Source organism: Hippocampus zosterae, chromosome 1 (genome assembly GCF_025434085.1).
Source record: "Hippocampus zosterae strain Florida chromosome 1, ASM2543408v3, whole genome shotgun sequence".
Classification (NCBI taxonomy): domain Eukaryota; kingdom Metazoa; phylum Chordata; class Actinopteri; order Syngnathiformes; family Syngnathidae; genus Hippocampus; species Hippocampus zosterae.
The window spans coordinates 11,647,353-11,717,170 of record NC_067451.1 but is presented as its reverse complement, the minus strand read 5'-3'; the positions used below and the strand labels follow the sequence as shown (position 1 = coordinate 11,717,170).

General features: G+C 42.7%; 27 non-coding genes and 1 pseudogene across 27 annotated transcripts; 21 read left to right on the top strand and 7 right to left on the bottom strand.

Moving 5' to 3' along the window:
• The first annotated feature begins 24,750 nt into the window (after positions 1–24,750).
• Positions 24,751–24,864, top strand: LOC127616909 (U5 spliceosomal RNA). The gene has a single exon (XR_007967237.1). It is a non-coding gene; the product is annotated as a U5 spliceosomal RNA (small nuclear RNA).
• Positions 24,865–26,430: 1,566 nt separating this feature from the next.
• On the bottom strand, positions 26,431–26,538 carry LOC127616995 (U6 spliceosomal RNA). The gene has a single exon (XR_007967262.1). It is a non-coding gene; the product is annotated as a U6 spliceosomal RNA (small nuclear RNA).
• A 1,393-nt stretch (positions 26,539–27,931) lies between these two features.
• On the top strand, positions 27,932–28,045 carry LOC127616928 (U5 spliceosomal RNA). Its single transcript, XR_007967242.1, has one exon. It is a non-coding gene; the product is annotated as a U5 spliceosomal RNA (small nuclear RNA).
• A 603-nt stretch (positions 28,046–28,648) lies between these two features.
• LOC127616886 (U5 spliceosomal RNA) lies at positions 28,649–28,762 on the top strand. The gene has a single exon (XR_007967232.1). It is a non-coding gene; the product is annotated as a U5 spliceosomal RNA (small nuclear RNA).
• A 603-nt stretch (positions 28,763–29,365) lies between these two features.
• On the top strand, positions 29,366–29,479 carry LOC127616903 (U5 spliceosomal RNA). The gene has a single exon (XR_007967236.1). It is a non-coding gene; the product is annotated as a U5 spliceosomal RNA (small nuclear RNA).
• Positions 29,480–31,042: 1,563 nt separating this feature from the next.
• LOC127616991 (U6 spliceosomal RNA) lies at positions 31,043–31,150 on the bottom strand. Its single transcript, XR_007967259.1, has one exon. It is a non-coding gene; the product is annotated as a U6 spliceosomal RNA (small nuclear RNA).
• A 1,393-nt stretch (positions 31,151–32,543) lies between these two features.
• On the top strand, positions 32,544–32,657 carry LOC127616923 (U5 spliceosomal RNA). The gene has a single exon (XR_007967241.1). It is a non-coding gene; the product is annotated as a U5 spliceosomal RNA (small nuclear RNA).
• Positions 32,658–33,121: 464 nt separating this feature from the next.
• LOC127616917 (U5 spliceosomal RNA) lies at positions 33,122–33,235 on the top strand. The gene has a single exon (XR_007967239.1). It is a non-coding gene; the product is annotated as a U5 spliceosomal RNA (small nuclear RNA).
• A 591-nt stretch (positions 33,236–33,826) lies between these two features.
• LOC127616963 (U5 spliceosomal RNA) lies at positions 33,827–33,940 on the top strand. Its single transcript, XR_007967253.1, has one exon. It is a non-coding gene; the product is annotated as a U5 spliceosomal RNA (small nuclear RNA).
• A 1,565-nt stretch (positions 33,941–35,505) lies between these two features.
• On the bottom strand, positions 35,506–35,613 carry LOC127616984 (U6 spliceosomal RNA). Its single transcript, XR_007967258.1, has one exon. It is a non-coding gene; the product is annotated as a U6 spliceosomal RNA (small nuclear RNA).
• A 1,393-nt stretch (positions 35,614–37,006) lies between these two features.
• On the top strand, positions 37,007–37,120 carry LOC127616941 (U5 spliceosomal RNA). The gene has a single exon (XR_007967244.1). It is a non-coding gene; the product is annotated as a U5 spliceosomal RNA (small nuclear RNA).
• A 464-nt stretch (positions 37,121–37,584) lies between these two features.
• Positions 37,585–37,698, top strand: LOC127616883 (U5 spliceosomal RNA). Its single transcript, XR_007967231.1, has one exon. It is a non-coding gene; the product is annotated as a U5 spliceosomal RNA (small nuclear RNA).
• A 591-nt stretch (positions 37,699–38,289) lies between these two features.
• On the top strand, positions 38,290–38,403 carry LOC127616959 (U5 spliceosomal RNA). The gene has a single exon (XR_007967252.1). It is a non-coding gene; the product is annotated as a U5 spliceosomal RNA (small nuclear RNA).
• A 1,564-nt stretch (positions 38,404–39,967) lies between these two features.
• Positions 39,968–40,075, bottom strand: LOC127616979 (U6 spliceosomal RNA). The gene has a single exon (XR_007967257.1). It is a non-coding gene; the product is annotated as a U6 spliceosomal RNA (small nuclear RNA).
• Positions 40,076–41,468: 1,393 nt separating this feature from the next.
• On the top strand, positions 41,469–41,582 carry LOC127616935 (U5 spliceosomal RNA). The gene has a single exon (XR_007967243.1). It is a non-coding gene; the product is annotated as a U5 spliceosomal RNA (small nuclear RNA).
• Positions 41,583–42,185: 603 nt separating this feature from the next.
• Positions 42,186–42,299, top strand: LOC127616877 (U5 spliceosomal RNA). Its single transcript, XR_007967229.1, has one exon. It is a non-coding gene; the product is annotated as a U5 spliceosomal RNA (small nuclear RNA).
• A 603-nt stretch (positions 42,300–42,902) lies between these two features.
• On the top strand, positions 42,903–43,016 carry LOC127616897 (U5 spliceosomal RNA). Its single transcript, XR_007967235.1, has one exon. It is a non-coding gene; the product is annotated as a U5 spliceosomal RNA (small nuclear RNA).
• Positions 43,017–44,584: 1,568 nt separating this feature from the next.
• Positions 44,585–44,692, bottom strand: LOC127616974 (U6 spliceosomal RNA). Its single transcript, XR_007967255.1, has one exon. It is a non-coding gene; the product is annotated as a U6 spliceosomal RNA (small nuclear RNA).
• Positions 44,693–46,095: 1,403 nt separating this feature from the next.
• On the top strand, positions 46,096–46,209 carry LOC127616920 (U5 spliceosomal RNA). Its single transcript, XR_007967240.1, has one exon. It is a non-coding gene; the product is annotated as a U5 spliceosomal RNA (small nuclear RNA).
• A 464-nt stretch (positions 46,210–46,673) lies between these two features.
• LOC127616871 (U5 spliceosomal RNA) lies at positions 46,674–46,787 on the top strand. Its single transcript, XR_007967228.1, has one exon. It is a non-coding gene; the product is annotated as a U5 spliceosomal RNA (small nuclear RNA).
• Positions 46,788–47,378: 591 nt separating this feature from the next.
• Positions 47,379–47,492, top strand: LOC127616950 (U5 spliceosomal RNA). The gene has a single exon (XR_007967248.1). It is a non-coding gene; the product is annotated as a U5 spliceosomal RNA (small nuclear RNA).
• A 1,571-nt stretch (positions 47,493–49,063) lies between these two features.
• On the bottom strand, positions 49,064–49,171 carry LOC127617002 (U6 spliceosomal RNA). The gene has a single exon (XR_007967264.1). It is a non-coding gene; the product is annotated as a U6 spliceosomal RNA (small nuclear RNA).
• A 1,397-nt stretch (positions 49,172–50,568) lies between these two features.
• Positions 50,569–50,682, top strand: LOC127616970 (U5 spliceosomal RNA). The gene has a single exon (XR_007967254.1). It is a non-coding gene; the product is annotated as a U5 spliceosomal RNA (small nuclear RNA).
• Positions 50,683–51,288: 606 nt separating this feature from the next.
• Positions 51,289–51,402, top strand: LOC127616866 (U5 spliceosomal RNA). The gene has a single exon (XR_007967227.1). It is a non-coding gene; the product is annotated as a U5 spliceosomal RNA (small nuclear RNA).
• Positions 51,403–52,005: 603 nt separating this feature from the next.
• Positions 52,006–52,119, top strand: LOC127616858 (U5 spliceosomal RNA). The gene has a single exon (XR_007967225.1). It is a non-coding gene; the product is annotated as a U5 spliceosomal RNA (small nuclear RNA).
• Positions 52,120–55,200: 3,081 nt separating this feature from the next.
• Positions 55,201–55,314, top strand: LOC127616913 (U5 spliceosomal RNA). The gene has a single exon (XR_007967238.1). It is a non-coding gene; the product is annotated as a U5 spliceosomal RNA (small nuclear RNA).
• Positions 55,315–55,513: 199 nt separating this feature from the next.
• On the bottom strand, positions 55,514–55,622 carry LOC127617018 (U6 spliceosomal RNA). Its single transcript, XR_007958793.1, has one exon. It is a non-coding gene; the product is annotated as a U6 spliceosomal RNA (small nuclear RNA).
• A 238-nt stretch (positions 55,623–55,860) lies between these two features.
• On the top strand, positions 55,861–55,929 carry LOC127587600 (uncharacterized; annotated as a pseudogene).
• The last annotated feature ends 13,889 nt before the right edge of the window (positions 55,930–69,818 follow it).

Below are 69,818 nucleotides of genomic sequence, written 5' to 3'. Positions count from 1 at the left end.
TAAAATTGGCAACTTGTGTCCGACACGTCTCCCATCTGTTTATATGGTTTATTATTTATAGAGATCCCCGCGACCCTAGTGAGGATCAAGCGGTTCGGAAGATGGATGAATGAATGAATGAATGAATGAATGAATGAATTTATAGAGATAATAATGGGGTATTGCTTTATATTTTGAATCTATTATATATTTCCATTTCTAGAGTTCATTGTAATAACTACAGTATTTTACGCACCATAAACCGCACCTAAAAGCATTCAATTTTCTCAAAAGCCGACACTGCGCCTTGAAATCCGATGGGCCTTATACAGTATATAGATTAATATTCTAACACAACCCCAGCCCTATTGTAGCTGCTATTCTACATGTCTTATAATGTGGTGCGCCCTATATATGAAACCAGTTTTGAAATAGGCCATTCATTGAAGGTGCGCCTTATACTCCAAAGAGCCTTATAGTGTGGAGAATATTAACCAGTGTGATGAGGTTGAAATGATTTTACGGCACCACCTGGAGCCACTGCGCCATTAGCTTTTGTCTACATAGGTTAATAGGTGAGCCGGCCCTGACTGTTAACATCTTTTGTGGATATATGTACTGAGAATACACAACAAGTATTCAAGGATGCTTTTGTGATACAGTACAAGCATGCCACATACTCTGGACAAAGGTGTCCTCGAGGCTCTTTTCAAGAAGTGTTTCCGAACCGGCTGATACGCAAGACCATTGCAGAGGGTACGTGGAAACGTTTATGAATTTTGTTTCATAGACGTGGGGCACAGCGACACCAAAATCAGAACAGCCGCATGTCAACCTAAGTGTCTCATTGAAACTCAGATGACTGATGAAAAGGACGTAAAACTGCAACAATGGGTCTGAATATTATTCATGTTCAGGGCTTTGTTCCTGATATTTAAAGTTTAAATGCCTGTGTGCTGTCCTCGCTAAGACGTATGGGCATAGTTTGAGCTAGACAGCGAGCTCAACTCTGGAGAGATGATGCAAGACATCCTCATTGTTGTTTGTAGCTTTTAATATAAAGCAATATGATGTCAATATTGACATCAATGTGTGGCAGAGTGAAAAATGCGGGGATGGATTCAAAGTGGTCTCTTTTCCTAGCACCCCCACCCCTTCTTTATGCATATATCACATGGTATATATATATGTATATATATATATATATAAGGGTATAAGTGTTACGTATAACAAAGGCTGTTTTGTATATTTATTTATTAATAGATTCACAGAAATAAATTTGGAATCACAGAAACGAAACAAAATAATTTTCATGTTAGAGTCAGTTGTGATATGTTCGATTTACAGAGTCATCAAAACGTATGAATGAAGGGGAACTAATAGTACTACATGTTGTTGGTACACGAGACAAAAAAAGTCTGGACCCCCTGTTCTAGAGGGTTGTATGTAACATACAGAACTTGCATACCATCGCTCATTTATTTACGTGAATTGGGTAACCACATTTCGGACATCCCTTTAATTTAGATATTTTTAAAATGACAAAAATGGACATCGATGTTTTTCGCAAGACAGCCACGACTTACTGTACTAATTCGGTATGTACCGTATTTTCACGAACATTTGGCGCACCGTATTGTTGGGCGCAGTCTCAGTAACGGGTACTATTCCTGTAATAAGATAAGATAATATAAGATATCCTTTATTCGTCCCACACTCAAAATGCACTGCATTATTGGACGCAGCCAGGCATGGTAAAACATACGCCAGCTTAAACATACGGCATGCATGAAGCACGCTAAAAACACGTTAGCTTGAAGCATACGGTAGCATGCATGCACGCTAAAACATACCAGGCATCTTAGCTTAAAGCATACGGTAGCAGCTAAGACATACAGACACACGCTAAAAACACGTATTCAAAAAAGGCAACGGAAGCAAAACTGAGTTCGGTTGTACTTTATTTAGCCATTTTACAATGTACTCACGCGACTGGTAAGCTAGTGGCGTGCCTTTAGCGTCCTCTTACAAGCCCACCCTTCACTCAATGGCAGACTTAAGCGTGCCTGTCGTCACGCACATCCGCCTTTTCTCTGTATAAACAGCGTGTCGGCCAGAAGTGCTCTCATTCAGTCTTTGGAACTCGGCGCATACACTAGACGCTCCGCATTATAAGGCGTCCTGTCCATTTTAGAGAAAATTTAGTCGTGAAAATACGGTCATATGAACCAGTCGCGATCAATCAGTAGCGCTCATCTTCCCATTCATCTTTGTTCTGCAGGGTCAGGCAATTTTCCATACAGGTCAAATAGATAGCTGTTAAGTGAGAGTCCTGCTGTTCCTATATATGCTGTTGGAGAATATGTTTGTTTGAGTCCATCCTAATATGGTGAATGCCAGTAGTAGCCGATGGCCTGCTCTCTGTTCACTGACATTTAACAAAATTGAAGCAGAGTAGTGATGACTGACAGTCAAAAGCAGAGGGCAGAAACATCTATCAGTCTTTGTCTGGAAAAAAAAAACGTACACTACATCAAAACCAAATGATAGAGTTGGACATTTCTGGACATAGCACATGACAATTTGTGTATTATCCCCTTTTTGTAACTCCATACACTACCATTTTGTGACTGTATGAGTGTGACATTCTTCAGAAGCAAGAAAAAGATTTTCTCACCATAAACCAGAGCTTGGAAAAGTATAGCCTGTGGGCCATATTTGGTCTCCGATACATCTTTGCAAAGTCTTTGGCAGCATGTCAATGCAACACAGTACCGTTTAATCAATCCTACTCTATCCATCACGTAACAGTACGTCAGCAGAAAAAAAATTACATCACGTGTGTTAACCTCTGTGTTCACTTGGTAGCTCCAATGATTTACTGCTGTATTGTACTGTAGACCTCCACCAGAATGACATTAGTAAGTTGAACCGGATGTTCAATTTACTAATACGAGTTTGACATTTATAAAAAACTCTTCAAGCTTATTCGATAATGACTTAGTAAACGACGTGATGATCAATTTTATTGGTAACACTCATCCATTTTCCGATCCACCTTATCCTTACAAGAGTCACGGGGGCTGCTGCAGCCGAAGGTTACCGGTACATTCTTTTATTTTTTATTTTTTTACCCGGTTCTGAACAAGTTCTGAGAACCATCCATCCAATCATTTTCGAAACTACCTTATCCTGACGTTGGTCGTGAGCGTGCTGGAGTTTATCTCAGCTGTCTCCGGGCACCAGATACACGAAGAAAAACAACCATTCACACTCACAATCACACCTAGGGACAATTTAGATTGTTCAATCAACGCGCATGTTTTGGGAAGATGTGAGGAAACTGGAGTACGGCACGGGTAGAACATGCAAACTTCACTCTGAGAGGCCGGAATATTGTATCCAGGATGTCTGCACTGTGAGGCGGATGTGCTCACCAGTCTACCACTATGCTGCCCAATGAGACCAACAAGAGCTAACAAGCCCCAGACAAGTACTTGGATCATTAATACACACAAATAATTCTACGGTGATAAGGTGTTTGGTCAGGTTTTTTTCATTTGTGACGCCTATTTTCCTTCGGTATGTTTTTACTGAATGGAAACAAGATTTTTTCTTTTTCATTTTTTTCTTTATAACATTTTTGTTACATGCTTCAAAAATAATAAGGATAAAATCTCACAGGACACTCCAACCCCCACTATGAGGGTGTGTGTGACGTCTATGATGTTGATTGATGGAACAACCGTAAGCGGAGGTTTTTTGAGCATAGAATCGGAAATTTATTTATGATGGAAAGTGACATTCATAAAGACAGAACAAAGTCTCCATTATAGTTGAACTTGTTGGGAGGCACTTCATTCGTGCACGAAAATCAGTCAGAATGAGAATCAGAATCTGAATCATCTTTATTGCCCAAGTATGTAGAACACACAAGGAATTTGTCTCCGGTAGTACAAAAATAGTCGACAGTTACACTTCACACAAGTTCACAGATTTTCAGAATATCATGATTTTAACTAGGGCTCTAAAGAAACTGTTTTGAACCCATGCCAATGTAGCTGGTGACTCTTAAGCTGAAGTTTGAGACAAACTCTTATTCATCAAGTCTGATTTCAGACAGGTCTTCTTACATTTTATAATGTAACCCATGAAGAAAAAGTGTCATTGTGTATTGTGTAGCGTAATCAAGGAAAAGGTTGTGCTGGCTTGCTTCATTACAATTTTTGCTAAGTTAGCATGACAAGCACAACCACTTCACTCTGGTTCATTTTTTGTTTTCCCAACCAAAATATCTCCAAATAATGATGGATGCTTTATTTGGCCTCAACTTCCGCCTTTTGTTCCCTGTGTCTGATGCACTTGTTGCACCCACCCGTCGGATTTGTCATTGGCTGTGTTCAGCTGATGTCCCACGGCAAGCATGAAATGAGTTTGTGATTGGTGGACCTTAGCGTTGCATTCCAACAAACATGCAGTTTCAATCAGAGGAATCCTATCTTGTCGATTTTAAGACACGAATGGTGCGAATGTTCATGTATAGATATCGCTACTATAACGATAAATTCTTCAGCCACACAGCAAAAATGACAAATTACAGCAGATGCGGTTTAATGTGTCAACAGAGTGACATCAACAAGGTCACACAAATGCATACAGCTTATTGCTATTCGGTATTCTGTGCATCCAACAGCACTGCAGTTGGGCTTAGTGTTTTGATTTTGTACATGAGAGTTTGTAGGTTTACCTTTGCTTGTAAATGGGAGATATTTGCTTAGCCTAATTGCCGATAATGGGTAAAGGAACCTAGTGATGGGCCAGCAACCTTTCCTGTCAATTAGAGGGAATCTGAACTGAAACTGGAAAACATTTTTGGCAATGAGAAGCTCACCAAGAAATGTTTAGTTTTCAATCACATGCTCACTTTAAGTATCTTTCAGTATTTTTTTTTTCAGAACCATTCAAGGGTAAGAATAATTTCCTATAATGATGTTCATCCATTAAGACTCTTGAGACACTCCCCTAATTTCACCAACTCAAATGACTTGGTCGTCCTAAAAGCCATGTGCAGATGCAGATGCGACATTTTCGTATCATTTACTCCAAGTGTCACACAAGTGGAAAAAGAAGTGACCCACTAATGTAGTGTGAAATAAAACACATTTACATTTGATAAGAAGTGAGCCTGCACATCGACAGTGGCCGAACAGTTGAAGTCAAATCCACTAGCTCAACTTCACCTTCACTTTCACCTCACTCACTCACTCATTTATCCACTAACGGTGGTCCGGTACTGCTTCATATTGCATCATCTCTGTTGCTGAAATACTTTCTAACGATGGACACTCCATTGGGATACATTGCTTTTAATGTCAGTCTGCTTATGTAACAGGGGTTATTTTTGGTACTTGGATAATGGCTCAATTGTGCACGTCCACCCTCCCCTCCTACCCCGCCCCCCACCCCCCATGCCGTAGTTATGAATAGGTTGGGTGCGTTAAAAATCAAGTACAAGTCACAAATGTCACCACCGAGGTGAGTTGGGGAGCGTTCTTCTTGCTAGTTATCTAATTATTGATGGTTTAGCACCTAGCCAGCTGTATATAAAAGAAACAGTCTCAGGAATAAAGAAATGACTTCTTAGCACAACATTCCTACTCACCGGAGAAAAACACAACAGATTGCTGTGGAGTCAGTAAAGTCAACAATATAAACCCGCAGAACACAGCCTACCCAATGAACTTCAACTATTCTGTTACTTTCTTTGTCCCCTAGATATCAAGCCATAAAGAAAGCAAATGCCTGCCCCGAGATATGCACTATTTAAGGCTTATATTAGATGTAAAACTGTGCAAGCTCCATTAACACTGGCCATCTGTGCTACAAACATTCTAAACAATTGAGTGGGCTGGAATGTAATTTGCCCTCCTCAGCATGATAGGACATCAGAGGGGACAGAAATCAGAATCTTTTCTCTGCATGGTCTCCAAAATACTGCAGCAATAAACTCATTTATTTAAGAAATCCCGGCATGAGCTCCACCTTTACAAACTATAAACTCCTTTATGTAATTGCACCAAGTGAAAGTTGGTTGTATATGCAATTGTAACTGTTGCTTAAGGCTTGCAGTACACACACACACACACACACAGTAAAATATCGATAAATTCACAGCATTACTAAACCAATGGGGAACAAAAACCTCAAACTTTTCTATTTCCAGCAATTTTCTGCATGACTAGAGTTTGTTGTTACAGTTTTAAACTTTGCTTATATGGAACTAGGAAAATACCTATTTTCCACAGGTTAAAAGGAGTTGACATCCAGATGAATAAAAAAAAAATCGCATACTTATAAATATGTAATCACATCTAACCCAACAATAACGTCATTTTTCATCTGGGCTATGTTTGGGGGGTGGGGTGAGGATGGGGTGGGGGCGGTCTGACGAACGGAAGGACTGTGAAATTTATTGACGGAAGCAATTTGGTCTGGCTGACAATAATGGATCGGTGTCCAGGCTGCTGACGGATGATGAATGACGCATTGGCAAAATTTTGTACATTTTCCACCTGTGGTAATAAATAGAGATAACAAAAAGAAACATGACCAAAAGTTAACTTGGAAACAAAAATAAAGCGCGAACCACAAAGGTGGGCAAAGAGCCAAAAGAGGAGAAAGCGTGTGTTAATTTATGGTTCATTATCAGCATGAGCCATCCTACCTCAGTGAGGAATAGGCACACAGTGACAGGTGCCATCTGTGAAAATGAGCTACAAGCCTTTTTAAGAGCCCCCTCCACGTTACCTGTAAATAGTACTCAAAACGCATACACTCTGCTTAGGGACATTAATGGAAGAGAAAATTAGCGGCAAGGATATGAGGGGTGCATTCAAATCTAATGCGCTGCTTTCTTGATTTGCTGCGCTTTTGCTGTTGCGAATTAAATCATTACAAGATCGACTCACGACTAAAGAGCTGAAGTGATGGAGCAGATTTTGGCCCAATCCCAATACCACCTTTTACATCTCGTCTTGTCCTTTCCCCCTAGAAATGCTCAAGGACCCTGCCTCCTTCCTAAATAACATTCACAAGTTGACAAAGCATCCAAATGTAAAATCAAGGCACCATTCCTTCTCTGCTCAGTCACCGCCATCTGTCATTCGTGATTGAATGCGGGATTATGAAAGCTGCTCCTTGCACTTGTAGCGAAGCATTACTTCAACCGTTAGACGCTGTTGGAAAAAGCAATCACATGTGAACAGAGTGGGTCTTGCAGCCATCTTTATTTGCTCTAAAATTCTCATCTCATCTCATCTCATCTTCCGAGCCGCTTGATCCTCACTACGGTCACAGGGGGTGCTGGAGCCTATCCCAGCTGTCTTCGGGCAGTAGACAGGGGACACCCTGAATCGGTTGCCAGCCAATCACAGGGCACACAGAAACGAACAACCATTCGCACTCACACTCACACCTAGGGACAATTTAGAGTGTTCAATCAGCCTGCCACGCATGTTTCTGGAATGTGGGAGCAAACCGGAGCACCCGGAGAAAACCGACGCAGGCCCGGGGAGAACATGCAAACTCCACATAGGGAGGCCGGAGCTGGAATCGAACCCGGTACCTCTGCACTGTGAAGCCGACGTGCTAACCACTGGACTACCGGGCCGCCCTGCTCTAAAATTATCTTATTTAATGAAAATAAAGTTTTGGGAGCGTGTATTATGTAGTTTATTTTATAAAACGCACATAAAGAGATAGAATAAGAGGAAAGCCATGTTTTTTTTTAATGAGTCAAGTGTCTGCAATTGTGGATTATGAACATTGTTCTGAACAGATGACTGGCAATAAGGGATTTAAACGTGCTCCCGCTGCTCCATTTGTACTCTTGCTTCTTATTCTACCCTTACATCCAAATGTCATATTTGCATGTGCAAACTAGATTTGCTTTGTATCTAAAATCCATTCAACCTTGGCTGTGTTTGATTTCCTAAACGATGTCCCCTGTCATAAGTGCCATTTAACCATTCGCCCTTGCGACTCAAATGGCCGGGGATCTAAAAAAGCAGTCCTATTGTGAACCAATCTTTTAAAGGCAATAAATGCAGTAATAATTATTTATCTTCTATTTGCATACATTTATATGCAAGTGTGAATGTCATTTCCCAAAAGTACATCATAGCATTTTTTTGCCAATGATTTTAGTGTTCTCCAGTTTGCATTAAAAAAATTATATTTTTGAATAATACCGCATGGGTGGCATGGTGGATGAATGGTGAGCATGTCCACCTTGCAGTGCAAAGGTGCAGGGTTTGATTATTCCATTACAGGCCCCGACCTTCCCGTGTGGAGTTTCCATGTTCTCCCCATGCCAGTGTGTTTTTTTTCCGGGTACTCTGGTTTCCTCCCACATTCCAAAAAACAAGCACGGTAGGTTAATAGAACAGTCAAAATTGTCCCTATGTGTGATTATGAGTGTGAATGGTGTTTTGTCTATGTATGCCCTGCGATTGGTTGGCATCCAGTTCAGAGTGGACCCCACCTACGACCCAAAATAAGCAGGAAAAGGCTCCAGCACAACCGTGACCCCTATGAGGATAAAGCGGTTCAGATACTGCATGGATGGATAACGCAGCATAATTCAGACCAGTCACCTCTCAACATTAATTTCATATTGTCACTGCTCTGTTGCTCGGATGTAGTGAAAGTGGCCTCAAAGTGTGGTCATGCAATTATCTCTTGTGTCAATGACGTACCAAATGGGTTGTTTGACAAAACAATTCATGGATTATTCAAATTTGTCTGATTGATGTAACCTCATAAAATGAATAAATAAAAGAAAGAGAGGGTGGCCCGGTAGTCCAGTGGTTAGCACGTGGGCTTCACAGTGCAGAGGTACCGAGTTCGATTCCAGCTCCGGCCTCCCTGTGTGGAGCTTGCATGTTCTCCCCGGGCCTGCGTGGGTTTTCTCCGGGTGCTCCGGTTTCCTCCCACATTCCAAAAACATGCACGGCAGGCTGATTGAACACTCTACATTGTCCCTAGGTGTGAGTGTGAGTGCGAATGGTTGTTCGTCTCTGTGTGCCCTGTGATTGGCTGGCAACCGATTCAGGGTGTCCCCCGCCTACTGCCCGAAGACAGCTGGGATAGGCTCCAGCACCCCCCGCGACCCTAGTGAGGATCAAGCGGTTAGGAAGATGAATGAATGAATGAAAAAGAAAGAGAGAGAGAGAGAGAGAGAGACAGAGAGAGAGAGAGACTATTAGTCCATCACAGCCATTATAGGGTGATCAACATGAATGTCACTTGTAATGATTTTTGGGAGGGAAAATAAATTTTTACACACGTTTTTGAAGCAAAGCAGAAAAGCTATACTGAGCCTGATATTTATTATTGGCTGACAGTGCATGACAATGAAATGCACACTGTCATACCTTACCTGCTGTCCAGGTCATGGTCCTTATTCTGGTCTGAGATGTACAAGTGAGGACGACAGTAAACTTTGGATCTGTTATTCAAATCAGTATATCAGTATTCATTAAAGTGCAGATCTCTATTATATGTCACTAAACCCAGTCGCCTTGATGGATTATGACACTGTTCAAATCAGAAGTGAAGTGAGTGCAAACATCGACCAAGGTCCATTCAATATTTCCTGAGACTTTAATGAAAATGTCTTGATCTGGTCCAGGATTGATTACCTTCCACTTTGATTCATGCTCCAGCACTGAAGTTTCAACAGAACTGACTTTGTCTTCAAAAAACAACAACAACAACAAAATAAATAACAACTCAGAAACATGTTCAATATTACAAAAGTTTAAAACACTCACACACACACACACACACACACACTCAGTGTGAAAGTATGTCATTATACGAATGTAATGCATGATCAAGTATGAATATTTGCATTTACAGATGTATTAAATTCCTGAACGACAATGAAAATTTGACAGAATGCTTGATATGCAAAGATCAGCATTTGATGTTTTCCACACCCTGAGTGGTCGCCAGCCAATCGTAGGGCACATATCGACAAGCAACAATTCGCCCTCATGTTCTTATCTCTGATCTGTTAGGCACATCTGCTAACCACTACCAAGGCTAAAGCTCGAAAATGTATTAAATTTATGGCACAGTTTATCAAATAAATGACTTCTTTTCATGAGCAACTTTTTAAACGTGGGGGCAACAGCCCCCACATGCTACCACCATCTCACCAACCACAAAGTTTGATCCCAAAGAACTGAAGTGAGGGTTAACCCTCATATTATGCTGAAAAAAATCACACTGATTATGTTGTGGGTCATTTTGACCCGCACTGTAAAAAGCCACACAAAATAGTCAAAAACAAGTTACACCAGTAACAACTTTGTTTAAGATGATGTAAACATTCAGATAAGAGACAGACAACAGATTTTTGATCCCAAAAGTATATTTAAGAACTGTTTAGTTAAAGTTTTTCCATGTCACACTTCTTTTTCTTCATTTAACTTTTCTGAGATTTACAGTGTTTTGTCTACAAAGTATTGCACTGGCAGTTGTATGTGTGCTGTCAGATTGTCAAATCCTCTTTTGGTGGAGTTGTAATCCAGGATCATTTTTGGCTTCATGTCTTCTCTTGTGCTCAGAGATGCATCTGTGTGCATTGCGTTCATTACAAGGACATTTTTGTTTTTCTTTGGGCAGTATGAAACAACTGCTGCTTTCTCAGTGAAAACAAACACTGAAGAATGCAGAGGTCTGCCCTGCATCTTCAGAATTTCACCGGAAATATCTGTCTTATTTCTTCTGGCTGTTGCCGACATAGTCAGCTTTCTCTCCTGAACTTCATCACCAAGGCCGCACATTGTAAACAAATTATGACTTTGCAGTCGTTTACTCATCTTCAGCACCACGCGCATCATCTCATTCCTCTCAGATGCTCCTCCAGGTAGCTTGCCAGTATGCACTTGCATATTCCAATGCAAAACTAGATTTTGCATCACAGGCTGCCCACATTTTGATGCCATATATACCAGAAAGATCCTGTGTCTCTGAAATATCTTCCTCTGCATCACTATCCCAGTTCAAACTCTGTGATGAAGCTTATTCATCTGTAAATTTTCTGGAGAATCATTTTTGGTATGTTGGTCAAAGAAATCACATGAGAAGAGTGACGAGTCAAATGAGAGAAAGTTCCTGCTCTACACATACCTGACTGGGTATCTGGAAGTCACTGAGCAGTCAAAACAAAGTACTGTTCATCAATTAGACATGTTTCTTTTGGATCTGAAAAGCTGCTTGTCCATATTAAAGTGTCTAGGTCAAAATGACCCCCAACATCATATTTGTATTCAAACTGTGCACAGACATCCCACTACACATCAGAGTGTCCAGATTTTACACACCCGTTCATGACCCTAGATGTGGAAAAGTCACTAAATTTCATGAAGAAAAAGAAAGGATATGCTTTGGACACCACGTCAAATTGACCCTTAACATAATATAAGGGTTAAAAAAAAATAAAATCAAAAATTTTAAATCCCCTTCAAATCTCCCAGTCTCACCAACCTCTTGGAGGATAAAAAACGGTCCAACTCCTGAAGGAGCTCCAACCACAACTTCTTGTTTGTCTGTGTGTGCCGTGCGATTGGCTGGCAACCAGTTCAGGGTGTACCCTGCCTACTGGCTGATGACAACTGGGATGGGCTCTAGCAACCCCCGCGACTCTTGTGAGGATAAAGCGGATCGGAAAATGGATGGATGGATAAAATGATATAGTACAAGTGACAAAATGGGAAATAGATTGTCATATTATGATTACATTTGAATGGTCAGATTACAAAATGAATCGATCATTGTCCCTATGTGCATTTATTTATTTATATGTGTAGAGGTTGATTGAACCGACTTGATTGTAGATAACAAACACAACCCTTAAATGAGAATGAGCATAATACGCTCCTAAGTACATCATGGAATACAGAAAGCAAATTGCCAATTTGTCAGGCAAAATTAATGCGGTGGAAGAAAGCTATGCAATAAATCTTGCCTTCATGAGGATTATAATGATGGGCTCATTATTGCCTCTCTCTGATTGAGGTGGTTATTTTAATGAGGATTTTAGAGGCTGTAAATTGTGGTGCTGTCCAACTGTGCGGGGTTACGACTTAGACATGTTTCCACAGCAAGACACATGAACACAAATTGCTCCTCATGACCCTTCCCCCATTAATATACTCATGCAGAGGTGGCCAACCAGTCAGAGACAAAGAGCCAATTTTTTTACTGAGTTACTGCAAAGAGCCACATCATACCCATCCTCGCGTACGTGCGTGGACACACACACACATACACTTTTTTGGCCAAAGATCGACTTTTGAAGCGACCAACTTCTCACGAACGACCCGATCACGCACTTGCAAGCATATACACATTCACACGCACACGCACACCCACCAGTGCACTCGCGCACATTTGCACGCACAACACGATGAACAACAGTCGGAACGGGACGAATATGAATGGAAGCTCAAAATATAAACCTTTTTTCCCCACGCATTTCCTCCTCCCACCCCTTGCGGTCGACTTGGGACTAGTTTGCTGGCTCTCGGTCAATTCTGATCAATGTATTGGGCACCCCTGCCTTAAAATCAGAGGTAATGTTTGCGTATGAGCGGTGATGCAGTCATCGGATTGGTTCCCCTCTATGTCAATCAAGTAACGGGATGGACGATAGACCGACTCGATTAGTGCTTAGCGCCGTTGTTTGCGCATGAGTGGTGATGCAGTCATCTGATTGGTTGCTTTCTATGTCAATCAAGTAACGGGATTTATGATAGGCTGACGGAGTACGTTCTGTGAAGTTGGCGCCTTGTTTGAATGCCATCGCCGCTGCCGAGGCGTTTTCGACACTTGTCGCGTGAGATCCCGGGAGCCGCATTGAACCAGCCAAAGAGCCGCATGCGGCTCGCGAGCCGCAGGTTGGCCACCCCTGTACTAATGCATGTTACAAAAATGACCTAATGGTTGAATGCTATCTCATAAGAATGGCGGCCTTTTTGAAAGAATTTAATTGGAGTATAATTTGAATCATTCTGGCACAACTTTTTTTCCTGAACTCAAACGTCTCTTTTTTTTACTCTTACGCCTATTATTAATGAAGGCATGTGTCTGAGGGTTTTGCTCAACTCAAGATAACAACTTAAGAGGAACAGCAAAGAAGCTTGAAATGGTGTGAACAATCACAATGTATTTTTTTATTCTAACTTATGAATGTATGATGACATGTTCAGAGATTCCTATCAAAATATTCAACTGAAAAATGACTATGACAAATGCATGCTTAACAATTAATATTGTAAAATTAAATTGGAAAAATTCCACAGACAAAGCCACATCATATCATTTATATGTCAATGTCAATCGCTTTTTAAGAAAGTGCAACATCACTCGGGTGCCTTCTGTTAAGGAAATAAAAGAGGCGAACAAGTGCAATGGTAGCAGTTTGAAGAGGAAGTCAAGTCAAAAATGTGATTTGCAATGTTATATGTGGCCCAACTGGTCCAAACACAGTACTGTATTTCCTTTGAGGAATATGACTTTGGCAGCAAAATCCCCACATTTTTATCCACCTAAGGGGGTGGCCGTTTCGCCACTTGTTGTCCACTGAAAATGACTTCTCAGTAACTCGGGCTCAGGTGGCGACCAATCACAGCTCACCTGTTTTCTTTGTTTGAGCATGTGACGTTCACAAGCTGAACTATGTTCAGACTTGTGGGAGCGCATAGAACATATTATGGTGAAGAAATCTTTTGACTTGACTTCCCCTTCAAATAGCGTTTGGCTCCATCTGAGTCAAAGAGGTTGTTGAATATGGATCTGGAAGGTGCACCACGCTAGTTTCTTTTTTTTCATGCTGCCTGAGTTTGACGCACGACTGAAAGCGTGTAATTAGCTCTGAACCTCCACTAGCCAGAGGCAAAGCAGCACTGCATTTGTTTAGAGTAGACATGGAGCTCGATCCCACTTCCTTTCTGAGTGGGAAGTTGATGCTTCTGGAATCAGAATATGATTGTACTGTTGCACTCTCCGTCATAACGATTCTAATGCATCCATCCATCCATTTTATAATCTGCTTACCCTCACGAGGGTCGCGGGCGTGCTGGAGCCTATCGCAGCTGTTTTCGGGCAATAGGCGGGGGACACCGTGAACTGGTTGCCAAGCAGTCCTGTTGCTAATACTGTAGAGTGAAATTTACTGTAAATCGGCCGGCACTTCTGAAGACCCTGGGCAGATTACATTAGATCAACACGGTAACACATACTGTAGGGCCTGATTTACTAAAATCCCAAACAGCTGGCGCTTTTGTGTTCATTCGAACAGATTGCCCAGGCTGCTGGGAATAGGTGTACAACTAGAGGCGACAGCCGTATTAAAAAAAAAAAAAAAAAAAGGTTTTGCCCTTCGGGGTAGCTATGATGCTTTTCACCAAGGAACATATATTATGGGAAGACACATACTGTATATTTGCGGGTATGTTACAGCCCAGGTAGTATTATGTCCAGTATAAGTTGTATTTATAGGAAAAAACACCCAAATCATGGGTTTGTTTTTGATCATCGCGAGTGTGGGCCAGTGGATTTATCTGACCATCCTGTGTAACTTTGTACATAAAATTTGGGACGGGACATCCTATAACTCACAGGTGTCAAACTCAAGACCCGGTGGCCAGATCCAAGCCACCATGTCATTTTATCTGGCCCGCAGAAGCAAATCAAGCAATCAAACATATTCTCATATGTAATAAATAAGAGACATATTGTAACCAAACCCCTCATTACAATAACTTAAACAATAGTTGAATAAACCATTATTATTGACTTTTTATATTTGGTTTCAGTCACAACAGCCCTCCAAGGGAAACAGGAACTAAAATGTGGCCCACGACAAAAATGAGTTTGACCACCACTGCTATAACTGCTCTCAGAGAGGCCATCACCGGTTGCAGAATTGAAAGGCGTTTTGTCATAGACGAGATGGCAAGATTCCTTTGTTGTTGTTCAAGTCAGCCCTTAGATCAAACCAGGGGAAATTATGGCCCGCCGGACACACCCAATCCGTAAATGCGATGGAATTTCCAGAATGCATGTACGTATTTCACCTTTTTCGATTGTGTTCGTGTCAACTCTCCCTGTCCTTTGCACAGTTCACGTAATGGAAAGAAATATTAATGTTTCCCATTCATCGCCTTGAGCTTGCCAAACTACAGGAGCCACTGGAGAATGGATCCCACTTGCCCTGGCACACTTGCTGCTAAAAGAACAATTTTGTGTCATTACACCTGACGTATGCGCTGTACCCACTCGAGACTTTGAAAACGAATCAAAGTTTTTCACCGTGAGAAACACTTAGGTTGTGAAGCCTTAACAAATTGTTGCTACAAAGGATGCCTTCCACCAGCAGAGGAACACAATGTGTACCGGTTAGAATGTCCTGAGGATGGGCTGAAAAAAATAAACACATTGTCAGCCAGCAGCTTCGCTTTGAGTTTGTTTGTACCCACTTCAAACAAGACAGCATTGAGAGAAATCCACCGGGACAAAAGGGCATTTTTGACGGTTCTTCTCGCTGGATCCTTGAGAGCTGTGCTGTGATGGGAGTCTCAAATTGGAAGCCATTTACCGATGTTAGCTGCCATGATTCTGCCGCCTCAGGATCTAAAATCGCAGCTTCCTACTTCAAGAAGTTCTGCCGTTGTTTTTCTTGCTTTTGTTTGATGATGTCACATAGACACCAAAACTATAACGGTTGTACTACATAAACCATGACGTCATGCTTAAAAAGTATGTGAAAGTGACTAATATTGATTATGTCATGGAACAGTCCGAATATTTCCAGTGGTTATGTTTCCCAAACCCTATTTTGACAAAAGAAAGCATGCGTGGAGTCATCGAACAAAACAAGACATCAAAAATGGTTGAGGACCAACCAATTTAAATATTTCACAACACAAGATAGGACATTTTGGCACCATATAAAAGCATTCATTGTGTATAATTCATCACTCTACACAGTTATCAGGAGCTTGTGATATAATCTGTGAACGGCAGTTGTAATAATCTTGTTGGTGTTTGTTGTATGCTGAGTGACATTTTGTTACTTTTCAAGAACTTTGCTCTTTTTTGTTGTTTTTGTCTTTTGTTTTGTCATATGGTGTCTGTTGTCCCGGGTGTGGACCCGTTGTGAATTGTTTTCAGCGTTTGGGCCACGACATTTATCGGAAGAGAACAATCAGTGCTTGATGGGTGCGCCTTCCTCGGCAGCACGCGTGTACCAGCACTGATTTTGATTTCGACTGGGGGAATCTCAGTGCTATTTGACTGTTGTTGTTCGACAAACCCGGGGCACGTTTGTTTTTTGCGCCTGTTATGGGCAGTAGTTTTTCACAGCCCTGTTTTGTTTAGCGGAGATGTCGGCACTGTTGGACAGTATCCGTTGGTGCGACTGGATGGACGGCTGCCGAAGCTGAGGATGAGGAGAGAGCAGCGTCGGCGCGGAGCACGGATGCGTTTTTTGTGACCTGAGAGTCAGCGCTTGGAATTGAAGCGGACTTACATGGGACAAGAGAAGTGAACCAATTTCTTTTTTCGTCAATGGACAGTACAGCTTCTTGTTTACTTTCAAACTTGACTTGTAGCAGACGTGTGCACATTTTGAGCATGATGTCCATGATCCACGGGTGAAAGGACACTTTGATTCTCTCCTCTTTCTTCTCCAACTGCTTCGTACAACAAGGTGTATGCTGGAATATTATGATTGCATGACTGTCCATGTCCCATGCGTCGTGTTATATTGCCGTATTTTGTATTTTATGTTAACTGTTCTGTAAAGCGCTTTGTTACAACTGCAGCCGTTGTGAAAGTGCTCTATAAATAGAGATGTATTGTAGGGTATGGCATTGGAAGCTTACATAAACTCACAGAATGGGTCAAATAGGGGAATGCACTCCATACACATTTTAAAGAACACGTCGGTGTGAGTGCAATAAAGTAGAGTACAGCATACGGCTCTCTGCTAGCTACAACCCTGTCTCATGCAATATAACATGGCCTGATCCGAACATACTTTATTTTCACTTCACAGTAAGCTTACACCTTGAAACCATTAATATCTTTTAGATGATTTGATTTTGAAAAAGCGCAGTGGACGCCGGCCACTTTGCAAACCTTAAAAATATCAATTGAAAAGCAATAACAAGACCTGTCATTGTTATCTTGCGTATTTCAATAGACACTCAAAAACAAACATATGTGCCAAAGACTTTTTTGCAAACAAACCAGACTAAATTAAACTGCTCTCCACAGTCGACAGTTATTGAAAGTGGTTAAGAGTGCACGATTGTCTGTGTCTCATGTGTTGTTTTGTATTGTTTTGTCTTTTTTTTTTTTGTTAACTTTTCTTTGGATAGCGGTGCGGACACCCGCAGCCGCTCCTCTTGTTTTATGTTGAGAGGGAAGAAATTTCATCTGTGCTGTATGTTACACATACAGTACATTTGACAATAAAGTTTATCCAATCCAATCCAATATTTTAGCATACTTCTTAGACTCTGATTACTGCCTTCCTATTCACCAGTGGCACCATCATGTAGTATCTTGGAACGTTTCTGAAATATCTCCCAAATATGTGGGTATTCTGCGAATAGGTGTGTATTTCAGCATGTAGTGGTGTATATGGTCCACAGGAAAAAAAAGGGGGACTTCATGAATGGCACACTCGGCATATCCAGGGTCTTTCCGTCCAACAGGAAGCACCACACTACAATGGACTGTGTTTCATGTTCACTGTATTCAAGCAACCTGTTTGCAAAAACTACTCAGATGAAGTCTGTCTTTAAATCCTCATAGAATATGTGAGACCACTGGACCGTAAATCTGTGGCACGATGGGTCTGCCATCGGTGTAAGAAATGTCCCTCTTTCGCTGCTGGAGAAAGGAGCAAATCTTTGCATTCATCCTGCCACATTGTCCTTTCTCCTTGAATTCCTCATTCAAGGGTCATGCATTCAAACCCTTACCTACTGCTGTGCAGTATGAAAGCTGTCAGGATTTTAACAATGCCCTCAGGAGACAACTGGCTCCCTTATCCCTTATTAAATCCCTGTCAGCTTCCGTTTTGGACTTTTAACCCAAGTGGGGTTTCATTGCCTTAGCATGAGAGAGTAACATTACTCACGGGGAGAAGGGAAATTGGATGAACATTTCATATCACGGTTTTTATGACCAAATGAAACAGTTTTCATGATCAGTATTGATCAGAATACAGTGGAGCCATGAGATACAATCGACCCAGTTTAGGAATTTTATGAGACGTGCTGAAATGTTGGGCTTTGACTTGCAAAATTATATTAACGTATTCATTATTAACTCATTTGGCCCATAACTACACTGCTGTCATTTATTTTCTCATACTATGTAGTTTTCATAAAGAGCCGATAAAGAGCAAGAGAACCAATAGGGTTCGTGTTTTCTGCTATTCCCTCACCAGTGATTAAGTAGGTAAAATGCAGTGTTGTAATATAATGGAGTGCACATACATTAATGACGACTTGCTTGAGATTTAGTGAAGATTTGACTTAACTTGATTGATCTTAGCCATGGTGACTTTGCGACATGCTCGAAACTATGAGGTCAAGACTTGAGACTTTCTTGTAACTTACGAGCACTTCTGCAAATAAGTCTGCGCCGCATCTGTTCTTTGCCACAGCTAAATTGGTTCTGGAGGGATTTGACTGAACATGGTACGCTAATCAGTAGATACCGTAAATTCTGGGCTACATAAAGCACCTGATTAAGAGCCGCATGCTCAGATTTATGAAGAAAAATCAATTTTGTAATTATATGTGCCGCACCGTACTATAAACCGCTGGCCAATGAGTAGGCGGGGGTTTGCTTCTGCGTCCCTGCCACCATGGAGCGCCTCTGGGTGAGGCAGCTGACGCGGTCCCCCGCTGAAACCCCGCAGAAAAAAAACGCAAAATTTCTTAAGGTTAAAATAATCTCCATATTTTTTTAGCATGATAAATGCATTTGCGCAACGAAATTACGCTGAAAGACATAATAAGAGGCCAGACAAAGAGAGATCTTGATATGCATTTGCGTAATTACGAGGAGAAATACTGCAGCCCACTAGGCTTTAAATAGAATAATGCAAATCATATAAATGGGAAAAGATATATGAAATTATTTCTATAGTCAGCCGCTTAAAAATGATCATCGTTGGCAGCTTTAGGCCCGATGCTGCGCGGCTCAAAACACAGGTAAAATGTGTTCTCTCGTGGCCGCTTGTTTTCAGTATGACGGGGGGGGGGGGGGGGGGTCACCTTTTTTTAATTACAGTCCGACTGAGAGGCAAATCAAATGTCATATTTATTATTTCATCTGGGCTGATGGAATTCTCCGCTATCTTTATTTGTGTGAATGTGAAGAACGAAGCAAGTTTGTCCTCGTAATTGGGAGGGAGCTGCTGACATAACGTCGTGCGTGCCCTAATAGACAGGCTTTTCCGATTCATGAATCTGTAACACCATGACGGCCCACATTTAAAACCTTTAAAAGCTTTGGTTGTCTTTTTACACTGGCTCAGTTCTTCTTGCCGGACCCTCCACCTTCACACCATCGACTCACCAAGATTACGGGCAGCAGCTTGATTTCCTCCTGTAACTGCCAGCGTGATCGCTTTTAGTTTAAAAGCTGCATCATATGCTTTTCGTCTGGTATTCTCCATGGTGATCAGTGTTAGAAGAAAGACTGAAATAAGGAAGTTGTGATTACCAGTAATCATACAATTTCATTGGACCCATGTGTACTACTCATTCATTTTATTGGTTAACTGTTGCCGGGTAACACTTTTTTCCCCCGCTACGGCAAAAAGAGCGGAAGTTGTGATTAGTCATACAATCTCATTGGACCTCAGTGAAAGACTCATTCATTTTATTGGTCCATGTTTTTCTCGCGATGGAAAAAACAATTAAAAAACCGTTTCACATTACATGCGCGGCCCAGTAGTCCAGTGGTTAGCACGTCGGCTTCACAGTGCAGAGGTACCGGGTCCGATTCCAGCTCCGGCCTCCCTGTGTGGAGTTTGCATGTTCTCCCCGGGCCTGCGTGGGTTTTCTCCGGGTGCTCCGGTTTCCTCCCACATTCCAAGAACATGCATGGCAGGCTGATTGAGCACTCTAAATTGTCCCTAGGTGTGAGTGTGAGCGTGGATGGTTGTTCGTCTATGTGTGCCCTGTGATTGGCTGGCAACCGATTCAGGGTGATCCCAGCCTACTGCCCGGAGACAGCTGGGATAGGCATCAGCAGCCCCCGCGACCCTAGTGAGGATCATGCGGTTCGGAAGATGAATGAATGAATGAATGAATGAATGAATGAATGAATGAATGAATGAATGAATGAATGAATGAATGAATATTACATGCTGCATGTAAATTGAATGTGGAAAAAAAGTAGCGGTTTGTAATCCGGAATTTACGGTAACGAGTTTCATATTTCTGTCGCTCCGCCTTGTCACTGTTTTAGATCATTTGTACAGATCAATCAACTTACCTTATCGTTGTCGACATCAACATAATACACTGTAAAATGTGTGTGTGTGTGTGAGATTCATTAATTTTGTACAATCAATTAAAAAAAAAACTGAAAGTGCACACCATGTTGAAAATTCTGATTTTAAAATGTAAATTTGTCCAAGGCATGCAATGCAGTTCAAGTCTAAGTCGAGTCTCATGAATACCAAGTGGAGTTTTGATATTTGTGCATGAGCTGCATTATGATGCATGCACTATGCAAGACGGGACTATTTTTGAGGGAAATTATATTCCCAGCATTTGTATATAAAACACCTACACACTGGCTTCTCCATTAAATAGGACATTTCTCCAATGAAAAATATCAAATTGCAAAAAAAAAATGTTGCTAGCAGTATCAAAATCTTAAAGTGCATTGATCAGTTTTACTCCATGCTGCATGTTCACGCTGTCCTCTTTATTTCTCCCACCAAAAATTAGGTAGGTAGGTAGGAACGACCCAGCGGGTTAGTGCAGTGGCCGCACAGTACAGAGGTGCAGGGTACGATTCCCGCCTTCCCGTGTGGAGTTTACATGTTCTCCATGTGCCTACGTGCGTTTTCTCTGGGTACTCCGGTTTCCTCCCACATTCCAAAAACATGCATGGTACCCTGATTGAACACTCAAAATTGTCCCTCGGTGTGAGTGTCAGCACAGATGGTTGTTCGTCCATGTGTGGGCTGCGATTGGCTGGCAACCGGTCCAGGGTGTGCTTCACCTCATACCTGAGAGACAGCTTGGATAGGCTCCAGCATGCCCCCCATGACCCTTGTCAGGATAAAGTGGATCAGAAAATGGATGGATGGATGTTTTAACTGTCTTTGTTATTAGATGTCTGATTTTACTCCATGTATGGCAGGTTGTAAGATAAGATAAGATAAGATAAGATAAGATAAGATAAGATAAGATATCCTTTATTTGTCCCACACTGGGGAAATTTACAGCCTCCAGCAGCAAGAATGTAGGTAGAAAGAAGACAGAAGAAAAAAAAACAACAAACACCGTTCAATTAAGTGCAATATAAACACAAAATCGATAAATCGCAGTGCTATTTACAATTGTCTTTCACATCATTTAATTATTATTGTTATTTTTTATTCAGTTTGTATGCAGTGATGGTAGTTTTTAAAGTGTTCAAAAATAAAACTGAGTTCAATGAGAAATATAAAACACAAGCTTTCTGCTTTTAAAATTTAGACTGATGAAAGAAATTTCAGATTTCAGTAATTATTTTACCTTTATTTTAGAATGGTCGTTGTATGCGTTCTCTCTTGGACAAACCAGAAGCTGAACTTTCAAGTCCAATTCATTTTTGTGGTGTGCATTGTGCAGAGTGTAGTGTTCACCATGTTCACTCTCGATAGCATCTGACAAAATAAACGTGGTTGTACATTTTAATCATATTCGAATCAGTTGTACAACTTTTTCTTGAGTTGAAGATTCTGACCCATTGTGACCACCTGTCACTTGTTTTTTTACCTTTCCACAAAATCTTGCACTCCTAGCGACAATCCATGTCTCCTGTTTTTTGTATGTCTGACCCTCCATTGTTCTTTTATTGTGCAGGTTTGCGAGCAGGCTGCACAGGGAGAGGATGTAAGCAGGACAAAGAGGGGGGAGTTACAAAAGTGCACTGTGGAGAAATTTGTTTGGAAAAGACAGTGCTGTGTGTGTGACTGTATGTGTGTGTGTGTGTGTGTGTGTGTGTGTGTGTGTGTGTGTGTGTGTGTGTGAGAGAGAGAGAGAGAGAGAGAGAGAGAGAGAGAGAGAGAGAGAGAGAGAGAGAGAGAGAGAAGCGAGAGAGCGAGAGAAAGTATTTGTGCAGCCTGCTCGCAAACCTGCACAATAAAAGTATTTGTGTGTGTGTGTGCACTTTCACACAAAAATCCCCATAACAAAATTCTCAGAACAAAATTCCGCACACACACACACACACACACACAATCTGTGGTTTTAACTGGGCTTGACAGTGACCAAAATAGGTCACAGGGGGAAGTTAGGACATGTTTCTCACACATTATAAGTTGTTTTAGCCAAACTGACTTTGCATGTCGCAGGATTTTTCGGGGAAAAGTCCTAAAACCTATATCCTGGAGTGTGAAACCACCACCTCCCACCCGCCACCCCTACCCCGTAAAGTAACCACAAGCCTCCCTTCAATTTACAACAAAAGAATTAACAATTTAAGAAACGGATCTTATCAGCTTTTTAAGGACTTAAAATTAGTTCTATTGTTGGTAAGAGCAAAAAACACCTGATCAAAAGTCACAGCAGCTAAATGGAATCATAAAAATAAATTTGTATATTTGTCCATGCTGTACAAATATATACCGGTAATGTAGGTGTAGGTGTTATGATCCGGAATCATTCGGATAGGAGTGGATCCCACAAACAAATACAATACAATACATGCTGATTTATATAGCGCTTTCACAACAGCGGCAGCTGTAACAAAGTGCTGAAGAAAACAGTTAATATAAAGTAAAATAATAAACACAACACATAACATATATCACGAACATAAAGTAACGAACAAAGACAATTAAGTTAAACGTCTTCTCACAAAAAATGGTTCATTTACAAAAAGTGCATGACAGGCAATGTACAAATTAGATCGTTGGTACTCAGAAATAAATCACATGAATCGCTTGTCATGAAAAGAAAAGTAAAACCAATCATAAAAAAACATCAATGAGCGTGATGTGAGGGTAAAGTGAGAATAATTTGAGAGCCACGGTCACGCGTTAACTAAAATATTCAGTTAAGAGTAACTATGTGCATTAATAAAATCGGAGCACCCAATTTTGATACCTGGGAGATAAAACCAACGCAATGGAAACGACAATCTGTTATAGGGTTTCAACTTTTTCTGCAATTCTGTTCCATGCCCAGTCCAAAATATGACATCAAACTCAAATTGGGCGTATTTCCCCGTTAGTGTGAGAGCAAAAATCCATGAAGCCGGGATACAGCAGATGAGGAGTGTGTCCGAGCAGTTGAAGTTGCTGGATTTTGGCTCCAGTCTCGTGTAAAGCGTGAGTTGGAATTATACCAGTTTTCATATGTGCTGCCAAAGCTAGCACTGGAATTATACCACTTCAGTCAAATGCAAAAGGATTGTCATACTGTATCAGAGTGGTAAAGTTGCGCAATGACCATGGCTCTCAAATCATTCTCAACTGCGGCTGTCTATTATCCTCAGTCATGCAGCAATTGGCCGGAGAGGGCAAAGCAACGACATTGGTCAATGCCCGAAGGAACAAGAGGGATTTTCAGCAACTCGGGTGCACATGAGGCCAATCTGGTGAAGTAAGTGATGCCTGTTATGACAATGAGCGAAGAAAAACGTGCGGCGGGGAGCTTGCTGACAAAACTAAGTCTGCGGCCTTCAAAATTTGGATACGCTTCACGAATTTGCGTGTCATCCTTGCGCAGGGGCCAAGTTGTTGAGATTATCCTTGAAGACATTTCCTGAACAGTTCAGGTTGGAAGTGAAAACTCAATTTCAGCTAAGTTTCCAATTTTTGCTGTGCTCTGTTCTGCCAGAGCATCTTGCAGTGTTCAAAATAATTCTGCCATTATTCCAGCTTATATTATCAACAGTGTGTAAGCTTCTCTGGAATGGAATTTTGTGATACTCTCACGGCCAGTAGGTTTTGAAGCAGAAACCCCATTTAGGTTTTCTTTCCAGGCTCTTTTTTTTGACAGGCTCGTTTGTCAAAAAACCAAGCACGACTGTGGGCCGGGAAGTCGACTTTACACCTTTACTGCTTGATCATAGACTGTTTGTGTTTTAGCACAGATTTCGGTGAAGAGTAACAATGTTCGTTGATTCGATCAGAGAACAGGAGCGTACCCGGGAGGGAGAAATTGAAGACGAGAATTTGCTGGGTTTCGTCTCCAGTTTTGTGTGAACAGAGGGTGGGAATTACAACGCCACCATCTCAATCTCACCTCAGTACAGTATTCTGCTTAGGATAGCAGACCTGTTTGTCCTGGTGGACTGTGCAGAGAGAGCTATTGCCAACTCTGCATAGTGTGCTGATGTCGAATACCGCCGATGTCGTCCATTGTGCGTCAGACTCACAGTGACACCTTGACCGTCAGGGGTATCAGCGAAAGGCTAATCTTTCTCACAGCTGACCTCTACCATAGCTCATGTTTCTCTTCAAATCGTACAAATCTTTCGCCTTTTACTAAAGATTTCCGTGGAGAGAGACAGAATGAGAAAAGAACAATTTTTGCTGTGCTCTGCTCTGCCAGAGAATCTTTCAGTGTTCAAGATAAATTTACCGTTGTTCCAGCTTATGGTTTCAAAAGTGTGTAAACTTCTCTGGAAAGAAACTTGATAGTACCTCCATGGTCGGTGGATTTTGGAGCATGAACCCCATTTAAATTTTATTTCGGAACCGGGAAGTCAACTTTACACCTTTACCACTTGATCATAGACAGTTTGTGTTTAAGCACAGGTTTTGGTGAAGAGTAACAATGTTCGTTGATACGATCAGAGAACAGGAGCATACCCGGGAGGGAGAAATTGAAGACGAGAAGTTGCTGGATTTCGCCTCCAGTCTTGTGTGAATCTAGGGGTGGGAATTACAACGCCACCATCTCAATCTCACCTCAGTACAATATTCTGCTTAGGATAGCAGACCTGTTTTTCCTGGTGGACTGTTTAGAGAGAGCTATTGCCAACTCTGCATGGAGCGTTGATGTCGAATACCGTTGGTGCCGTCCATTGTGCGTCAGACTCATAGTGACACCTTGACCGTCAGGTGTATCAGCGAAAGGCTAATATTCCCCACAGCTGACATCTGTCATAGCTCGCAACACGTAACACAAACATAAAGTAGCAAAAAAAAGCAAATCAGTTAAACATCTTTTCACAAAAAATGGTTAGTTCACAAAAAGTGCATGACAGGCAATGTACAAATTAGGGCGTTGGTACTCAGAGCTAGGAAAAACTGAAATGAATGAAAAGTGATTGCAAATGGTGGCAAGGAGAAAAATCACATCGCTTGTCATGAAAAGAAAAGTAAATCCAATCATAAGAAAACACCAATGCGCGTGATGTGAGCCTTAGAGTAAGAATAATTTGAGAGCCACGGTCACGCGTTGACTGAATTATTCAGTTAAGAGTAACTATGTGCATTGATTAAATCGGAGCACCCGATTTTGATCAGAATCATCAGAATCAGAATCATCTGTATTGGCCAAGTATGTAGAACAGACAAGGAATTTGTCTCCGGTATTTTGATACCTGGGAGATCAAACCAACGCAATGACAATCTGTCAGAGGGTTTCAACTCTTTCTGCAAGTCTGTGCCATGCCCAGTCTAAAATATGACATCAAACTCAAATTGGGCATATTTCCCCATTAGTGTGAGAGCAAAAATCCATGAAACCGGGATACAGAAGATGAGGAGTGTGTCCGAGCAGTTGAAGTTGCTGGATTTCGGATCCAGTCTCGTGTAAAGCGTGAGTTGGAATTATACCAGTTTTCATATGTGCTGCCAAAGCTAGCACTGGAATTATACCACTTCAGTCAAATGCAAAAGGATTGTCATACTGTATCAGAGTGGTAAAGTTGCCCAATGACCATGGCTCTCAAATCATTCTCACCTGCGGCTGTCTATTATCCTCAGTCATGCAGCAATTGACCGGAGAGGGCAAAGCAATGACATTGGTCAATGCCCCAAGGAACAAAAGGGATTTTCAGCAACTCGGGTGCACATGAGGCCAATCTGGTGAAGTAAGTGATGCCTGTTATGACAATGAGCGAAGAAAAACGTGCGGCGGGGAGCTTGCTGACAAAACTAAGTCTGCGGCCTTCAAAATTTGGATACGCTTCACGAATTTGCGTGTCATCCTTGCGCAGGGGCCATGCTAATCTTCTCTGTATCGTAATCCAATTTTTCATATGTGCTGCCAAAGCTAGCACAAACATGACCCTGTGCGGCCTTGATTTTAAACCATCTTTGCGAGCAATACCCCTCAGTGGCGGTGGAGACGTTTACCATGGAATCAGGAGTGGGCATCAGCCGGAACCCAAACAAAGGACCCCAAATATGTGTCCAGGACTTCAGTGGAAACTCTCAAGCGTATCCGCACGTCTGTAAGCAAAATCAGCCTCAAAACACGCACAGCTCATGGTGTAGTACGCAAGTCTCTTGCTTGCAAATTCCTTTAACGACACGAGCCCAGCCCTTTTCCGCAGGGTCGAACCAAATCGGCGATCACGCCTTGGCGTCGGCCAGTTCGAATGAGGTTCCTGCTCCTTTTCGCCGACTCCACCACCATCTCATCAGCAAGCTCTATGGAAACCTGACGTTGAACCTTTTCATTTGAGTCAGGTGTGTTGCAACAGTGAGACTTGGAAAACATGCAGGACAGCGGCTCCCCAGGAACTGTTTTGAGACCCCTGTTTTAAAACGTCTGTCAGTGTTGAAGCTAACAAATATGGGGGCGACCATGTCAACGTGCTACTGCAAAATGGCTGAAGGTTTGTTGAGATCATCCTTGAAGACATTTCCTGAACAGTTCAGGTTGGAAGTGAAAACTCAATTTCAGCTAAGTTTCCAGGCTCGTTTTTTGTATGCTGAGCATCTAATCACTGCGTAAAAAAAAAACAAGTACGATTCTCCGGGAAGTCAACTGTACACATTACCCTTTGATCATTCAAGTCAAGTCAACAGTATTTATAGAGCACTTTCAAACAGCCATCGCTGCATACAAAGTGCTGTACATGGAGAGATTTAACATGCACAATAAACAGTAAGACAAATCGGTAATAAAGGCGGTAGAAAGCACCAAGCAGTAAAATCAAGAACAAATCTAAGTCATGCTGAGTCGAACGCCAAAGAATACAAGTGAGTTTTGAGGAGGGCTTTAAAGATGGGCAGCGAGGAGGCTTGCCGAATGTTCAGTGGGAGGTCATTCCAGAGAGAGGGACCAGAAACAGACTTTGTGTTGAACCAAAGATGTTAGTGAGGAGTAACAATGTTCGCCGATTCAATCAGAAAACTGAGGCATACCTGGGAGGGAGAAATTGAAGACGAGAAGTTGCTGGATTTCTGCTATAGTCTTGTGTGAACCGAGGGTGGGAATTCCACCGCCACCATCTCAATCTCACCTCAGGATTCTGCTGAGGAGACTCAGTGAGCAGACCCCTTTGTCCTGGTGGACTGTGCAGAGAGAGCTATTGCCAACTCTGCATACAGTGCTGATGTCGAATACCGCTGGTGTCGTCCATTGTGCATCAGACTCACAGTGACACCTTGGCCGTCAGGGGTATCAGCGAAAGGCTAATCTATCTCACAGCTGACATCTGTCATAGCTCATGCTTCTCTTCAAGTAGTACAAATCTTTCGCCTTTTACTAAAGATTTCCGTGGAGAGAGACAGAATGAGAAAAGACCAATTTTTGCTGCGCTCTGTTGTGCCAGAGCATTTTTCAATGTTCAAAATAATTCTGCCGTTATTCCGATTTATGTTATCAAAAGTGTGTAAGCTTCTCTGGAATGAAACTTCATAATACTCTCATGGCCAGTAGGTTTTGAAGCAGAAACTCCATTTAGGTTCCATTTCCAGGCTCTATTTTTTGACAGGCTCGTTTGTCAAAAAACCGAGCACGACTGTGGGCCGGGAAGTCGACTTTACACCTTTACCGCTTGATCATAGACAGTTTGTGTTTTAGCACAGATTTCGGTAAAGAGTAACAATGTTCGTTGATTCGATCAGAGAACAGGAGCGTACCCTGGAGGGAGAAATTGAAGACGAGAAGTTGCTGGATTTCGTCTCCAGTTTTGTGTGAACTGAGGGTGGGAATTACAACACCACCATCTCAATCTCACCTCAGTACAGTATTCTGTTTAGGATAGCAGACCTGTTTGTCCTGGTGGACTGTGCAGAGAGAGCTATTGCCAACTCTGCATAGTGTGCTGATGTCGAATACCGCCGATGTCGTCCATTGTGCGTCAGACTCACAGTGACACCTTGACCGTCAGGGGTATCAGCGAAAGGCTAATCTTTCTCACAGCTGACATCTATCATAGCTCATGTTTCTCTTCAAGTCGTACAAATCTTTCGCCTTTTACTAAAGATTTCCGTGGAGAGAGACAGAATGAGAAAAGACCAATTTTTGCTGTGCTCTGTTCTGCCAGAGCATCTTGCAGTGTTCAAAATAATTCTGCCATTATTCCAGCTTATATTATCAACAGTGTGTAAGGTTCTCTGGAATGGAATTTTGTGATACTCTCACGGCCAGTAGGTTTTGAAGCAGAAACCCCATTTAGGTTTTCTTTCCAGGCTCTTTTTTTTGACAGGCTAGTTTGTCAAAAACCCAAGCACGACTGTGGGCCGGGAAGTCGACTTTACACCTTTACTGCTTGATCATAGACAGTTTGTGTTTTAGCACAGATTTCGGTGAAGAGTAACAATGTTCGTTGATTCGATCAGAGAACAGGAGCGTACCCGGGAGGGAGAAATTGAAGACGAGAATTTGCTGGGTTTCGTCTCCAGTTTTGTGTGAACAGAGGGTGGGAATTACAACGCCACCATCTCAATCTCACCTCAGTACAGTATTCTGCTTAGGATAGCAGACCTGTTTGTCCTGGTGGACTGTGCAGAGAGAGCTATTGCCAACTCTGCATAGTGTGCTGATGTCGAATACCGCCGATGTCGTCCATTGTGCGTCAGACTCACAGTGACACCTTGACCGTCAGGGGTATCAGCGAAAGGCTAATCTTTCTCACAGCTGACCTCTACCATAGCTCATGTTTCTCTTCAAATCGTACAAATCTTTCGCCTTTTACTAAAGATTTCCGTGGAGAGAGACAGAATGAGAAAAGAACAATTTTTGCTGTGCTCTGCTCTGCCAGAGAATCTTTCAGTGTTCAAGATAAATTTACCGTTGTTCCAGCTTATGGTTTCAAAAGTGTGTAAACTTCTCTGGAAAGAAACTTGATAGTACCTCCATGGTCGGTGGATTTTGGAGCATGAACCCCATTTAAATTTTATTTTGGAACCGGGAAGTCAACTTTACACCTTTACCACTTGATCATAGACAGTTTGTGTTTAAGCACAGGTTTTGGTGAAGAGTAACAATGTTCGTTGATACGATCAGAGAACAGGAGCATACCCGGGAGGGAGAAATTGAAGACGAGAAGTTGCTGGATTTCGCCTCCAGTCTTGTGTGAATCTAGGGGTGGGAATTACAACGCCACCATCTCAATCTCACCTCAGTACAATATTCTGCTTAGGATAGCAGACCTGTTTTTCCTGGTGGACTGTTTAGAGAGAGCTATTGCCAACTCTGCATGGAGCGTTGATGTCGAATACCGTTGGTGCCGTCCATTGTGCGTCAGACTCATAGTGACACCTTGACCGTCAGGTGTATCAGCGAAAGGCTAATATTCCCCACAGCTGACATCTGTCATAGCTCGCAACACGTAACACAAACATAAAGTAGCAAAAAAAAAGCAAATCAGTTAAACATCTTTTCACAAAAAATGGTTAGTTCACAAAAAGTGCATGACAGGCAATGTACAAATTAGGGCGTTGGTAATCAGAGCTAGGAAAAACTGAAATGAATGAAAAGTAATTGCAAATGGTGGCAAGGAGAAAAATCACATCGCTTGTCATGAAAAGAAAAGTAAATCCAATCATAAGAAAACACCAATGCGCGTGATGTGAGCCTTAGAGTAAGAATAATTTGAGAGCCACGGTCACGCGTTGACTGAATTATTCAGTTAAGAGTAACTATGTGCATTGATTAAATCGGAGCACCCGATTTTGATCAGAATCATCAGAATCAGAATCATCTGTATTGGCCAAGTATGTAGAACAGACAAGGAATTTGTCTCCGGTATTTTGATACCTGGGAGATCAAACGCAATGACAATCTGTCAGAGGGTTTCAACTCTTTCTGCAAGTCTGTGCCATGCCCAGTCTAAAATATGACATCAAACTCAAATTGGGCATATTTCCCCATTAGTGTGAGAGCAAAAATCCATGAAACCGGGATACAGAAGATGAGGAGTGTGTCCGAGCAGTTGAAGTTGCTGGATTTCGGATCCAGTCTCGTGTAAAGCGTGAGTTGGAATTATACCAGTTTTCATATGTGCTGCCAAAGCTAGCACTGGAATTATACCACTTCAGTCAAATGCAAAAGGATTGTCATACTGTATCAGAGTGGTAAAGTTGCCCAATGACCATGGCTCTCAAATCATTCTCACCTGCGGCTGTCTATTATCCTCAGTCATGCAGCAATTGACCGGAGAGGGCAAAGCAATGACATTGGTCAATGCCCCAAGGAACAAAAGGGATTTTCAGCAACTCGGGTGCACATGAGGCCAATCTGGTGAAGTAAGTGATGCCTGTTATGACAATGAGCGAAGAAAAACGTGCGGCGGGGAGCTTGCTGACAAAACTAAGTCTGCGGCCTTCAAAATTTGGATACGCTTCACGAATTTGCGTGTCATCCTTGCGCAGGGGCCATGCTAATCTTCTCTGTATCGTAATCCAATTTTTCATATGTGCTGCCAAAGCTAGCACAAACATAACCCTGTGCGGCCTTGATTTTAAACCATCTTTGCGAGCAATACCCCTCAGTGGCGGTGGAGACGTTTACCATGGAATCAGGAGTGGGCAACAGCCGGAACCCAAACAAAGGACCCCAAATATGTGTCCAGGACTTCAGTGGAAACTCTCAAGCGTATCCGCACGTCTGTAAGCAAAATCAGCCTCAAAACACGCACAGCTCATGGTGTAGTACGCAAGTCTCTTGCTTGCAAATTCCTTTAACGACACGAGCCCAGCCCTTTTCCGCAGGGTCGAACCAAATCGGCGATCACGCCTTGGCGTCGGCCAGTTCGAATGAGGTTCCTGCTCCTTTTCGCCGACTCCACCACCATCTCATCAGCAAGCTCTATGGAAACCTGACGTTGAACCTTTTCATTTGAGTCAGGTGTGTTGCAACAGTGAGACTTGGAAAACATGCAGGACAGCGGCTCCCCAGGAACTGTTTTGAGACCCCTGTTTTAAAACGTCTGTCAGTGTTGAAGCTAACAAATATGGGGGCGACCATGTCAACGTGCTACTGCAAAATGGCTGAAGGTTTGTTGAGATCATCCTTGAAGACATTTCCTGAACAGTTCAGGTTGGAAGTGAAAACTCAATTTCAGCTAAGTTTCCAGGCTCGTTTTTTGTATGCTGAGCATCTAATCACTGCGTAAAAAAAAAACAAGTACGATTCTCCGGGAAGTCAACTGTACACATTACCCTTTGATCATTCAAGTCAAGTCAACAGTATTTATAGAGCACTTTCAAACAGCCATCGCTGCATACAAAGTGCTGTACATGGAGAGATTTAACATGCACAATAAACAGTAAGACAAATCGGAAACAAAGGCGGTAGAAAGCACCAAGCAGTAAAATCAAGAACAAATCTAAGTCATGCTGAGTCGAACGCCAAAGAATACAAGTGAGTTTTGAGGAGGGCTTTAAAGATGGGCAGCGAGGAGGCTTGCCGAATGTTCAGTGGGAGGTCATTCCAGAGAGAGGGACCAGAAACAGACTTTGTGTTGAACCAAAGATGTTAGTGAGGAGTAACAATGTTCGCCGATTCAATCAGAAAACTGCGGCATACCTGGGAGGGAGAAATTGAAGACGAGAAGTTGCTGGATTTCTGCTATAGTCTTGTGTGAACCGAGGGTGGGAATTCCACCGCCACCATCTCAATCTCACCTCAGGATTCTGCTGAGGAGACTCAGTGAGCAGACCCCTTTGTCCTGGTGGACTGTGCAGAGAGAGCTATTGCCAACTCTGCATAGAGTGCTGATGTCGAATACCGCTGGTGTCGTCCATTGTGCATCAGACTCACAGTGACACCTTGGCCGTCAGGGGTATCAGCGAAAGGCTAATCTATCTCACAGCTGACATCTGTCATAGCTCATGTTTCTCTTCAAGTAGTACAAATCTTTCGCCTTTTACTAAAGATTTCCGTGGAGAGAGACAGAATGAGAAAAGAACAATTTTTGCTGCGCTCTGTTCTGCCAGAGCATCTTTCAATGTTCAAAATAATTCTGCCGTTATTCCGATTTATGTTATCAAAAGTGTGTAAGCTTCTCTGGAATGAAACTTCATAATACTCTCACGGCCAGTAGGTTTTGAAGCAGAAACTCCATTTAGGTTCCATTTCCAGGCTCTATTTTTTGACAGGCTCGTTTGTCAAAAAACCGAGCACGACTGTGGGCCGGAAAGTCGACTTTACAGTTTTGTGTGAACTGAGGGTGGGAATTACAACACCACCATCTCAATCTCACCTCAGGATTCTGCTGAGGAGACTCAGAGAGCAGACCCCTTTGTCCTGGTGGACTGTGCAGAGAGATCTATTGCCAACTCTGCATAGTGTGCTGATGTCGAATACCGCCGATGTCGTCCATTGTGCGTCAGACTCACAGTGACACCTTGACCGTCAGGGGTATCAGCGAAAGGCTAATCTTTCTCACAGCTGACATCTATCATAGCTCATGTTTCTCTTCAAGTCATACAAATCTTTCGCCTTTTACTAAAGATTTCCGTGGAGAGAGACAGAATGAGAAAAGACCAATTTTTGCTGTGCTCTGTTCTGCCAGAGCATCTTGCAGTGTTCAATATAATTCTGCCATTATTCCAGCTTATATTATCAACAGTGTGTAAGGTTCTCTGGAATGGAATTTTGTGATACTCTCACGGCCAGTAGGTTTTGAAGCAGAAACCCCATTTAGGTTTTCTTTCCAGGCTCTTTTTTTTGACAGGCTCGTTTGTCAAAAAACCAAGCACGACTGTGGGCCGGGAAGTCGACTTTACACCTTTACTGCTTGATCATAGACAGTTTGTGTTTTAGCACAGATTTCGGTGAAGAGTAACAATGTTCGTTGATTCGATCAGAGAACAGGAGCGTACCCGGGAGGGAGAAATTGAAGACGAGAATTTGCTGGGTTTCGTCTCCAGTTTTGTGTGAACAGAGGGTGGGAATTACAACGCCACCATCTCAATCTCACCTCAGTACAGTATTCTGCTTAGGATAGCAGACCTGTTTGTCCTGGTGGACTGTGCAGAGAGAGCTATTGCCAACTCTGCATAGTGTGCTGATGTCGAATACCGCCGATGTCGTCCATTGTGCGTCAGACTCACAGTGACAGGGGTATCAGCGAAAGGCTAATCTTTCTCACAGCTGACATCTATCAAAGCTCATGTTTCTCTTCATATCGTACAAATCTTTCGCCTTTTACTAAAGAGTTCCGTGGAGAGAGACAGAATGAGAGAAGAACAATTTTTGCTGTGCTCTGCTCTGCCGGAGAATCTTTCGGTGTTCAAGATAAATTTACCGTTGTTCCAGCTTATGGTATCAAAAGTGTGTAAACTTCTCTGGAAAGAAACTTGATAGTACCTCCATGGTCGGTGGATTTTGGAGCATGAACCCCATTTAAATTTTATTTCGGAACATGGAAGTCAACTTTACACCTTTACCCCTTGATCATAGACAGTTTGTGTTTAAGCACAGGTTTTGGTGAAGAGTAACAATGTTCATTGATACGATCAGAGAACAGGAGCATACCCGGGAGGGAGAAATTGAAGACGAGAAGTTGCTGGATTTCGCCTCCAGTCTTGTGTGAATCTCGGGTGGGAATTTCAACGCTACCATCTCAATCTCACCTCAGTACAATATTCTGCTTAGGATAGCAGACCTGTTTTTCCTGGTGGACTGTTTAGAGAGAGCTATTGCCAACTCTGCATGGAGCGTTGATGTCGAATACCGTTGGTGCCGTCCATTGTGCGTCAGACTCATAGTGACACCTTGACCGTCAGGTGTATCAGCGAAAGGCTAATATTCCCCACAGCTGACATCTGTCATAGCTCGCAACATGTAACACAAACATAAAGTAGCAAAAAAAAGCAAATCAGTTAAACATCGTTTCATAAAAAATGGTTAGTTCACAAAAAGTGCATGACAGGCAATGTACAAATTAGGGCGTTGGTACTCAGAGCCAGGAAAAACTGAAATGAATGAAAAGTGATTGCAAATGTTGGCAAGGAGAAATAAATCACACAAATCGCTTGTCATGAAAAGAAAAGTAAATCCAATCATAAGAAAACACAAATGAGCGTGATGTGAGCCTTAAAGTAAGAATAATTTGAGAGCCACGGTCACGCGTTAACTAAAATATTCAGTTAAGAGTAACTATGTGCATTGATTAAATCGGAGCACCCGATTTTGATCAGAATCATCAGAATCATCTGTATTGGCCAAGTATGTAGAACACACAAGGAATTTGTCTCCGGTATTTTGATACCTGGGAGATCAAACCAACGCAATGACAATCTGTCAGAGGGTTTCAACTCTTTCTGCAAGTCTGTGCCATGCCCAGTCTAAAATATGACATCAAACTCAAATTGGGCGTATTTCCCCATTAGTGTGAGAGCAAAAATCCATGAAACCGGGATACAGAAGATGAGGAGTGTGTCCGAGCAGTTGAAGTTGCTGGATTTCGGATCCAGTCTCGTGTAATGCGTGAGTTGGAATTATACCAGTTTTCATATGTGCTGCCAAAGCTAGCATTGGAATTATACCACTTCAGTCAAATGCAAAAGGATTGTCATACTGTATCAGAGTGGTAAAGTTGCCCAATGACCATGGCTCTCAAATCATTCTCACCTGCGGCTGTCTATTATCCTCAGTCATGCAGCAATTGACCGGAGAGGGCAAAGCAATGACATTGGTCAATGCCCCAAGGAACAAAAGGGATTTTCAGCAACTCGGGTGCACATGAGGCCAATCTGGTGAAGTAAGTGATGCCTGTTATGACAATGAGCGAAGAAAAACGTGCGGCGGGGAGCTTGCTGACAAAACTAAGTCTGCGGCCTTCAAAATTTGGATACGCTTCACGAATTTGCGTGTCATCCTTGCGCAGGGGCCATGCTAATCTTCTCTGTATCGTAATCCAATTTTTCATATGTGCTGCCAAAGCTAGCACAAACATGACCCTGTGCGGCCTTGATTTTAAACCATCTTTGCGAGCAATACCCCTCAGTGGCGGTGGAGACGTTTACCATGGAATCAGGAGTGGGCATCAGCCGGAACCCAAACAAAGGACCCCAAATATGTGTCCAGGACTTCAGTGGAAACTCTCAAGCGTATCCGCACGTCTGTAAGCAAAATCAGCCTCAAAACACGCACAGCTCATGGTGTAGTACGCAAGTCTCTTGCTTGCAAATTCCTTTAACGACACGAGCCCAGCCCTTTTCCGCAGGGTCGAACCAAATCGGCGATCACGCCTTGGCGTCGGCCAGTTCGAATGAGGTTCCTGCTCCTTTTCGCCGACTCCACCACCATCTCATCAGCAAGCTCTATGGAAACCTGACGTTGAACCTTTTCATTTGAGTCAGGTGTGTTGCAACAGTGAGACTTGGAAAACATGCAGGACAGCGGCTCCCCAGGAACTGTTTTGAGACCCCTGTTTTAAAACGTCTGTCAGTGTTGAAGCTAACAAATATGGGGGCGACCATGTCAACGTGCTACTGCAAAATGGCTGAAGGTTTGTTGAGATCATCCTTGAAGACATTTCCTGAACAGTTCAGGTTGGAAGTGAAAACTCAATTTCAGCTAAGTTTCCAGGCTCGTTTTTTGTATGCTGAGCATCTAATCACTGCGTAAAAAAAAAACAAGTACGATTCTCCGGGAAGTCAACTGTACACATTACCCTTTGATCATTCAAGTCAAGTCAACAGTATTTATAGAGCACTTTCAAACAGCCATCGCTGCATACAAAGTGCTGTACATGGAGAGATTTAACATGCACAATAAACAGTAAGACAAATCGGTAATAAAGGCGGTAGAAAGCACCAAGCAGTAAAATCAAGAACAAATCTAAGTCATGCTGAGTCGAACGCCAAAGAATACAAGTGAGTTTTGAGGAGGGCTTTAAAGATGGGCAGCGAGGAGGCTTGCCGAATGTTCAGTGGGAGGTCATTCCAGAGAGAGGGACCAGAAACAGACTTTGTGTTGAACCAAAGATGTTAGTGAGGAGTAACAATGTTCGCCGATTCAATCAGAAAACTGAGGCATACCTGGGAGGGAGAAATTGAAGACGAGAAGTTGCTGGATTTCTGCTATAGTCTTGTGTGAACCGAGGGTGGGAATTCCACCGCCACCATCTCAATCTCACCTCAGGATTCTGCTGAGGAGACTCAGTGAGCAGACCCCTTTGTCCTGGTGGACTGTGCAGAGAGAGCTATTGCCAACTCTGCATAGAGTGCTGATGTCGAATACCGCTGGTGTCGTCCATTGTGCATCAGACTCACAGTGACACCTTGGCCGTCAGGGGTATCAGCGAAAGGCTAATCTATCTCACAGCTGACATCTGTCATAGCTCATGTTTCTCTTCAAGTAGTACAAATCTTTCGCCTTTTACTAAAGATTTCCGTGGAGAGAGACAGAATGAGAAAAGAACAATTTTTGCTGCCCTCTGTTCTGCCAGAGCATCTTTCAATGTTCAAAATAATTCTGCCGTTATTCCGATTTATGTTATCAAAAGTGTGTAAGCTTCTCTGGAATGAAACTTCATAATACTCTCACGGCCAGTAGGTTTTGAAGCAGAAACTCCATTTAGGTTCCATTTCCAGGCTCTATTTTTTGACAGGCTCGTTTGTCAAAAAACCGAGCACGACTGTGGGCCGGAAAGTCGACTTTACAGTTTTGTGTGAACTGAGGGTGGGAATTACAACACCACCATCTCAATCTCACCTCAGGATTCTGCTGAGGAGACTCAGAGAGCAGACCCCTTTGTCCTGGTGGACTGTGCAGAGAGATCTATTGCCAACTCTGCATAGTGTGCTGATGTCGAATACCGCCGATGTCGTCCATTGTGCGTCAGACTCACAGTGACACCTTGACCGTCAGGGGTATCAGCGAAAGGCTAATCTTTCTCACAGCTGACATCTATCATAGCTCATGTTTCTCTTCAAGTCGTACAAATCTTTCGCCTTTTACTAAAGATTTCCGTGGAGAGAGACAGAATGAGAAAAGACCAATTTTTGCTGTGCTCTGTTCTGCCAGAGCATCTTGCAGTGTTCAATATAATTCTGCCATTATTCCAGCTTATATTATCAACAGTGTGTAAGGTTCTCTGGAATGGAATTTTGTGATACTCTCACGGCCAGTAGGTTTTGAAGCAGAAACCCCATTTAGGTTTTCTTTCCAGGCTCTTTTTTTTGACAGGCTCGTTTGTCAAAAAACCAAGCACGACTGTGGGCCGGGAAGTCGACTTTACACCTTTACTGCTTGATCATAGACAGTTTGTGTTTTAGCACAGATTTCGGTGAAGAGTAACAATGTTCGTTGATTCGATCAGAGAACAGGAGCGTACCCGGGAGGGAGAAATTGAAGACGAGAATTTGCTGGGTTTCGTCTCCAGTTTTGTGTGAACAGAGGGTGGGAATTACAACGCCACCATCTCAATCTCACCTCAGTACAGTATTCTGCTTAGGATAGCAGACCTGTTTGTCCTGGTGGACTGTGCAGAGAGAGCTATTGCCAACTCTGCATAGTGTGCTGATGTCGAATACCGCCGATGTCGTCCATTGTGCGTCAGACTCACAGTGACAGGGGTATCAGCGAAAGGCTAATCTTTCTCACAGCTGACATCTATCAAAGCTCATGTTTCTCTTCATATCGTACAAATCTTTCGCCTTTTACTAAAGAGTTCCGTGGAGAGAGACAGAATGAGAGAAGAACAATTTTTGCTGTGCTCTGCTCTGCCGGAGAATCTTTCGGTGTTCAAGATAAATTTACCGTTGTTCCAGCTTATGGTATCAAAAGTGTGTAAACTTCTCTGGAAAGAAACTTGATAGTACCTCCATGGTCGGTGGATTTTGGAGCATGAACCCCATTTAAATTTTATTTCGGAACAGGGAAGTCAACTTTACACCTTTACCCCTTGATCATAGACAGTTTGTGTTTAAGCACAGGTTTTGGTGAAGAGTAACAATGTTCATTGATACGATCAGAGAACAGGAGCATACCCGGGAGGGAGAAATTGAAGACGAGAAGTTGCTGGATTTCGCCTCCAGTCTTGTGTGAATCTCGGGTGGGAATTTCAACGCTACCATCTCAATCTCACCTCAGTACAATATTCTGCTTAGGATAGCAGACCTGTTTTTCCTGGTGGACTGTTTAGAGAGAGCTATTGCCAACTCTGCATGGAGCGTTGATGTCAAATACCGTTGGTGCCGTCCATTGTGCGTCAGACTCATAGTGACACCTTGACCGTCAGGTGTATCAGCGAAAGGCTAATATTCCCCACAGCTGACATCCGTCATAGCTCGCAACATGTAACACAAACATAAAGTAGCAAAAAAAGCAAATCAGTTAAACATCGTTTCACAAAAAATGGTTAGTTCACAAAAAGTGCATGACAGGCAATGTACAAATTAGGGCGTTGGTACTCAGAGCCAGGAAAAACTGAAATGAATGAAAAGTGATTGCAAATGTTGGCAAGGAGATATAAATCACACAAATCGCTTGTCATGAAAAGAAAAGTAAATCCAATCATAAGAAAACACAAATGAGCGTGATGTGAGCCTTAAAGTAAGAATAATTTGAGAGCCACGGTCACGCGTTAACTAAAATATTCAGTTAAGAGTAACTATGTGCATTGATTAAATCGGAGCACCCGATTTTGATCAGAATCATCAGAATCATCTGTATTGGCCAAGTATGTAGAACACACAAGGAATTTGTCTCCGGTATTTTGATACCTGGGAGATCAAACCAACGCAATGACAATCTGTCAGAGGGTTTCAACTCTTTCTGCAAGTCTGTGCCATGCCCAGTCTAAAATATGACATCAAACTCAAATTGGGCGTATTTCCCCATTAGTGTGAGAGCAAAAATCCATGAAACCGGGATACAGAAGATGAGGAGTGTGTCCGAGCAGTTGAAGTTGCTGGATTTCGGATCCAGTCTCGTGTAAAGCGTGAGTTGGAATTATACCAGTTTTCATATGTGCTGCCAAAGCTAGCACTGGAATTATACCACTTCAGTCAAATGCAAAAGGATTGTCATACTGTATCAGAGTGGTAAAGTTGCCCAATGACCATGGCTCTCAAATCATTCTCACCTGCGGCTGTCTATTATCCTCAGTCATGCAGCAATTGACCGGAGAGGGCAAAGCAATGACATTGGTCAATGCCCCAAGGAACAAAAGGGATTTTCAGCAACTCGGGTGCACATGAGGCCAATCTGGTGAAGTAAGTGATGCCTGTTATGACAATGAGCGAAGAAAAACGTGCGGCGGGGAGCTTGCTGACAAAACTAAGTCTGCGGCCTTCAAAATTTGGATACGCTTCACGAATTTGCGTGTCATCCTTGCGCAGGGGCCATGCTAATCTTCTCTGTATCGTAATCCAATTTTTCATATGTGCTGCCAAAGCTAGCACAAACATGACCCTGTGCGGCCTTGATTTTAAACCATCTTTGCGAGCAATACCCCTCAGTGGCGGTGGAGACGTTTACCATGGAATCAGGAGTGGGCATCAGCCGGAACCCAAACAAAGGACCCCAAATATGTGTCCAGGACTTCAGTGGAAACTCTCAAGCGTATCCGCACGTCTGTAAGCAAAATCAGCCTCAAAACACGCACAGCTCATGGTGTAGTACGCAAGTCTCTTGCTTGCAAATTCCTTTAACGACACGAGCCCAGCCCTTTTCCGCAGGGTCGAACCAAATCGGCGATCACGCCTTGGCGTCGGCCAGTTCGAATGAGGTTCCTGCTCCTTTTCGCCGACTCCACCACCATCTCATCAGCAAGCTCTATGGAAACCTGACGTTGAACCTTTTCATTTGAGTCAGGTGTGTTGCAACAGTGAGACTTGGAAAACATGCAGGACAGCGGCTCCCCAGGAACTGTTTTGAGACCCCTGTTTTAAAACGTCTGTCAGTGTTGAAGCTAACAAATATGGGGGCGACCATGTCAACGTGCTACTGCAAAATGGCTGAAGGTTTGTTGAGATCATCCTTGAAGACATTTCCTGAACAGTTCAGGTTGGAAGTGAAAACTCAATTTCAGCTAAGTTTCCAGGCTCGTTTTTTGTATGCTGAGCATCTAATCACTGCGTAAAAAAAAAACAAGTACGATTCTCCGGGAAGTCAACTGTACACATTACCCTTTGATCATTCAAGTCAAGTCAACAGTATTTATAGAGCACTTTCAAACAGCCATCGCTGCATACAAAGTGCTGTACATGGAGAGATTTAACATGCACAATAAACAGTAAGACAAATCGGTAATAAAGGCGGTAGAAAGCACCAAGCAGTAAAATCAAGAACAAATCTAAGTCATGCTGAGTCGAACGCCAAAGAATACAAGTGAGTTTTGAGGAGGGCTTTAAAGATGGGCAGCGAGGAGGCTTGCCGAATGTTCAGTGGGAGGTCATTCCAGAGAGAGGGACCAGAAACAGACTTTGTGTTGAACCAAAGATGTTAGTGAGGAGTAACAATGTTCGCCGATTCAATCAGAAAACTGAGGCATACCTGGGAGGGAGAAATTGAAGACGAGAAGTTGCTGGATTTCTGCTATAGTCTTGTGTGAACCGAGGGTGGGAATTCCACCGCCACCATCTCAATCTCACCTCAGGATTCTGCTGAGGAGACTCAGTGAGCAGACCCCTTTGTCCTGGTGGACTGTGCAGAGAGAGCTATTGCCAACTCTGCATACAGTGCTGATGTCGAATACCGCTGGTGTCGTCCATTGTGCATCAGACTCACAGTGACACCTTGGCCGTCAGGGGTATCAGCGAAAGGCTAATCTATCTCACAGCTGACATCTGTCATAGCTCATGCTTCTCTTCAAGTAGTACAAATCTTTTGCCTTTTACTAAAGATTTCCGTGGAGAGAGACAGAATGAGAAAAGACCAATTTTTGCTGCGCTCTGTTGTGCCAGAGCATTTTTCAATGTTCAAAATAATTCTGCCGTTATTCCGATTTATGTTATCAAAAGTGTGTAAGCTTCTCTGGAATGAAACTTCATAATACTCTCATGGCCAGTAGGTTTTGAAGCAGAAACTCCATTTAGGTTCCATTTCCAGGCTCTATTTTTTGACAGGCTCGTTTGTCAAAAAACCGAGCACGACTGTGGGCCGGGAAGTCGACTTTACACCTTTACCGCTTGATCATAGACAGTTTGTGTTTTAGCACAGATTTCGGTAAAGAGTAACAATGTTCGTTGATTCGATCAGAGAACAGGAGCGTACCCTGGAGGGAGAAATTGAAGACGAGAAGTTGCTGGATTTCGTCTCCAGTTTTGTGTGAACTGAGGGTGGGAATTACAACACCACCATCTCAATCTCACCTCAGTACAGTATTCTGTTTAGGATAGCAGACCTGTTTGTCCTGGTGGACTGTGCAGAGAGAGCTATTGCCAACTCTGCATAGTGTGCTGATGTCGAATACCGCCGATGTCGTCCATTGTGCGTCAGACTCACAGTGACACCTTGACCGTCAGGGGTATCAGCGAAAGGCTAATCTTTCTCACAGCTGACATCTATCATAGCTCATGTTTCTCTTCAAGTCGTACAAATCTTTCGCCTTTTACTAAAGATTTCCGTGGAGAGAGACAGAATGAGAAAAGACCAATTTTTGCTGTGCTCTGTTCTGCCAGAGCATCTTGCAGTGTTCAAAATAATTCTGCCATTATTCCAGCTTATATTATCAACAGTGTGTAAGGTTCTCTGGAATGGAATTTTGTGATACTCTCACGGCCAGTAGGTTTTGAAGCAGAAACCCCATTTAGGTTTTCTTTCCAGGCTCTTTTTTTTGACAGGCTAGTTTGTCAAAAAACCAAGCACGACTGTGGGCCGGGAAGTCGACTTTACACCTTTACTGCTTGATCATAGACAGTTTGTGTTTTAGCACAGATTTCGGTGAAGAGTAACAATGTTCGTTGATTCGATCAGAGAACAGGAGCGTACCCGGGAGGGAGAAATTGAAGACGAGAATTTGCTGGGTTTCGTCTCCAGTTTTGTGTGAACAGAGGGTGGGAATTACAACGCCACCATCTCAATCTCACCTCAGTACAGTATTCTGCTTAGGATAGCAGACCTGTTTGTCCTGGTGGACTGTGCAGAGAGAGCTATTGCCAACTCTGCATAGTGTGCTGATGTCGAATACCGCCGATGTCGTCCATTGTGCGTCAGACTCACAGTGACACCTTGACCGTCAGGGGTATCAGCGAAAGGCTAATCTTTCTCACAGCTGACCTCTACCATAGCTCATGTTTCTCTTCAAATCGTACAAATCTTTCGCCTTTTACTAAAGATTTCCGTGGAGAGAGACAGAATGAGAAAAGAACAATTTTTGCTGTGCTCTGCTCTGCCAGAGAATCTTTCAGTGTTCAAGATAAATTTACCGTTGTTCCAGCTTATGGTTTCAAAAGTGTGTAAACTTCTCTGGAAAGAAACTTGATAGTACCTCCATGGTCGGTGGATTTTGGAGCATGAACCCCATTTAAATTTTATTTCGGAACCGGGAAGTCAACTTTACACCTTTACCACTTGATCATAGACAGTTTGTGTTTAAGCACAGGTTTTGGTGAAGAGTAACAATGTTCGTTGATACGATCAGAGAACAGGAGCATACCCGGGAGGGAGAAATTGAAGACGAGAAGTTGCTGGATTTCGCCTCCAGTCTTGTGTGAATCTAGGGGTGGGAATTACAACGCCACCATCTCAATCTCACCTCAGTACAATATTCTGCTTAGGATAGCAGACCTGTTTTTCCTGGTGGACTGTTTAGAGAGAGCTATTGCCAACTCTGCATGGAGCGTTGATGTCGAATACCGTTGGTGCCGTCCATTGTGCGTCAGACTCATAGTGACACCTTGACCGTCAGGTGTATCAGCGAAAGGCTAATATTCCCCACAGCTGACATCTGTCATAGCTCGCAACATGTAACACAAACATAAAGTAGCAAAAAAAAGCAAATCAGTTAAACATCGTTTCACAAAAAATGGTTAGTTCACAAAAAGTGCATGACAGGCAATGTACAAATTAGGGCGTTGGTACTCAGAGCCAGGAAAAACTGAAATGAATGAAAAGTGATTGCAAATGTTGGCAAGGAGAAATAAATCACACAAATCGCTTGTCATGAAAAGAAAAGTAAATCCAATCATAAGAAAACACAAATGAGCGTGATGTGAGCCTTAAAGTAAGAATAATTTGAGAGCCACGGTCACGCGTTAACTAAAATATTCAGTTAAGAGTAACTATGTGCATTGATTAAATCGGAGCACCCGATTTTGATCAGAATCATCAGAATCAGAATCATCTGTATTGGCCAAGTATGTAGAACAGACAAGGAATTTGTCTCCGGTATTTTGATACCTGGGAGATCAAACGCAATGACAATCTGTCAGAGGGTTTCAACTCTTTCTGCAAGTCTGTGCCATGCCCAGTCTAAAATATGACATCAAACTCAAATTGGGCATATTTCCCCATTAGTGTGAGAGCAAAAATCCATGAAACCGGGATACAGAAGATGAGGAGTGTGTCCGAGCAGTTGAAGTTGCTGGATTTCGGATCCAGTCTCGTGTAAAGCGTGAGTTGGAATTATACCAGTTTTCATATGTGCTGCCAAAGCTAGCACTGGAATTATACCACTTCAGTCAAATGCAAAAGGATTGTCATACTGTATCAGAGTGGTAAAGTTGCCCAATGACCATGGCTCTCAAATCATTCTCACCTGCGGCTGTCTATTATCCTCAGTCATGCAGCAATTGACCGGAGAGGGCAAAGCAATGACATTGGTCAATGCCCCAAGGAACAAAAGGGATTTTCAGCAACTCGGGTGCACATGAGGCCAATCTGGTGAAGTAAGTGATGCCTGTTATGACAATGAGCGAAGAAAAACGTGCGGCGGGGAGCTTGCTGACAAAACTAAGTCTGCGGCCTTCAAAATTTGGATACGCTTCACGAATTTGCGTGTCATCCTTGCGCAGGGGCCATGCTAATCTTCTCTGTATCGTAATCCAATTTTTCATATGTGCTGCCAAAGCTAGCACAAACATAACCCTGTGCGGCCTTGATTTTAAACCATCTTTGCGAGCAATACCCCTCAGTGGCGGTGGAGACGTTTACCATGGAATCAGGAGTGGGCAACAGCCGGAACCCAAACAAAGGACCCCAAATATGTGTCCAGGACTTCAGTGGAAACTCTCAAGCGTATCCGCACGTCTGTAAGCAAAATCAGCCTCAAAACACGCACAGCTCATGGTGTAGTACGCAAGTCTCTTGCTTGCAAATTCCTTTAACGACACGAGCCCAGCCCTTTTCCGCAGGGTCGAACCAAATCGGCGATCACGCCTTGGCGTCGGCCAGTTCGAATGAGGTTCCTGCTCCTTTTCGCCGACTCCACCACCATCTCATCAGCAAGCTCTATGGAAACCTGACGTTGAACCTTTTCATTTGAGTCAGGTGTGTTGCAACAGTGAGACTTGGAAAACATGCAGGACAGCGGCTCCCCAGGAACTGTTTTGAGACCCCTGTTTTAAAACGTCTGTCAGTGTTGAAGCTAACAAATATGGGGGCGACCATGTCAACGTGCTACTGCAAAATGGCTGAAGGTTTGTTGAGATCATCCTTGAAGACATTTCCTGAACAGTTCAGGTTGGAAGTGAAAACTCAATTTCAGCTAAGTTTACAGGCTCGTTTTTTGTATGCTGAGCATCTAATCACTGCGTAAAAAAAAAACAAGTACGATTCTCCGGGAAGTCAACTGTACACATTACCCTTTGATCATTCAAGTCAAGTCAAGTCAAGTCAACAGTATTTATAGAGCACTTTCAAACAGCCATCGCTGCATACAAAGTGCTGTACATGGAGAGATTTAACATGCACAATAAACAGTAAGACAAATCGGAAACAAAGGCGGTAGAAAGCACCAAGCAGTAAAATCAAGAACAAATCTAAGTCATGCTGAGTCGAACGCCAAAGAATACAAGTGAGTTTTGAGGAGGGCTTTAAAGATGGGCAGCGAGGAGGCTTGCCGAATGTTCAGTGGGAGGTCATTCCAGAGAGACGGACCAGAAACAGACTTTGTGTTGAACCAAAGATGTTAGTGAGGAGTAACAATGTTCGCCGATTCAATCAGAAAACTGCGGCATACCTGGGAGGGAGAAATTGAAGACGAGAAGTTGCTGGATTTCTGCTATAGTCTTGTGTGAACCGAGGGTGGGAATTCCACCGCCACCATCTCAATCTCACCTCAGGATTCTGCTGAGGAGACTCAGTGAGCAGACCCCTTTGTCCTGGTGGACTGTGCAGAGAGAGCTATTGCCAACTCTGCATAGAGTGCTGATGTCGAATACCGCTGGTGTCGTCCATTGTGCATCAGACTCACAGTGACACCTTGGCCGTCAGGGGTATCAGCGAAAGGCTAATCTATCTCACAGCTGACATCTGTCATAGCTCATGTTTCTCTTCAAGTAGTACAAATCTTTCGCCTTTTACTAAAGATTTCCGTGGAGAGAGACAGAATGAGAAAAGAACAATTTTTGCTGCGCTCTGTTCTGCCAGAGCATCTTTCAACGTTCAAAATAATTCTGCCGTTATTCCGATTTATGTTATCAAAAGTGTGTAAGCTTCTCTGGAATGAAACTTCATAATACTCTCACGGCCAGTAGGTTTTGAAGCAGAAACTCCATTTAGGTTCCATTTCCAGGCTCTATTTTTTGACAGGCTCGTTTGTCAAAAAACCGAGCACGACTGTGGGCCGGAAAGTCGACTTTACAGTTTTGTGTGAACTGAGGGTGGGAATTACAACACCACCATCTCAATCTCACCTCAGGATTCTGCTGAGGAGACTCAGAGAGCAGACCCCTTTGTCCTGGTGGACTGTGCAGAGAGATCTATTGCCAACTCTGCATAGTGTGCTGATGTCGAATACCGCCGATGTCGTCCATTGTGCGTCAGACTCACAGTGACACCTTGACCGTCAGGGGTATCAGCGAAAGGCTAATCTTTCTCACAGCTGACATCTATCATAGCTCATGTTTCTCTTCAAGTCGTACAAATCTTTCGCCTTTTACTAAAGATTTCCGTGGAGAGAGACAGAATGAGAAAAGACCAATTTTTGCTGTGCTCTGTTCTGCCAGAGCATCTTGCAGTGTTCAATATAATTCTGCCATTATTCCATCTTATATTATCAACAGTGTGTAAGGTTCTCTGGAATGGAATTTTGTGATACTCTCACGGCCAGTAGGTTTTGAAGCAGAAACCCCATTTAGGTTTTCTTTCCAGGCTCTTTTTTTTGACAGGCTCGTTTGTCAAAAAAACAAGCACGACTGTGGGCCGGGAAGTCGACTTTACACCTTTACTGCTTGATCATAGACAGTTTGTGTTTTAGCACAGATTTCGGTGAAGAGTAACAATGTTCGTTGATTCGATCAGAGAACAGGAGCGTACCCGGGAGGGAGAAATTGAAGACGAGAATTTGCTGGGTTTCGTCTCCAGTTTTGTGTGAACAGAGGGTGGGAATTACAACGCCACCATCTCAATCTCACCTCAGTACAGTATTCTGCTTAGGATAGCAGACCTGTTTGTCCTGGTGGACTGTGCAGAGAAAGCTATTGCCAACTCTGCATAGTGTGCTGATGTCGAATACCGCCGATGTCGTCCATTGTGCGTCAGACTCACAGTGACAGGGGTATCAGCGAAAGGCTAATCTTTCTCACAGCTGACATCTATCAAAGCTCATGTTTCTCTTCATATCGTACAAATCTTTCGCCTTTTACTAAAGAGTTCCGTGGAGAGAGACAGAATGAGAGAAGAACAATTTTTGCTGTGCTCTGCTCTGCCGGAGAATCTTTCGGTGTTCAAGATAAATTTACCGTTGTTCCAGCTTATGGTATCAAAAGTGTGTAAACTTCTCTGGAAAGAAACTTGATAGTACCTCCATGGTCGGTGGATTTTGGAGCATGAACCCCATTTAAATTTTATTTCGGAACAGGGAAGTCAACTTTACACCTTTACCCCTTGATCATAGACAGTTTGTGTTTAAGCACAGGTTTTGGTGAAGAGTAACAATGTTCATTGATACGATCAGAGAACAGGAGCATACCCGGGAGGGAGAAATTGAAGACGAGAAGTTGCTGGATTTCGCCTCCAGTCTTGTGTGAATCTCGGGTGGGAATTTCAACGCTACCATCTCAATCTCACCTCAGTACAATATTCTGCTTAGGATAGCAGACCTGTTTTTCCTGGTGGACTGTTTAGAGAGAGCTATTGCCAACTCTGCATGGAGCGTTGATGTCGAATACCGTTGGTGCCGTCCATTGTGCGTCAGACTCATAGTGACACCTTGACCGTCAGGTGTATCAGCGAAAGGCTAATATTCCCCACAGCTGACATCCGTCATAGCTCGCAACATGTAACACAAACATAAAGTAGCAAAAAAAAGCAAATCAGTTAAACATCGTTTCACAAAAAATGGTTAGTTCACAAAAAGTGCATGACAGGCAATGTACAAATTAGGGCGTTGGTACTCAGAGCCAGGAAAAACTGAAATGAATGAAAAGTGATTGCAAATGTTGGCAAGGAGAAATAAATCACACAAATCGCTTGTCATGAAAAGAAAAGTAAATCCAATCATAAGAAAACACAAATGAGCGTGATGTGAGCCTTAAAGTAAGAATAATTTGAGAGCCACGGTCACGCGTTAACTAAAATATTCAGTTAAGAGTAACTATGTGCATTGATTAAATCGGAGCACCCGATTTTGATCAGAATCATCAGAATCAGAATCATCTGTATTGGCCAAGTATGTAGAACACACAAGGAATTTGTCTCCGGTATTTTGATACCTGGGAGATCAAACCAACGCAATGACAATCTGTCAGAGGGTTTCAACTCTTTCTGCAAGTCTGTGCCATGCCCAGTCTAAAATATGACATCAAACTCAAATTGGGCGTATTTCCCCATTAGTGTGAGAGCAAAAATCCATGAAACCGGGATACAGAAGATGAGGAGTGTGTCCGAGCAGTTGAAGTTGCTGGATTTCGGATCCAGTCTCGTGTAATGCGTGAGTTGGAATTATACCAGTTTTCATATGTGCTGCCAAAGCTAGCATTGGAATTATACCACTTCAGTCAAATGCAAAAGGATTGTCATACTGTATCAGAGTGGTAAAGTTGCCCAATGACCATGGCTCTCAAATCATTCTCACCTGCGGCTGTCTATTATCCTCAGTCATGCAGCAATTGACCGGAGAGGGCAAAGCAATGACATTGGTCAATGCCCCAAGGAACAAAAGGGATTTTCAGCAACTCGGGTGCACATGAGGCCAATCTGGTGAAGTAAGTGATGCCTGTTATGACAATGAGCGAAGAAAAACGTGCGGCGGGGAGCTTGCTGACAAAACTAAGTCTGCGGCCTTCAAAATTTGGATACGCTTCACGAATTTGCGTGTCATCCTTGCGCAGGGGCAATGCTAATCTTCTCTGTATCGTAATCCAATTTTTCATATGTGCTGCCAAAGCTAGCACAAACATAACCCTGTGCGGCCTTGATTTTAAACCATCTTTGCGAGCAATACCCCTCAGTGGCGGTGGAGACGTTTACCATGGAATCAGGAGTGGGCAACAGCCGGAACCCAAACAAAGGACCCCAAATATGTGTCCAGGACTTCAGTGGAAACTCTCAAGCGTATCCGCACGTCTGTAAGCAAAATCAGCCTCAAAACACGCACAGCTCATGGTGTAGTACGCAAGTCTCTTGCTTGCAAATTCCTTTAACGACACGAGCCCAGCCCTTTTCCGCAGGGTCGAACCAAATCGGCGATCACGCCTTGGCGTCGGCCAGTTCGAATGAGGTTCCTGCTCCTTTTCGCCGACTCCACCACCATCTCATCAGCAAGCTCTATGGAAACCTGACGTTGAACCTTTTCATTTGAGTCAGGTGTGTTGCAACAGTGAGACTTGGAAAACATGCAGGACAGCGGCTCCCCAGGAACTGTTTTGAGACCCCTGTTTTAAAACGTCTGTCAGTGTTGAAGCTAACAAATATGGGGGCGACCATGTCAACGTGCTACTGCAAAATGGCTGAAGGTTTGTTGAGATCATCCTTGAAGACATTTCCTGAACAGTTCAGGTTGGAAGTGAAAACTCAATTTCAGCTAAGTTTCCAGGCTCGTTTTTTGTATGCTGAGCATCTAATCACTGCGTTAAAAAAAACCAAGTACGATTCTCCGGGAAGTCACTGTACACATTACCCTTTGATCATTCAAGTCAAGTCAAGTCAACAGTATTTATAGAGCACTTTCAAACAGCCATCGCTGCATACAAAGTGCTGTACATGGAGAGATTTAACATGCACAATAAACAGTAAGACAAATCGGTAATAAAGGCGGTAGAAAGCACCAAGCAGTAAAATCAAGAACAAATCTAAGTCATGCTGAGTCGAACGCCAAAGAATACAAGTGAGTTTTGAGGAGGGCTTTAAAGATGGGCAGCGAAGAGGCTTGCCGAATGTTCAGTGGGAGGTCATTCCAGAGAGAGGGACCAGAAACAGACTTTGTGTTGAACCAAAGATGTTAGTGAGGAGTAACAATGTTCGCCGATTCAATCAGAAAACTGAGGCATACCTGGGAGGGAGAAATTGAAGACGAGAAGTTGCTGGATTTCTGCTATAGTCTTGTGTGAACCGAGGGTGGGAATTCCACCGCCACCATCTCAATCTCCCCTCAGGATTCTGCTGAGGAGACTCAGTGAGCAGACCCCTTTGTCCTGGTGGACTGTGCAGAGAGAGCTATTGCCAACTCTGCATAGAGTGCTGATGTCGAATACCGCTGGTGTCGTCCATTGTGCATCAGACTCACAGTGACACCTTGGCCGTCAGGGGTATCAGCGAAAGGCTAATCTATCTCACAGCTGACATCTGTCATAGCTCATGTTTCTCTTCAAGTAGTACAAATCTTTCGCCTTTTACTAAAGATTTCCGTTGAGAGAGACAGAATGAGAAAAGAACAATTTTTGCTGCGCTCTGTTCTGCCAGAGCATCTTTCAATGTTCAAAATAATTCTGCCGTTATTCCGATTTATGTTATCAAAAGTGTGTAAGCTTCTCTGGAATGAAACTTCATAATACTCTCACGGCCAGTAGGTTTTGAAGCAGAAACTCCATTTAGGTTCCATTTCCAGGCTCTATTTTTTGACAGGCTCGTTTGTCAAAAAACCGAGCACGACTGTGGGCCGGGAAGTCGACTTTACACCTTTACCGCTTGATCATAGACAGTTTGTGTTTTAGCACAGATTTCGGTAAAGAGTAACAATGTTCGTTGATTCGATCAGAGAACAGGAGCGTACCCTGGAGGGAGAAATTGAAGATGAGAAGTTGCTGGATTTCATCTCCAGTTTTGTGTGAACTGAGGGTGGGAATTACAACGCCACCATCTCAATCTCACCTCAGGATTCTGCTGAGGAGACTCAGAGAGCAGACCCCTTTGTCCTGGTGGACTGTGCAGAGAGATCTATTGCCAACTCTGCATAGTGTGCTGATGTCGAATACCGCCGATGTCGTCCATTGTGCGTCAGACTCACAGTGACACCTTGACCGTCAGGGGTATCAGCGAAAGGCTAATCTTTCTCACAGCTGACATCTATCATAGCTCATGTTTCTCTTCAAGTCGTACAAATCTTTCGCCTTTTACTAAAGATTTCCGTGGAGAGAGACAGAATGAGAAAAGACCAATTTTTGCTGTGCTCTGTTCTGCCAGAGCATCTTGCAGTGTTCAAAATAATTCTGCCATTATTCCAGCTTATATTATCAACAGTGTGTAAGCTTCTCTGGAATGGAATTTTGTGATACTCTCACGGCCAGTAGGTTTTGAAGCAGAAACCCCGTTTAGGTCTTCTTTCCAGGCTCTTTTTTTTGACAGGCTCGTTTGTCAAAAAACCAAGCACGACTGTGGGCCGGGAAGTCGACTTTACACCTTTACTGCTTGATCATAGACAGTTTGTGTTTTAGCACAGATTTCGGTGAAGAGTAACAATGTTCGTTGATTCGATCAGAGAACAGGAGCGTACCCGGGAGGGAGAAATTGAAGACGAGAATTTGCTGGGTTTCGTCTCCAGTTTTGTGTGAACAGAGGGTGGGAATTACAACGCCACCATCTCAATCTCACCTCAGTACAATATTCTGCTTAGGATAGCAGACCTGTTTTTCCTGGTGGACTGTTTAGAGAGAGCTATTGCCAACTCTGCATGGAGCGTTGATGTCGAATACCGTTGGTGCCGTCCATTGTGCGTCAGACTCATAGTGACACCTTGACCGTCAGGTGTATCAGCGAAAGGCTAATATTCCCCACAGCTGACCTCTACCATAGCTCATGTTTCTCTTCAAATCGTACAAATCTTTCGCCTTTTACTAAAGATTTCCGTGGAGAGAGACAGAATGAGAAAAGAACAATTTTTGCTGTGCTCTGTTCTGCCAGAGCATCTTTCAGTGTTCAAAATAGTTCTGCCGTTATTCCGATTTATGTTATCAAAAGTGTGTAAGCTTCTCTGGAATGAAACTTCATAATACTCTCACGGCCAGTAGGTTTTGAAGCAGAAACCCCATTTAGTAGTGATGGGTCCAGCGACACCGATGCATTGACACATGCGCCGGGCTCACAGAGCAAACCACGTGTCGATGCATTGACACATGCGCCGGGCTCACAGAGCAAACCACGTGTCGATGCATGTGCCTGCTTAATTATGTCACGTGATTGACACGTGAACTGCATTGACACAGTCCAGGCTTCTAATTGACACACCGGCTGCGTTGACACAGTCCAGGCTGCTAATTGACACATCGACTGTGTTGACACAGTCCAGGCTGCTAATTGACACATCGGCTGCGTTGACACAGTCCAGGCTGCTAATTGACACGTGAACTGCACCGGTGCAGTTTAGACTGCATCGGCTGCTTGGCACAGTACAGGCTGCGCCACTTAGTCCAGGGGGCGTCGACTCAGTGCAGAGGGCATTGACGCAGCAAAAGCCCGCCGCACAGTGTTTATAAGGAAGTGGGTTTGGCGACACAATGCCACTTGCCGAAACAAGCCAGACCTCACTCACGCTCGCTTGTCGAAGTTCGTGTCAGTGCAGACTTCGTGTTCGTGCCTTGCCTTCCTTGCCGATTATGGAGCAGAGACGCAAATCATCCACCGTGTGGGACCATTTTGATGTCCCGGAGAATAAGGTATTATTTATTTATTCAAATCGCCTTATATCGCCGAGAGCCTCTCGGCGAGAGGCACTCGCCGAGTGCCTCTCAGATTATTGACATGTGTTGTACCATTCTAATCCGAATACATTTCAAGGTAACTCTTAGTTACTTCTTATTCACATTTCATTACAGGTGAAATGTCGAATTTGCCGGGTCGAATTGTCATACACCAACAGAAGCACCTCCACCATGCTGAGGCATGAGAATGAAGTTCGCGATACACCCAGTATTACGCCAGGTATACAAACGTTCACTCATCTTTTCACGGTTGCTATGTTGATGATTTAATTGACAATCAGTAATTATTATTGGTTGACTCTCCACTCCATGTTTGACAATCAAGGTTCCAGGAAGCAGCTGTACTGGAAGGACCAACACACTTCTTTCCCAAACCTCTCCCACCTCGCAAAGGAGTTCCTTTTGTACGCCAGCCTCATCCGTCCCTTGTGAGCGTGTGTTCTCCACAGCAGGAGAAATCGCTTGTAAAAGACGCAACAGGCTGAAGTTTAAAACATTGGAGCATCTTATTTTTCTCAATAAAAATTTGTGAAATAAAAGCCCACAAGCATCCTCATTCAAATGATCTTCACATTATTTGAACACATTGAATGTTGCAAAATGAATGCATGGATGTGAATGATATTGTACACTTCATCATCAAATCGATGAATGACCTTATGAAAATGTTTTGGAACAGTTGTAGATGCAAAACCGTACTGGCAGCTACATAATAGATAATAAAAGAAATATCCCAAACCATAGGGATCCTCCCAAAAACTAAGGATGTGCTGAATAAGAGATCCTTGTACACATACTTTTATTACTTCCATATTTGACCTATTGTGTGGGAATATGGGGAAATGCCAGTAAAACTGTTTTAAAACTACAATACAAAGCAATCGGAACAATCACTGGTTCCAAATGGACCCACAAATCCACTGTTTATCAAATTAAACAATGAAATCTCATGACCTGATTGACTTTAAAATCGCCCAATTAATGTACAAAGCACACAATAACCTTTGCCAAAAGATCCAGAAGCTTTTTAAAATTTGAGAAAGTTGTCATAATTTAGGGGGTACTAATCTATACAAAATCCAAAACACTAAACGAACATCACACAAAGGAGTGTATCTGTAATAGGTGTAAATCTGTAGAATGATTCAGAAACGGACCAGTAAAATGAGGAACTCTCTTGCTGAGATTAAAAATGAATTCGAGAGTAGTACAAGACAACTACACAAATCAGAATTAAGATGATAAATTCGATACACTCATGAAATATAGCAATACATCAGAAATACATTGATGAGATTATTTAATATATTAATGAAATGTAGCATCCATTATGAATATGAGAAAATCGACATATACTTGTGCTCCAATGAGTATGTACTGTATATACAAACCTAATGTAAAAATGTATTAGTACAGCATACATAAGGGTAAAAGCATTTGTTGATATTTAGACTTTCTTTCCTATTTAGAAAAATGATCAATTCATATATAGGAAGGGGTAGGACTCGGGGTAGGTTTTTTGCTTCTTTCTACTCCTCTGAACACATATTTGTGATGATGACTATTTTCTTTTCCTTTTTTTATATCTTACCTTCACCTTTTGCCAATTTATTACCGAATTGTATATTTTATATGTTCAATATACAAAACAATTTATCAGTCAGTTCAGTCTGTTAAGTGGGTTGGCTGCAGGGATCTTGAAGGTCCAGCAGGTGGCAGTGGTCAGTGACACAGTATCAGCACAGTATCAACACAATGTGTCAGTGTGTCGACACGCCTCATGAGGCCTCATGGACCCATCACTACCATTTAGGTTTTCTTTCCAGGCTCTTTTTTTTGACAGGCTCGTTTGTCAAAAAACCAAGCACGACTGTGGGCCGGGAAGTCGACTTTACACCTTTACTGCTTGATCATAGACAGTTTGTGTTTTAGCACAGATTTCGGTGAAGAGTAACAATGTTCGTTGATTCGATCAGAGAACAGGAGCGTACCCGGGAGGGAGAAATTGAAGACGAGAATTTGCTGGGTTTCGTCTCCAGTTTTGTGTGAACAGAGGGTGGGAATTACAACGCCACCATCTCAATCTCACCTCAGTACAGCATTCTGCTTAGGATAGCAGACCTGTTTGTCCTGGTGGACTGTGCAGAGAGAGCTATTGCCAACTCTGCATAGTGTGCTGATGTCGAATACCGCCGATGTCGTCCATTGTGCGTCAGACTCACAGTGACACCTTGACCGTCAGGGGTATCAGCGAAAGGCTAATCTTTCTCACAGCTGACATCTATCATAGCTCATGTTTCTCTTCAAATCGTACAAATCTTTCGCCTTTTACTAAAGATTTCCGTGGAGAGAGACAGAATGAGAAAAGAACAATTTTTGCTGTGCTCTGCTCTGCCGGAGAATCTTTCAGTGTTCAAGATAAATTTACCGTTGTTCCAGCTTATGGTTTCAAAAGTGTGTGAACTTCTCTGGAAATAAACTTGATAGTACCTCCATGGTCGGTGGATTTTGGAGCATGAACCCCATTTAAATTTTATTTCGGAACCGGGAAGAAAAACTTGCGGCGCGGAGCTTGTTTACAAAACTAAATCTGCGGACTTCAAAATTTGGATCTGCTTTATGAATTTGCGTGTCATGCTTGGGGCAGGGGCCATGCTAATCTTCTCTGTATCATAATCCAATTTTTCATATGTGCTGCCAGAACTAGCACAAATAGATCAACCTGTGGGCTTCATTTTAAAGCATGTTTGAGAAAAAGTGGCGGTGGAGACCTTTGCCATGGAATCGTGGGTGAGCAGCGGCCGGATTCCAGACAAATCCCAAAAATTAGGAATCTGGACTCTAGTCTTGTGTGAAGCGTGGGTTGGAATTCCACCGCTGCCATCTAAATGACACCTCAGGATTCTTCTGAGGAGACACTGATAAAAGACACCTTTGATGGTTGACTGTATAGGGAGAGCTTAGCATGGCCCCTGCGCAAGGATGACACGCAATTTCGTGAAGCGGATCCAAATTTTTGAATTTTTGCCTGCCTGCCTGCCTCCCTGCCTGTCTGTCTGCCTGTCTACCTGCCCTGCAAATGCCCTGCCCGGGTCCTGCCCTGCCTTGCCTTCCTGCGCATCTATAATTGAATGTATGTACAGCAGGGGTGCCCAAACTTTTTTCACCGAAGATCTACTTTTCGATCAACCAACCTCACACGATCGACCCGTTACCACACACGTGTGCAAAAACATGCACGTACATACGTAAGCCATGATGAGCAATAGCCTGACGCTGAGGCATGCGATGCACTTAGGCAGCCTGTTAACAATCGTAGCTCACACGTACCATTTAGAAATGCTTCTCTCGGCCCTCCAGATTTCTATTGTTTGCCCGTCCCCTCTGTGTATTGTACAAAACAAACTCTAAATGAGAATAATGATAACAATAAAAGATATAGCGCAACAACTCTGATCACAAGCTGTAGCTGTAGACTGCTGAGCGCTAACAACTTCCGGTGAGGCATTACACGTCACCGTAGGTTAAAGATGACCTGCACAAATGTTTGGGGGGGTTCCTCTAACACCCCTCGGATTGACTGATGTAAAGTATACAGATATGAATATTTGTGTGACAATAACTGTTTTTTCACAATCAGGTCCTCTGTGAGTAGAGACGATTATTATCCATGGTCATGTTACACATCTTTGGTCTACTGTACAGTTTCACCGAGGTTCTGAGTTACTTGGGTGCTTGTTTGCTTGTTTGTTTGTTTGTTTGTTTGTTTGTTTGTTTGTTTTGATCTATGTTATTTGGGTAGACTGCAATTGGTTGGCAGAAAATGGATTTATGGATGGATGGATGATACTTGTTAAGGTAGATGTGTTTGTTTCTGAATTTGATCACCACAATCAAGGCCGGATTTGGATCTGAGGATATCTGATTCCATGCGTTTGTTTTCATTTATACAGCCATGACACATAACCAAATTGGGCAAAATGGGAATAAGGATATTGGAATTGTGTTACTTGACCCATGTAATGTGAACGCAGCCTCCGTGTCACTGCTGTGACTGACTGATAATAAGTACATGGTGTACCCCACCGTTCATCCAAAATCAGCTTGGATTGAATCTATTTTACCTCATGATAATTCCACCATAAATTGCGCAGGTAATGGATGTTTTGGCGGATTTGCTCCGGTACTAGATTTCAATCTAATTGAGACCCTGCAACAGCACTTACAGCCTTGCATGACTAACTGTCATCTACTGTACTTGGTAAACATTGGTCGAAATTCACACTTCAGCAGCATGCAGTACAGTTCACAAAGACAGCAGGTGAAAATAAATAAAGGAATACATATATACATACATAAATCTAGCTTTATAGATACAAATTCGACAATGAGAAGCACATTTTAAAATGCTCTCTATATCTGTCCGAATAATATTTTGGTTAATGTATAAATATCTGACTATTGGGTAAGATTGGATTACATTTGTTCTATTGGAATTTATCTTTAGTACGTGTACCAGGGTGAAATATTTTCACAATTATCCATTACAGCTGATGTTACAGGAATTTATCCTGGTTGCGTGAAATGAGCCCCCCCCCCACCCACCTCTCCATCCCAGCACGATGCACGCGACAAACTGAAGCTTGTTGTCTAATGTGGTACTGCCCTCATGTGGCTCTGAATATATTCAATTAAAAACGTACCTATTCCAAGATGTCAGCTTTGAAATGGATATGATTTATGAAGTTGAAATGAAATGTGATGTTTATTACATTAAATTGGTCATGCATTAAAACACGTACAGTATATGAATAATTTATGCAAAACTAACATTTGTTATGAACACAATAGAATAATAAACCACTGCTCTCTACAGGTGATCACAGAGAACCTTTTTAGATTCATAAATCCCTCTGATGTTATTTGGCCAGTTTTTGTTCTGTTCTGCCCCAGACAAGAAAAGGGGGGAAAAAAGACAACATTGGCAACTATCTATTTAGTGCTTATAGGATACACTTTTAATTTACACAAGAATAAATTTTAGACTGACATTTTCAAATCACTCTACAAAAAATGCCCAAGACAAAAAAAAGACAGTTTTGAAGACAACATATCATTGCCAAGGTCTGTGGATTAAAAAAAATCAATATGTTTAATTTTGTGGTATGTGTCTTTGCCTCAACTACTCTCCTTGATCAGGTTTCATCCAAACTGAAAGACCTGCAGAGACACCAAAGAATAAGTTTAAGACATAACATTTTTGGCAGAACTACAAATTTCAAATATGCAACTATTATATGCTTCACCTGATAACTGAATTGTCATTGTGGATTTGTCTTTTTTTGTTGCTGCTTGTAGCGGCAACTTACTATCCTTTTGTCGCTACGTCAGCAGGGCATGTAGGTTTTTGACTCGTGCTTTTCTTCGACGGGCTTTTCCTTTCCACGGCGACGACAAGGAATACACTAGGCCGCCATCGTTGATCCAAAAAAAATGAATCGCTTTATTTTCTTGAACACAAATTAAGGCTTTATCAAATGGATTAATAAAACTTCTACAATACACTTAAACGAAATACGAAATCAATACGGTAGCGTGCGTCACATACAGTCCAGTCCACAACTAGCAAAACACTATGGAAGTTAGCGCACGCAGCATCAAGGAAACTACTATATTTAATGCAGCCGCAACATTCAAATCTTATGTTTGGAAATACTACGGCTTCGAAAAGAAAGACGGAAAGATTGATAAAAGCTCCGTAATTTGCAAAGAATGTCGCACTACGAAGCCATACAACGGCAGCACCACAAATATGCAGACCACTTAAAACGATGGCACCACGTCACCGACAAGTTTCCCGCCCCCTCCCCGCGCCTCCCCGTCCAGTTCCTCGTTGGACACCGGAGAAACTCTTGGCAAACCAGGTCAGGATCAGAAAAAAAAAATCGCCTCTTATTTTGGGGCTCCCCTTGCAGCTCACTGTGACCGCGCAAGGAAAAACTATATATGGATGACTCTTTTGGACATTTCATTTTGACACTCAGTGAGAGTGGTCTGTGTACGCTACAATACACACAGCAGATTTGAGGCTGTGACTGCCACATTGTTTCAATTGTATTTTTTTTCTGTCCTATGGAGATGGATATTTCATATAAGACACTCAGTGAGTAGTCTGTTTGTGTTTACACTACAGCAACAGCTGTGAGTCTCAGGTGCCAAATTGTTTACATTTTCTTTGCACAAAACCCAATTGTGAAAGGGCTTAAATAAGCTGTTTTACACGTTCTACTGTTTATAAGGAATAAAGTGGTCTACTTTTTGCAATACCATACAGAATTCCAACTTTTTTTCTTTGCGTATTTGCATCATGTTTAATTGCACAATATGACAACAAATTGCACTGTATTGTATCGGATCGCATTGATTTGAACTAAATGTGTATCGTGTCGTATCACATCGTGAAGACGGTGAAACATCTCGCATCGTGTCGCCAGAAAATTCCATGTACCGTTTAAGTATCGCATCGCTGGTAGTGCATCGAGATGTGTATCGAATCGTCCTCAGTGCTGAGATTCACATCCCTAGTCTGTAGAGACTCTGGAGATGGGGCGACTATTTATCATCCACTGCTTGGTGGTGTAGTATTGAACTGAGAATTTTCCTCAGTGTCCTTATCTGCCTTTCCCATATTCCTCCAAAATGGGAAGCGTAAGGAGGGTTGAATATCCATGTGATGCCCTTTTGCAACATGACACTTTGAATCATTGTGTTGTCTAAGGACTGCACTGCTTCTCGGAGTTCCCTTTCAGCACTGACAAAGTTTTTTCCATTGTCAGAACGTATCAACTCGACTTGTCCTCTTCTTGCTATGAAACCTGTGTAGCGCATGAATGCAGGAATCTGTGTCTAATGAATGTGCCACTTCGATGTGTACAGCTCTCACTGTCAAGCAAGTAAAAATTACACCGTATCTTTTCACCATGGCCCTACCTCCCCTGATTTCAAATGGACCCAAGTAGTCCACACCAACACTTGTGAAAGGTGGTTCCTCTGGTGTAAGTCTCTCACTGGGAAGGTCCGCCATGAGCTGACTTTCTGGTTTTCTATGGTGACGTCTGCAGGTTACACACCGGTAGAGTACTTTCCTGACAGCTGCATGGGATTTCAATATCCAATACTTCTGCTGAACCTCTGCCAAAACATGATTTCTACCACTCTGTCCAAGCTTTTCATGAACAGATTTAAGGATAAGAGTGGTGATGTGCAAATCACTGGCCAAAATTACAGGATGCTTTGATTCCTCTTGCATCGATGCTTCGTTCAATCTGCCACCCACTCTAAGAACGCCATCTTGGAAAACTGGTGACAGCCGGTAGAGAGAGCTATCCTTGAAACAAGCTCCAAGCATAGCAATTTCTTTGGGGAACCTGGCTGCTTGACTGAAGCGTAGAACTGCCCTTTCAGCTTCTTCCATGTCACCTACAGAGAGGGGTTTTGTGTGAAACTTTGCCTTGAAGTCTCTCATTTGTTTTTCAACCCTTTGACTGTCTACATTTTCTTCTTCAGAAGATTTCAATTCCTTTCCTTTTGAAGAGAAGAGTTTCAGTATTTGTTTCAATCCAAGGATCCATGTAACTGCTCGCTTTAGTTGATACCAGCTTGAGTAATGGTGAATGAGTTGATGTGTCACGTTAATGCTTTCCTCTGCAGCAAATGCATATACTGATACTTCTTTCACCTCAGGATCGTTAATGATAGCTTGGTGAACATTGTCTGGCACTGCTGGCCACTCAGACTCCGGCTTTGATATGAAGTCTGGACCCATGATCCATGTCTCTGCCTTGAGAAAGGCATCAATCGTCAGCCCTCTCGAAGCGTAGTCTGCTGGGTTGGCAGATGTGTTCACATATCTCCACTGTGATGTTTCTGTTGTGTCTCTAATTGTAGCTACTCGATTGGCGACAAATATACGATATCTCGAAGTTTCATTGTTAAGGTACTGGAGGACTGATGTGCTGTCCGTCCAAAAGATAGAGTCTGTCAAGTTAATGTCCAACTCAGCTCTTATCATCTTATCCATTCTTGCTGCTACAACTGCAGCAGTCAGTTCAAGTCGGGGAATAGTCACTGGCTTCAAAGGTGTAACTCTAGCCATTCCCATGATGAAGGCGCAGTGAGTCTGGTTCTGACAGTTTCAGGTAGCTGGCAACACCATACCCTTTCTCGCTGGCGTCTGCAAAATGGTGAAGCCGTGCTGAAGTAATTTCTCCAAAGTTGGCTGGTTTAATGCATCTTTTTACTTCAAAAGGTGGTTAAGTGGTCTAAGGTCATCACCCACTGTTGCCACTGCATAGCCAGTGCCTCTGGAATGTCATTGTCCCATGCATGCTTTGTCCTACATAGTTCCTGCAGAATGTGCTTCACTGGGAGGATAAGTGGAGCGAAGATACCAAGCGGATCATAAATAGTGCTGACCATTGAAAGCACTCCTCTTCTTGTGAGTGGCTTGCTTTGTATGCAGACCCTGAACTGCAATGTATCTGCCTCCACACACCACTGGACTCCTAAAGCTCTTTCGATTGGCAAACAATCATTCTCCAGATCCAGCATCTTGACTTTATCGGCTCTTTCCTCCTCATTTACTGATGCGAGCACGCTTCTGCTATTGGAAACCCACTTTGTGAGTTTGAAGCCACCAGCAGCACACATAGCCTCTAGGTCTTGTATGAGAGCAATTGCCTGTATCTCAGTGCCAACAGATTTTAGACAATCATCTACATAAAAGTTTCTCAAAATGGTGTTGGCAGCTGTTGAGCTGAAATGTGCTTGATTGTCTTCTGCACACTTTCTTAATGCATAACTCGCACAACTTGGCGACGAGGTTGCGCCAAAAATGTGGACGACCATGCTGTATTTTTTCAACTGCTGAGTGAGTTCTCCCTGCGGCCACCACAGAAACCTCAACACATCAGCATCTTCCTGGGGAACTTTGACCTGATTAAACATACCTTCAATGCCAGTCATGAAGGCTATTGGTTCCTGCCTGAATCTTGTTAGCACTCCTATGAGAGAGCTTGTCAAGTCAGGCCCTTGCAATAAAGATTAATTTAGGGAGGTGCCTCGATATGTGGCAGCACAATCAAAAACCACCCGTAACTTATGCTTTGTTGGGTGGTAAACCCCATGATGTGGGATGTACCACGTCCTCTTGTCACTTTTACAATCTTCTTCTGTAGGAACCTCCTGAGCATAGCCATTCGTCAGCGTTTGTGCCATGAATTTAGAGTAATCCTGATGAAGCTGCGGGTTCTTCATCAGTTTCCGTTTCAAACATTCTGCTCTCTGTACTACAAAGACACGATTATCTGGGAAAATGATGTCTTTGTTCTTAAAAGGCAGGCCAATGCTGTAATGGCCGTCAACCATCTTCACTGAATTTGATACAGAGTCCATGAACCGTTTGTCTTCAAATGACATTTCCAATTTTTCAGCCATATCATGTTCTGGGAAGTCCAACTTTACTTGACGCCCAGTGAGCTCCTCTAATGTTGTCACTGAGATTCTGTTTACTGATACTCGTGGCCACTCAAAACTCCCCCCACTGGCATTTTCTTCCTTCAGAGGACCATTGATAGTCCACCCTAGGAGAGTCTTGACTGCATATGGCCCATTCCCATCACTGTTTATGACTTTCCACGGCTCAAGTGCCTTTGGTAAGTTTGTTCCGATTAACAAACCTATTTCTCCATCAATTCTTTTCAGTTGAACATCTCTTAAGTATGGCCATCGATCCACATCACTTTGTTGTGGGATGTTCTCTTTTCTAACTGGGATTTTAGACTGTGTAAAAACCTTTGGAAGCTTGATAAAGTTATCTTCATCCACAGCACTGACTTCAAGTCCCATGACGACATTGGTACTGACAATCCCTTCATTTCCCATGGCTCGAAGCAAGATATTTGTCTTTTTTCCTGTTGTCATAAGCTTCCTCATTAGCTCCTCTGTACAGAAGGTTCCAGTGCTTCCTGGGTCGAGAAACGCATATGCTTCAACTGTTTTGTTGCTCCTCAAACACCTGACTTTCACTGGAACGATTGACAGGGCACAGCTGCTTCTCCGGCCCCAGTACAACCACAAGTTTCATTGTCGGTGGAAGCTGAACTTTTGACATTTTGTTGGGTTATCTGGCTCTCCTCCGCAGAGAAGGCAGACTCCTCTCGATCAAAATGCAGGATGGTGGGACGCTTTTGAGAAGATGTTTGACAGATATGTTTTTTCTTACAGCCTTTACTTAAATGTCCCTGTTTTAAGCATCCAAAACACAGGCCTTTAGACTTCAGAAAATCAAGCCTTTCTATGTTTGGCTTTTGCTTGATTATTCTACAACAATCCAAGGTGTGTCCTTTCTTTTGGCAAAATACACATTGCTTTTCAATTCTATCGGCGGATGTGTTCCCTTTTTCCTGCTCGGGTGGGCTCGTGACAGATGTGACATCAGTAGCAAAAACACTTTTCTTTTCCTTGTACCTTTTATCATTCTCCCTTTTTTCCTTTTCATGCTTTTGTTTTGGTGAGGCAGGTTCTTGTATGTTGCCAAACAACGGATAGGAAGCAATTTTTGCCTGTTTGTCCACAAAATGTACCACATCTGTGAACCTGACTTTCTTTCCTGACTTTTCCTCAATGTCACATGCGACTCCTCTCCATTTTTACTTTATCTTAAACTAGCTGGTTCGCCGCCCTCCGGGCCGTTCATCAGCTAGTTCCTGCGGAAGGCTGGTAAGGTGGGCCTTCGGCCCACAAAAGTGTTGTTGCTTGGTTCAACTTTTTGTTCATCTTCATTGCTTATCGCGAAAATAAAGAGATGTTTAGCTCTACTAAATAACTAACAATTTTATTGCAATGCTTGTGGGTAGACAACATTTTTTCGCTAAGATGCCCGCGCGATTGTAGTGAGCCACTGCCTGAGCGGCGCAGTGGCGGCGCGGTGAAGTAGGTACGTTTTGAAAAGGGACAGACGGAAGGACAGACCGCGTGCGGGACGACGCGCAATATATATATATATATATATATATATATATATATATATATATATATAGATGGGAGTTTAGATATAATTATGCGCATGTTGGTCGTGCTGTCCATCTCATTCATGTAATCCACACTATCTACTGTGTTGCAGCAGCTCTTGAGGAAAACAGCGAATTCTGTCAGTGCATCTCCATCTTCTGACCTAATGACAGGCCATTGCAATGCCTTCTGAATGTAGGCGGAGGCAATTGTATATTCATTTCCAAAATTCTTGCACAAAAGCCTTTTAGCCTCTAAATAGCCTTTATCGGGGTTCATGTATGCACAACTGCGTACTAGAGCTTTAGGCCTCTCTTGTGTGATCTTTGTTACTCTCTGTCCTTTCTTCAATCCCGTGCTCCAAAGCTTTCAAAAAGAAACTAAATTCCAGCCGATTGCCACTAAATACTGGAATATTTATTGGTGCTAATGTAGACACCTTTTGTTGCTTCACCAAAAGTTTTGTGATCTCATTCTGTCGCTGCTAAACAGTCAACAAATCTTGAACACCAGCACCGCTACCGTGATCTGTGCTAAACTGATTGCCAAACATGTCCCTCGACAGGTGAGGTCTATCACTCATTCCTGTGTCACTATGACGCAAGGTGCTCTGTGCCCGATTACCATGACCCCTTTGGCCAAAACTGTCATGTTCTGACAGCACAGTACTGAAGCTACAGTCACTACCTTGGTCTGAACCTCTTTGTTTTACAGTCACATCTTCTCTGGATGCAACGTTAGCGGGACAATCTGATTCTTTGACAGTTAGCACCTCTAGCTTTGCATTAACGGCAGCAATAGCGGTTTGCAATTCCAACTCCTCTTTTCTTGCCTTGAGCAGGGCCTCTTGTCTCTCAATTTCCACTCTTTTTTGTAATGTCCCTACACATGCTAACAGCTTCTGCCCTTATCCTTGTTGCGAACACAGTAGAACAGGTATTTCCAAAGTCCGACCCAGGGGCCAAATCCGGCCCGCGGTCGAATTTCATCCGGCCCTCGGCCCCTGTCAGAAAATCAGTGCCGTCTGGCCCGCAGGTTGGGCTCAATGGAACACGTGTTGCATTGACTGAGGTCTCGTAGACTGGTGAGTGATGTTTCATAGAGTACTGCTTCCCTCTAGTGGCTAAATGAGTAAAAACATTCACTAAATGAGTAATAGCATTTAGACACTAGAGGGCATCACTCACGAGTTAACAAGACATCACTCCGTGTTTATATTGACTGATATGTCATATTTCAAATGATCCTTGCAGTTGTGGATATGTGTATTGCGTGTTCATTTCCCTGTTGTTCGAGTCAAAGGTTTTGTGACTATTGAAAAGTCATGGTGATACATTTTATGTTTCAAATCAATCAATTTGCACTCAGGAGACTTCTGTTTAAGAAAAAGTCAAGTGAATAAGCAGTTGCATGTGATATACCTGTTTCAAATGAACCAAAAGAAATTCTTATTCATTCATTCATTCATTTCATTCATCTTCCGAGCCGCTTGATCCTCACTAGGGTCGCGGGCGGTGCTGGAGCCTATCCCAGCTGTCTTCGGGCAGTAGGCGGGGGACACCCTGAATCGGTTGCTAGCCAATCGCAAAGAAATTCTTAAGATTGTTGAAATTAAAATAAAAATGGAAATGTGAAACAGACTGGCTTACTAAAATTTGTTGAACAATATTGTTGTTCAATGTAAAGAATGTCAGCCAAGGTCGGCCCCCCGACATTTTACCACATAAAATCTGGCCCCCTTGGCAAAAAGTTTGGACACCCGTGCAGTAGAAGATACGGCAGAAGATACAACAGAAGACGGTCAGCTAGCATTTTGTCTTTTACTGTTCTGATAATGTATTAATGAAGCACTATCTGCAGGCTCGATCTCTGCGTCAAGTGTTTTTGCCTCATTTTCTTGCTTATTAACTTCTTGTAGCCAGCTTTCACTCTTTTCCACAAAGGCTTTCAAATACTTGGCTTTGGCTCAAACCACTGTTTTTGGTCATCAAAAACTTGTGCATCACTCATCATAGTTTTGACTGTGTCATTGGCTGCACAAAACTCAATGTACGTGGCTGCAAAGTCACCAGATATTATGGCATTCACATCTCCACCATTGTTAGCATCATCCATAAGAGCCTCAATTTCCTTCATCTTCCTTGCAAGGTACCGTAACTTAGCTTTTCTTGCTCCTTTAAGCTGTTGAAGCTTGTCCTCTTGAGCTTTCGCTGTTAGTTTAGGTACTCTCTTAGTGGATGATTCTATTTCCATTAGCTCCATATTAATTGAGTTGCCTCGATACTTTCAACACGATGAATCCACTTACTTTTGCTTTGCAAGTCGCTGGATGACGTCATGCGATGAGCTTGTTCACATGAAGCACGCCACAAAAGTTGTGTTCCAAAGTCCACGAAATGAAGTATTTCCAAAATATCGCGCCGTTGTCGATCCAAAGGTGCCGAGGAAAACCAAGCGGTCCTTTGACGTAGCCTCTTAACTGACTAAAAACAGGACAACCAATGGAGCCCAGATACTTCGCTGTTCTTAATAAATTTGTTCTAAATAAAATATCAAATATAAACCAAACGCCTTGCATCTATTAAATTCTAATTATTCAAAAGGCTGCATTTATAATTCAACCAAATTTTCCTTATGGCTCTAACACTGCTGTTGTTGTAGATAATGAAATACTCTCTTAGATAAACCACCTTCCCAGTATCGAACCAATTACCCCTGACACAAATAACCAAAGTCCTAATATGAAGAGCTGTTTAACGTTGTTATCTACATATTCATGCAGGACTCATCATTTTGTTGGTTTATGTTGTTGTCCAAGAGTGACCATTTTTTAACAAAATCAGATTATTTTGTGAATTGTATATTTGGATGCATGCCTGCACACATATGTGTGTATCTGTGCGTGTGTGTGTTTCAGCCATATCGTGATACTAGGTGTGCGCTAAAATACTTCAGGCTAACCAGGTCCATTCAGCTTGTGGCTGTGTGTGACTCTCCTACTCATAACACATGGAATAAAGCCAGCTGCTCACTTAAGCAAGCAGATGCAAATACAAGAGGCTGTGGGGGCTGAGAGCTCTGAGATCTGCAGGCAGCTCGTGACCAAAAAGGTCGTTATGATGAATCCCAGGAGCAATAAAGAAGTTGAAAACATAAAGGGACAGCTGCTGATTCCACTCCTATCCATAAATAGCATTGGCATGGCATCGCTTTGACCAAGACTATTGCTTTAGATTAGAATTGGATGAAGTACAGCAGGTCAAGCAATGTTCAATGTGTTGAGACATCAAAATATCTTCGCAGGTTTTCGAGGTCTTAAAACATTTGACTTGTGGATTAAACCACATTGTTGTTTGTCTTGTTGAATGAATGATGAACATTCAGCAGTGCAGGAGTTCAATGTGAGGCACATCTACACAGTTGTTTCATCCTAAATACACAGGTACTAACAGGTGGACGTGCTAACCTGTTGGCCCCAATTCAGAATCTTACTGAACTTCCTCACTATACTGCTTTTGGACATTCATCCCCATGGCCAAAATTGATAGCAAAGTTGAATCATCTGGGGTCAACATTTAATTTAACATTTGAAGTCATTAACTCATTTAATCCCAGCCATTTTCACTGGCGCAAGCCCCTCAATCCCAGCATTTTACTGGATTTTGACTACTCTTGCAAGGCCCACTGAATATTTGGTTCTGATGCAATATAAACATGGAGACTACCAAAATAAAGTTTGGACTCTCTTCTTTCAGCTCTCTTCTTTTTCCATTCTTCAGCAATCTGCATTACAGAATGGCTACATTTCATGGAAATGGTGATTCCTGGGCAAAAAATGGAGAAAAAGAGCTTTTTGTAAAAGCGTGCATTTCAATCATGTGAGGCACTGCTGCCGCCTACTGGTCGCTTTTTTACATTATTTACAATGCAAACGGCTTATTCTCATTCACAGATTGCATCCGACCCTCCTCCTCTCTATGATGCAAAAAAAAAGACTTAGACGTACAAGTACGTCCTTGGTAGGTGGAGCCTAATTTTAAAAAGATGTACAAATACGTCGTATGGAATGAAAGAGTTAATAATGACTGCTGAGCAAGTCCGCCTCACAGTGCAGTGGTGCAGCGTTCGATTTTGGCTCTGGCCTTCCTTTGTGGAGTTTGTATGTTCCCCCTGTGTCTGCATGGGTTTTCTCCAGGTACTCCGGTTTCATCCCACATTCCAAAAACATGCATGGCAGTCTGATTGAACACTCTAAATTGTACCTTTGTGAGTGTAAATGGCTGTTCATCTATGAGTGTCCAGCGATTGGCTGACAACCATTCAGAGTGGAGCCCGCCTACTGTCCGGAGACAGCTTGGATAGGCTCGAGCACGCCCGTGACTCCCTTGTGAGGATAAACGGATTAGAAAATTGATGGATGATGGATGGAATAATGATTTGATTTACATTTAAGTCATTTGAATGTTGATTGATATTTGGAATGGTTGCAGTATATCTGGCCTTCATATTCCCAAATAACTGTATTTGCTTAGCGGGTTTTAAATTGTGTGCAAGCTGTCATTATTTGGTAGCCATCACAATTAAATGGGTTCCCATATACCTCAGCTCAAGTGGTGAAAAACTTTGCAGCCAGTAGTGAAGCTACCATTCAGGTGCAATTATTGTCAACGCACAGTCCTGGCACACAGTAGGATGGTGTGCAAGTGTAGCACACAGTCGTGGTCCCGCAGGCAAAGCAATCCAGCAGAGATACTTGTCAGGAACAAAGGTCAAATCCAGTAGAGGAAGAACGTGTGAGAGAAAAGGCAAAAGATACCATTGCAATAATGAATTAGTCTTGTGGAATACAAACATGTGCAAATACAGTACTTCCGTCAGTGAGTGAGCCAACTAATAAGCCAGTCAATAACTGGGTGAGTGAGTTAGTCATTCGGTAACCTTGCACACTAGGTATGGAACAATAACCAATTTGACTATTTACTGTACAGAATATGCCTCGTTTTTTCTGTTGTTTTTTTACTAGTTCTTCAATACCCTGATTACTGTCAAAACACTGCTACATTCTTAATTCAGGATTCTACTGCCTGCAATTAGCCACCTTTCATTTGTGCTTTGCCATGACCTGCCGAATCAGCACTAAATGTGGGGAATATCATGCATTGCAAAAACAGGGGCGAGGTTAGCCCTTAAGTATCACAAACTGGCTATCCAGTACTTCATTGATTTGTTTGGGGTTGGGGGGTTTACCTGTGTGCAATGCAGAATATATCAGTATACTGTATCTCTCCACCTCCTTTCTCCTTCAGCTCTTTGTGCTGTTGTTCCTGATTGTTTTCCAATATTTACAACAATGCAACAAGCTCATGATAACTTTCTCAGAATTGGTAGGTTGTATTGGGGAATGGTTATGAATATTTTAAATCCCACCACGTCAGGTGAAAATGTATTGCTTAGTCTGAAATGATAAATATTTATCTGAATGTGTGGTTTTAGCTTGATAACCAGAAACATTCTCATATATTGTGAATGTAAATGATGAATAATTGTAAATATGTATGAGGTTTCAAGATATGTTCTCAAACACTTGATTTCCCGGCTCATCCTTTCTGGCTGGGGGTAGGATTTATTCTCATTAATTAATTCTGCAATATGTACTGTAGTTAATCGAATCAGTTCTAGATTCCTGGAGCTATTTCTGTTACTGAAGAAGGTCTGAGGGAAATCACCTTTCTTCCTGCTGAAATGTATTACCTTATTTTACATTGAATGACAGATCTTTTCACATTTCACATGGTGACCTTTCACTCTTATTATGTATACTTATCTAATCAACTTG